Source organism: Rhodamnia argentea, chromosome 8 (genome assembly GCF_020921035.1).
Source record: "Rhodamnia argentea isolate NSW1041297 chromosome 8, ASM2092103v1, whole genome shotgun sequence".
Lineage (NCBI taxonomy): Eukaryota > Viridiplantae > Streptophyta > Magnoliopsida > Myrtales > Myrtaceae > Rhodamnia > Rhodamnia argentea.
This window is the reverse complement of record NC_063157.1, coordinates 27,628,079-27,698,118: the sequence shown is the minus strand read 5'-3', so window position 1 is coordinate 27,698,118 and position 70,040 is coordinate 27,628,079. Positions and strand designations below refer to the sequence as shown.

Genomic DNA, 70,040 nt, shown 5'->3' with positions numbered 1-70,040 from the left:
CCATATCTATTGTGAGCCATAAATTCTTAAAAAAGTAGACCCAACAATAATTTTTAATTATTTTTTGTGGCCAAAACAGATTGCTAGCATAACAATCATCCAAAGACTATTACATAATCGATTTCTTATTGCAAATTATGCTCTGCATTCACTGGTCATAGATTCGTTCCCATGTAATTACAAGTGAAGATCTTTTGTGTTTTTTTTTTTCACTTCCAATTTGTTTGAATCTTTCGATATGAAGAAAGAATAAACTCCTTTCTCTAATTTGACCTGGTGAATTTACACAATGTAAAATAAGCTCATCTTATTTTAAGCCCATCTTACTAATAAATTTCCTTCTAATTTTTAGTGTAGTGATTGCTTACGGTAAATAATATTGATCATAAAAAATAATTTCAATTAACTGAAGGATTCCAAAGAAATTAAAAATTACAAGAACCAAAATCACACACCTTATTTTGTAATACATTATATACTGCTAAAATAGAGACAAAAAAGAATTTTCGGAAACAAATTTCTTGTAATATATCTTATTCTTAGTTGTGACTTATAGAAGTTAAACATGAGATTAATTAGTTATTAAACTATACTATAGATGGAACATAAGACTAAGCTGACGAAAGCCCATAAGACTCGAGGGAGCCACTAAGGCAATTATTGCAGTGCAGTCCACTTGGACTTTTCGATAAAGCTGGGTATGTCAACATTACACCAAACGTAACAGTCGAATCGCTAAGGTGCACATCGCAATCTTCTGCTTCAGAAATTAATTTTCGATTAAAAGTTGATTTTTTTACTTCTTCTCAAAAGTAGAAATTATTTATTCTATTTCTACTCCAAAAGTTGATTTCTGATAAGAGAATTCGTTTAATAACGGTTGAAAATTTATACTTTTGAAACATTATTAACACAAAATCTTCTACAAAAAATTATTATCGACAGCCAAAAAATTTCTACTTCATTTTAAAACTTTTTAAAATTCTTTAAAAAAATATTTTTTCATTAAAAAATATTATTAATTTTTTTAAAATAAAAAAAATATTATTTATTTTTTACTCTAATGGCCGAAGACGGCGACTCGGCTGCAATAGTAGACGGCAATGGTTGGCGGCGGTAGACGAGGTGATGGTTAACCGTTGGTAGCCGTGGTTAGTGGTTGGTAGTAATAGGCGGTGGACGGTGCTCAACGGCGACGGTGGTGGGCGGTTGGTAGTGAGGGGGTGGCCGATAGAGGTTGGTGGTGGACGGTGGTCATGGGCGGCGGCGAGCGATGGTTGGCGACGGTCGACGATGGTTGCGAGCGACGATAGGTGGCGGCCGGCGGAGGTTGGCAATGGGCGGCGGCCAGCAATGGTCGGCGATTAGCGATAGGTGGTGGTGGTGGTCAACGGTGGGCGGCGTCTAAGGTTGGTGGCGGGCAAAGGCGAATGTGGTCGAAAAGAGAGGGAGGGTGTAATAAAAAGAGGGTAAGGCAAAAAGTACTTCTTGAGTTGAGAAGTAATTTTTTTTAACTTCTTCAATTGGAGGAATAACCAACTTTAGAAGTGAAAATTCAATAGAAATTCCTTTTAGAAGTAAAATTTTTTATCAAATTAATTTCTGCTCCTGAAGCACTTCCAGAGCAAAAGTCCACTTTCAGAAGTATTACCATGTGCACCCTAAAAGCTTGAATATGTTATATAACCCCAACAAAAATGAATGACTTAGCAACGCCGCACCGCTTTTCTCGTGCTTTCGGATGATACCGAAGCGGAGTTCGGACGTGTCCCGAACCATCCCTAGGGGCTTACCGCGCGCTTTTCTCGTGCTTTCGGACAATCGATCATGGCGGTTCGAGTGAATCTAATCAGACCATTCGGTGTTTAGTAAAGACCATTGCTTTGTTTTGATAGTATTCATATTAAGGGGAATTGTTTCTTGATCCAGTCTAATCTCACTCAGCAATCGAAAATCGAGTTGATTCCTAGGCGATCGTATGAAACTAGTGGATTATTAATTAAAATGCAACTGGTCAATAGTTAGATTTACTAAGAATTGGCTTTCTAATATGCCTCGTGTTCTTTGGGACCTTATATGTTCGAAAGCCCGCATAATTTGTAATGATCAACCTACTTGAGGAAATGAAAGGAATCTTTATCTGACCAAAAAAAAAATTAGATTTACTTTTAAGAAATAAATAAAAAAATAAAAAAGTAATTGGTCGAAAATCACCGGTTCCAAGTTTATGGAACTAGAAATCGCACCAAGTCGATCTGGTCTTGGTGGTTCTTGATTCGATCCAATCTTATTGACCCCCACTTCGTATAGTCAAAGCTTCTTAATTGGATAAGACATGATGGTGGGTCAGGTGTCAACTTGTCCTTTGGCAAAAAGGATCTGTCGACACCAACGTGGGCATCCCCCCTATAAGTAGGCGCCAGTCTCTTCTATCGCCCAACAAGTTCACTCAAGAGTTGAAGATGGAGAGGTCAGGCTCAAGCAAAGCCAGATGCATGATGGGCGACAACGGCGAGGCCGAGCTAAAACTCTGCAACGCCGAGAGTAAACGAGCTGGTTGGATTACATTCCCATTCATCACAGGTCTCTCTCTCTCTCTCTCTCTCTCTCTCTCTCTCTCCGAGTCGAACGGATTTTATTCGAACGTCTGAAACGTCTTTGCCATGATGAACCAGGCACCGTGGCCTTGTTGATGATGGGTGGAAATGGATGGATGACGAACTTGATCGTGTATTTGATCCAAGAGTTTGACGTGAACCGGATCGACGCTGCGCAGATTTACAACGTGGTCAACGGCTGCTTCTGTCTCCTTCCGATCCTCGCCGCGATCATAGCCGACTCTAAACTCGGATGCTTCGTGGTTGCCTCCGTCTCCTCCTTCGTAGCCTCAGTGGTACGGAATCATCTGAACCTCACAATCATGCCATTCACAGCTTCTCTTTCAATTGTTGAATTACAGAGTCTTTGGTAATAGTGGGCTAATTGCAAGTAATATACTACTTAGAGTCTGGACATGATCACATCGTTTTCATAGTGAACTGATCGAGAACATTAGAAAACAGATTCTCAGTAGCAAACCGTAACAACCTGCCTTCCAAGGGAGTCTCTGTTTTTTTCCTATGCTGGAAATATTGAGATTACTCGAGAACAGACATCTCGAGGGCTCTCTTGTATGTAAGACTTACTGAGAATCTTGTCTCTGATGAATTTTGGCCGAATTGCCAATTGCAGGGTGTGGTCTTTTTATCCTTGACGGCGACGTTTAATTCGTTGAGACCCGAGCCCTGCGGAGACAAATCAAGCTCGTGCAAAGCCCCATCAAACCTTCAACTCGCCGTGCTCTACACGGGGATAGTTCTAGCGACACTCGGAGCATCCGGAGTGAGGTTCACCACAGCAACATTAGGGGCGAACCAGTTCGAAAGCCAAAAGGATCAATCGACTTTCTTCAACTGGTTCTTCTTTGCACAGTATGCCGGTTTCGTTCTAAGCAGCACGCTGATCGTGTACATCGAGGACAGTGTGAGTTGGGCCCTGGGATTTTGGTTATGCGTCGCCGCGAACCTCGTTGGGCTTGCGGTTCTCGTCGCAGGAAATCGGTATTATCGCCACGAGACACCTGAGGGGAGTCCAATATTGAGCTTAGCTCGTGTCCTTGTTGCTAGTTTTCGGAAATGGAAGCTTCAGCTCACGCTGGATGGTGATGAGTTCTATTATGGCCGACATGGACAGAATAAGGAGGTGGAGGTACCGCCTAAAAAGAACTTCAGGTGCCCACAAACAAGAGCGCGGAATCAATTCTTTCTGTATAATGTTTGCTAAGACTTCTTTACCTAAATGACGAAACAGTATTGTGGCACTGATTGACGAACATGTTTTCTTCTCAAATAGATAGGACCAGCAATCGAAATTCCTAGACGAAATCTCATTGTGTTGATTTAGTGGTTAGGTAACAGAATATGAATTTAATTTAGGCACACAACATCAGTTCGATTCCTCATCTAAGCCGGAACTAAAAATAACATCGATTGGCGAAATCAAGCTATCAGGAGATATGAAGTTACAGGTAATTCACAACTGAAAGTGATGGGAGTTGATTCCTTTTCCCTTTTGCAGGTTCCTGAATCGTGCCGCTGTGAAAACTGATGGGGACACCAAGCCCGACAACTCGATCGCCAGACCTTGGAGGCTATGCACAGTGCAACAAGTGGAGGACCTAAAGGCTGTGATCAAAGTGTTACCACTGTGGTCAAGCGCCATCTTCCTGAGCACCCCAATCGCTGTCCAAAACAGCATGACAGTCCTCCAAGCCCTAACCATGGACCGCCATTTAGGACCCCATTTCATGATCCCTGCCGGTTCAGTCCTTGTCATGGTCATGATCTCCAGCTTGGTCTCTCTCGCTTTGATCGATCGCTGTCAATCCCCGTCACCACTGTGGAAGAAGCTGACCGGTTCGCCTCCAACAGTATTCCACAGGATTGGTGTAGGTCATCTCCTGAATGTGCTCGGCATGATTGCATCGGCACTAATCGAGTCACGCAGGCTCAGGACAGCCCATCTCCACCATCTCCAAAATATCAACAATCATTCAGTCCCAATGTCTGTACTGTGGCTATTCCCCCAGCTGATTCTGGTTGGAATTGGAGAAGCATTCCATTTTCCGGGACAAGTGTTGTTGTACTTCCGAGAATTCCCGGCGAACCTAAGCAACAGCTCAACCGCAATGGTCTCGGCGATGATCGGGATAGCTTATTATCTGAGCACCGTGTTGGTCAACCTGGTACGGAGGAGCACCGGTTGGTTGCCGGAGAACTTGAACGATGGGAGGTTGGATTGTGTGTATTGGCTGCTGGCTGGGGTTGGGCTGGCGAATTTTGGGTATTATCTCGTATGCGCAAAGTTGTACACGGGGAAAGATGGGAATTCTAGTTCGAATCTTCCGATGACGGACGTTGCTGGTGAAAAAGAGTAGAGGTCCTAAATACGTTTGTCCATGCATGCATGCTCGGATTATGTCTCCGTATATTTCTTGTCTACTTCGACAAAGATGTTGTCAATGTGAATACCCGCCTCTTCATTGAGGATTCATATTTATCCAATAAAAATATATGTTAGTGCATATTTATGATATAATTATTTATAGCTGAAGCCCGGCCACTTGGCATAACTTTGCCACGTGGCCTTCGTGCGTTCAACTAATAAACATTCGTTGATTGATTTGTCATCTCCAAAATTTTTCTCTCTTATTTACTTTGATCAAGATGTGAATAGAGAGACAAATTTTTTTTCAAATTTAGTCCTAAAGCTATAGTTTGTTTTCCTTTCCAAAACCTCTATATTTTATCTACTTAAATGTCAAAAATACATAAAGAGAAGTATCGTATTGCTCAAACATTAAAAAAAAAATCTTCCAATAACGAATTTCATTTGATTTAAAGCTTGGCATTATGCAATAAACTAGTGTTGTACTACGATACTCGGTGAGTTATAGCTAATTTACGTATAATGTTGTTTATTTAAGCAGTGCAAATTAAGGAACCGATTTCAATTGTAAGGAAGTTAGACATGACATATGTGTTATAAATATATTAATCATAGGTGGATGCTTCACCTTTCACCATTTTCTCTTCCAATGTATGTTACAAATACATTGATATACATTGATGTACATTGATATGGATTGATGTTTCACCTTTCACATTCCATGAGCAGCTTTTCCTCTCTCAATGTAATGTACCCTCTAGCCTATAAATAGAGGCTTTTGTAAACTTGTTGAGGCAATGAAAAAGAGTTAACATTTGCTCCCGACTTCTCTCTTATCTCTTCTCTCATATTTCAAGTTGGTGTTATGTTTCTGAGTTGATTCCAAAGATCACCGTTTACTTTTACAACACGTTATCGGCACGAACCGGTTAGAATCTTGGATATCACTCGAGGTAACACATCTTTACCTCTTCATTATCTAACATCTCTACATTTTCTTTTTAAGTATGTCAAACATTACCAAGAGAGAGTTTGCAATGTTAGATATTACCGGAAGTAATTATCTAACATGGGTTTTTGATGTCAAAATACACTTAACATCATTAGATCTTAGTCGATCTATTCTCCCAGAATCTAATTATACCCCGGCCCAGAAGGCTAAGGCTCTTATCTTCATTCGCCACCATTTACATGAAGATTCAAAGGCCGAGTATCCGACCGAGGAGGACCCTGCAATTCTATGGCAATCCCCGAAGGATCGCTTTGATCATCAACAATAAGTGGTCCTTTCTCATGCCAAGTTTGAATGGATCAATTTACGCTTTCAGGACTTTGAGTCCGCAGCAGAATATAATTCTGCTATTCATCGAATTGTATCACAATTAAGACTTTGTGGCCAGCAGATCACAGAGATTGAAATGTTGGAAAAAACATTATCTACCTTCCATGCCAATAACCTTGTACTCCAGCAGCGGTATAGGGCAAAGAATTATTCAAAGCATTCAGAATTAATTTCCGCACTACTTGTAGCAGAAAAGCACAACCAGTTGTTGATGCAAAATCATAATTCCCGTCTTATTGGATCTGCACTTGTGCCTGAAGCACATGTCGCACGTCATAAAAACAAGAGTCACTGGCATTGGAAGGGCAAAGGGCGTAACTTGAAAATCAACCTTATAAGAGCCGAGATAGAGGTTCATAAGGACCTAAACGTGGTCCACAAAGAAAAGAAGGTCCAGAAGTACCTAACTAGGTTGGTGCCAATATTTGTCATAGATGTGGTTCTACAGGCCATTGGTCTCCCACTTGTCGCACCCCAAAGCACCCGCTTGACCTCTATCAAAGGGAACAAGATGAGAGAAAAAGGGAAGCCAATGTTGCAACCAAGCCCTTTATGGAGGATAAAGAATCATCTCTTGACAATACATCTTTTGATATTGATCATTTTTTGGATTTAGATTAAGCAATATATATAAGTTTATGTTTATTCACACGTATTCTCTTAGTTTTTAAATAATATTCACGTTTAATATTATAATTTCATTTCTTATTCTTTTATGTTAGTCATCAATGATGCTGAACAATTATCTCGAGGAGAATAATGGTATTATTTGTCTTGTAGATAGTGGTACTACACATACTATCCTCTAGCAGAGGAAGTTCTTTGAGGCATTAAAAAATTGCGAAGGGAATATTACCACTATTTCAAGCGATAGTAATATAATTACAGGCTCCGGAAGAGCTCGTGTAATATTACCAATGGGCACAGAAATTTTTATTAATGATGCTTTATTTTGCCCATGGTCTAAAAGGAACCTACTCAGCTTTAAAGATATTCGTTCCAATGGGTTTCACATTGAAACCGAGACCGAAAGTGGTAAAGAATACTTGTATCTAACTCGGATGAGTGGATACAGAAAACAAATTATGGAAAAGTTACCATCATTCTCCTCTGGGTTATATTATACTTATATAAATGTGAGTAATAAACATATTGCGATGAACTTGAAGTTCACAAACCCACAAGGTTTTCAATTATGGCATGACCGTTTAGGTCACCCATGGTCGAATATGATGCGCCGAATATTAACACATTCAGTTGGACATGCATTAACAAATCGTGGGCTCCCTTCACCTACTGATTATGTATGTGATTCGTGCGCCGAGGGTAAAATAATTATACGGCCGTCTCATACTAAAGTAAGAGTGGAATCTCCTATATTTTTGCATAGAATTCAAGGAGATATCTGTGGGCCTATCCACCCCGCATATGGACCTTTCGGGTACTTCATAGTCCCGATTGATGCTTCAACGCGATGGACATACGTTGACCTGTTGTCAACATGTAATATGGCTTTCGCAAAATTACTCACTCAGCTAATTAAATTACGTGCACAATTCCCTGATTACCCGATCTAGAAGATCCGGTTAGATAATGCTGGTGAATTTACGTCTAAAGACTTTGATGACTATTATATGGCTATTGGGATAGACGTGGAGCATCCTGTGCCACATACTCATACACAGAACGGCTTAGCATAATTTTTAATCAAACGCCCGAGAATGATTGCTAGACCATTGCTGTTGAGGGCTAAATTACCCTTTAGTTTATGGGGACATGCGATATTGCACGCTGCATCATTGATTAGAATTCGACCCACTGCATATCATGAATACTCCCCGATTCAACTTGTACGTGGATGTGAACCCGATGTTTCCCATCTGCGAATATTTGGTTGTGCTATATATGTTCCTATACCACCTCCACAGCGTTCCAAAATGGGGCCTCAACGTCGACTTGGTATTTATGTGGGATATGAATCTTCATCTATTATAAAATACTTGGAGCCCCGGACGGGCGACTTGTTTACTCCCCGGTTCGCTGATTGCATATTTGATGAGGCACATTTTCCGGCATTAGGGGGAGAAAGCCTGAAGCTTAAAGAATGCCGTGAAATTTTCTAGAAGGAAGATCAATTGAATTACCTTGATCCACGTACAAGCATGACTAAACTTGAAGTTCAGAAGATTATTGACTTGCAACATTTAGCAAGTAAACTGCCGGATGCATTTACTGAACACAAAGGGGTGACTAAGTCCCATATTTCTGCAGAAAACGCACCACCTAGAGTGGAGATTCCTTTGGGACCAAAAATGTCCGATGAGCCTAGTTAACTCTGGAAGCGTGGACGACCCACAAGGGCTAAAGACATAAATCCGCGAAAAAGAAAAAACATTCAGTCACCCAATGCGCCTCCTGCTGAGGAAAGCAATCCCGGTGAAATTAGTGCAGCTGCCCCAAATAACAATTCCGTGAATACGGAACGGCCAAAATCCTATTGATTTGGGAAACGATGAGGATTTGGTTGATGTTAATATAGAGGTTGCAGTAAATTATATGAACACGGGAGTGAGATATGATAGAATTACAACTGTCGTCGACGACTCATTTGCCTCCTCGGTAGCGCCGATCGTATCAAAAGATAATCTGGATCCAGAACCAAAATCCATTCTTGAATGCCAGAAGCATTCAGATTAGAATACATGGAAGGAGGCAATTAAGGCAGAACTAGACTCGCTTAATAAACGTTGTGTTTTTGGACTCGTTATCCGAACACCCAAAAATATTATCCCTATTGGATATAAATGGGTGTTTGTAAGAAAATACAATGAAAAGAATGTGGTGGTAATATATAAAGCGAGACTAGTTGCCCAAGGGTTTTTGCAAAGACCCGGTATAGACTTTGATGTCACTTATTCTCCTGTAATGGATAATATTATGTTCCGTTATTTGATCAGCATGGCAGTAAGTATGAATCTAGATATGCACTTAATGGATGTTGTGACTGCATATTTATATGGGTCACTTGACACCGATATATATATATATGAAAGTTCTCGAAAGATTTTCAATTCCCCGGATGGGAAAGAATGAAAATCGCAACATGTCTGATATCAAATTGCAAAGATCATTATATGGTCTTAAACAATTAGGTCGTATGTGGTACAATCGGTTAAGTGATTACCTCCTGAAGCGGGGATATGTAAATAATGTAATATATCCTTGTGTGTTCATAAAAAGGTCATCAAATGGCTTTGCCATCATATCCATATATGTGGATGACCTGAATATAATTGGAACCCCAAAAGAGCTCGAAGAAGCTCGTTCTTGCCTAAAGAAAGAATTTGAAATGAAAGACTTGGGTCAAACCAAGTATTGTCTTAGCCTGCAGATCGAGCACCTCCCGAAAGGAGTTTTATTGCACCAGTCTAATTACACAAAAAGGATATTAGAGACATTTTACATGGATAAATCTCATCCTCTCAGCACACCAATGTTGGTACGTTCACTTAAAGTGGACAAAGACCCATTCAGGCCTAAAGAGAAAAACGAGGATAGGTTGGGACCTGAAGTTCCTTACCTTAGCGCCATAGGAGCACTGTTATATCTTGTAAATTGCACCGGACCTGATATTGCATTTGCAATAAATGTTCTAGCTAGACACAGTGCCAATCCAACCCGAAGACATTGGAATGGCGTTAAACATATCCTACGTTACCTCCAAGGAACTGTTGATATTGGTTTACTTTACCAAAAAAACAAAGATTTAACATTGGTGGGATATTCGGATGCTGGATATATGTCCGATCCTCATAATGCCAAGTCACAGATCGGTTATGTGTTTTTATGTGGAGGTACGACAGTTTCATGGAAGTCAATAAAACAAAGTGTAGTTGCTACTTCCTCAAATCATTATGAGATTATTGTATTATTTGAAACTGCCAAAGAATGCATTTGGTTAAGAACTTTGATACACCACATTCAAGATTCATGTGGCTTATCCTCAGTTCATGATGCCCTCACTATACTTTTTGAGGATAATGCGGCTTGCATTACACAAGTGCGTGATGGATTTGTCAAAAATGATAGAACTAAACATATTTGACCTAAGTTATTTTATCCACATGAGCTTCAAGAAAAAGGTGAAATAGATATTCATCAAATTCGCTCTAGTGACAATCTTGCAGATTTGTTCACTAAATCCCTACCTACTTCCACATTTGAAAAACTTGTATATGGAATAGGGATGCGTCGACTTAGGCGACTACTTCAATCAGGGGGAGCGAATTAACCATCCTCGAAGGATGGAACCCGGAAGGTTTATGGCTGTACTCTTTTTCCCTTTGTAAGTCTTTTTTTTCCCATAGAGTTTTTACTTGCCAAAGGTTTTTAATGAGGCAGCCTACGTGCAATGACTATTACAATGAGGGGGAGTATTATACACACTGTACTCTTTTTCCCTTTGCCGAGTTTTTTGTCCCACTGGGTTTTTCTTGGCAAGGTTTTTAATGTGGCGGTTTAAACAGTGTATAATAAAAGGTGAACATCCAAGGGGGAGTGTTATAAACATATTAATCATAGGTGGATGCTTCATTCACCATTTCCTCTTCCAATGTATGTTACAAATACATTGATATACATTGATGTACATTGATATGAATTGATGTTTCACCTTTCACATTCCATAAGCGGTTTTTCCTCTCTCAATGTAATGTACCCTCTAGCCTATAAATAGAAGCTTTTGTAAACTTGTTGAGGCAATGAAAAAGAGTTAACATTTGCTCCCGACTTCTCTCTTATCTCTTCTCTCATATTTCAAGTGGATGTCATGTTTCTGAGTTGATTCCAAAGATCGCCGTTTACTTTTACAACAATATGATCCTATTACTCTAACATTACCATTTTTCAAACTTGCAATAAAATCACAAAATTCAGAATCTCAACTTCATCTAAACATAACACATTTACATTTTCAGTGGAGTTTAAAGAAAATAACTGAAATGATTTAGTTTGTAAATTCCCCTATTTTTTTGGTCAAAACAACATTTCATTAAATTTCATTCACTCCCTCGGGATACAAGAGAGATACATCGCAAATCAACTGCAAACCAAAATAACTCCCAGACAAATTCCAGATAAGAGGGGAAATTGTCAGAACAAGTTTATGAGTCACACGTTTAAAGAGCAAATCTATGACTTTTTCACATCCAAATCGGCGGCCGATCACCAAATCCGTCTTTAGTAATGAGTACACACCGAGATCTCTAGCTGTTACTACGACTTTGCCTTTCGATGGTGCGCGCCTAGGTTTGGCATCCCTAACACTACCACCGAGCAGAGTAAAAGCTTGAACGAGCACATATTTGACACTTTTAAGAGCAAAACCTTCATGGAGCCCATTTGATCTTCTTCAAAATTGGATTTGTTTACCAATGAAACCCAAGAAAAGCAAAACCCCAAAAATATACACGTAGAAAACCCCAAATCTAACTAGATTGGGATAGAGATCTCCCTAGAAAAGAGAAAAAAAAAACTTCCAGATTTACATTAAATCGTAAAAGAAAAGTTTCCAAATGGGAGAAAAGCAAGAAAAAGAAAATAGAGAATCAAAACATCTTAAGAAAATGGCGAGGAAAGGGAGAGATCTAGCTCAAACCCTCCCCTCCATAGAGTTTGAAGAAGAAAGTGTGCAAAGAAAAAAGAAAGAGGAGAGAGAAAAGCTAGGGCCAAATTCCCCTAGTTTGACTTCAAAGTTTTCTAGAGGTGTTCATAATGATAGAAGTGCCACAACTTTTGTATGGCGTTCACTGAACGATTTTGGCAATTGTTTTAAATTCCATGAGTTTTAGTTTGTTGGGCTGCATTTTTTCCTCAATTTAACAATTCCAATAAATTTAAAACAATTGATAAAGTTAAGTGAACGTTTTAAAACGTTCAAAACGTTCACTTAACTAAAACTCTTTATCAATTGTTTTAAATTCCATGAGTTTTAGTTTGTTGGGCTGCATTTTTTTCCTCAATTTAACAATTCCAATAAATTTAAAACAATCGATAAAGAGTTTTCGTTTTGTGCATTACCTTAGCCAAAGATCGGGAAAAAATGATCAAAAAAGTCCTAAACTTATTGCAATTGTGCCAATTTAGTCCTAAACTTTTTTTTTTGGGCCAATTCTATCTTCAACCTTTTGCAATTGTGTCAATTCAGTCCCTCTGGCCGGCCCCGATGTGGACGCCGTCCAGCGGCGGCCTTCCAGCAATGTAATATTTTAAAAATATTTTCGAATATTTTATTTTTTATTTTTTCTACGTTACTTTTTTCTTTTCTTTTTTCCCCTCTATTGTTCTTCTTCCCCATAGACTGTTCTTCTTGCTCCCGGAGGTTGAAGATGACGATCGTCTTCCCATCTCTCCCTCGCAGTGGCTCCTTCATCCTTAGGCATATGGTATCGGCAAATCGGACAAGTCCCGAGCCTCGCCTCGCCTCGCCAGCCCGGATCCGGCGAGGCTCGACCTAGCCGTTGTCGAGCGAGGCGGGCTGAAACACCCCTCTCCTCCTTCGCCTTTGTCGTTGTCGTCCTCCCATCTCTCCCTCGCGGTGGCTCCTTCATCCTCGAGCATTTGATACCGGCACCCTCGCCAGCCCAAATCTAGCGAGGCTCGACCTCATGTCTCGCCGGGGTTGGCCTGGCGTGGTCTCGCCTGGCTTCCCCCGGTGACGGCGAGATTGATCCAGGCTGGTCCGGGCGAGACACGAGGTTGAGCCTCGCCGGATCCGAGCTGGCGAGACACGGCCTTACGCAGCCACGACGAGGCTCACCCTTGCCAGTAGTTGCTAAGGCGACATTCACCGGAGGCCCGTTGCCTCTGGATCAACTTCTCTGTCACGAGATGAAACAGTTTGAGCGAATTCGTTCATGGTCATTGTCATCTTGACCAGGAGGAAGCATAATAGTCTTTGGGGAAGAAGAACAATTGGGGGAAAAAAAGAAAGAAAAAGAAAAGAAGAAAAAATGAAAAAATAAAATATTTCAAAAATATTATTAAAACATTATATCGTCGGAAGGCCGGCACCGGACGGCATCCACGTTAGCACCGGCCGGTCAAATTTGGTCGGATGGACTGAATTGGCACAATTACAGAAGGTTTAGGACTGAATTGGCAAAAAAAAAAAAGGTTTATGAATAAATTGGCACAATTGCAATAGGTTTAAGGCTTTTTTGGTAATTTTCCCCAAAGATCCGTTGATCCAACCATAACCTAGGCTTCCATCTCTGCAAGAGTGTTTTCGGAAAGGCCGTTACATGACACGTTCGGTCATCGTTGGCCGCTACATGACATGTCACAAAATGACGTCCTATGTGGACCGCCACGTTAGCGATATCTGGCGGTAATTGACAAAATGATTTAGAATTGAAATTTGTGCAAAGATTTAGGATTACATTGACAAAATCAGAAAGTTTAGGATTGAATTAATCATGATGGATCTATGAGCATAAAGAGAGGCCTTGAAGAGCGCCTTCGAAGCGTCTTTGATGAACTTGCGAGGCGACTCGAGGCTCTTAACGATGTCGATCACGGCGCATATGGTGTTGTGTTTGGCACTAATGATGGAGGCGGTAGGAGTCAGCCATGAGGAGGAGGTTGTGGAGGATGGCGGCGGCAACCGGATGGCGGCACCGGGGGTGGAGACAACTAGACGGCGGCATCGGAGGTGGCCGTATAATATCCGGTCATATCCAGATTATGTTCCACTCCCATAAGTACCTTCTCTCTAATTTGACCGCGTGAAGTTACATAGTCAAAGACCCTCTTAGGACAAAGTAGTCATGAACGATCCTAACCTCGAATTAGCCCATGTTATTTCATGTCAAAGGTGTATTAATTAAATTTAGAGAAACTAAAGCTGTATCTTACCAATAAATTATCTTTCTACTATTAACATTGATCTGAAAATAATAATTCAGTTAATTGAAGGATTATAAAGAAATTGAAGATTCAAAAACCAATATCGTGTACTCTCTACTTAATACTTTTGAATGGCTCGTGCGTGCATCGCCTATTTCCTGCTTTGAAAATGGAGACAAATAATAACTTTTGAAAACTAATCTCTCGTATCTTACCATATTTTTAGGTGCGACTTATAGAAGTTAAATAAAAGATTAATTTGATGGTAAACTAAACAATTGACCGTACGAACTATCCGCTTTGAAAAGGTGCATTATATAGTCCACTGTGATAGAACCCAATGAGAGGGGGGTGGGGGCACTTAGGCAATTATCGGGGGGCGTCCTCCTGTTTTTATTTGCATGTTAAATGACATGAATAATTCTAAACTTTGGTGCAATATTTGATGTGATCCTTAAATTTTAAATTTGTTCAATGTGATCTTCAAACATTTAGTAAATGTTCAATTTAAGTCCTAAACAGTATGAAAATATTCAATATTGCTGCTGACTTTCAATTAATGTAAGGACAATATTGAACATGTTCATATAGTCCAGAAATTAAATTGAACATGTATCACAAGTTCAGGAATATCTTTATATATTTGGCTAGAGTCTAGGATCCGCATTGAACGTAGGAACAAATTTTGAGAATTATCTGTGTCGTTATACCTAGACCCTAAAATCCTGCAAGTCCTCCAATTAATTGGAAGTCCCCGGATCGGTTCTTCAAAGTGTCACTTTCTTTGTTTTTTGCTTGGTTTGAGGGCTCGGGCAACATAGGGACGATGACGAGACGGAGTTTAGACCTGTCTTGAACCATCCGAAGGGGCTCACCGTGCCATTTTCTCGTGCTGTCGGTTGATTGGTCATGCCAGTTTAAATGTGACGATCCAACAAGAGTACCCTTTGACCAAAAACAAAAAAAGAGAAACAGACTACCCTTTTATTTTTCTTTTCTTTTTTGTTTTTGTCTTAGTTGGAGGAGAACTGATTGGTTGGGTGTCAACTTGTCTCTTGGCATCGACAGATTTTCTCACGTTGTGAGCTGTCCTTTTGGCAACGAAAAGATCTGTTGACACCAGTACGGGCATCCCCCACTATGCTAAGTAAAACACATAGGCTCTCTCCTATCTATTACCCCGACAAGTTCAGTCGAGAGTTGAAGATGGAAAGCTCGGGCTCAAGCAGAGCCAAATGCATGACAGGCAACGACCGAGAGGCCGAACTAAAACTCTGCGATGCTGAGAGCAAACGAGCTGGTTGGATTACATTCCCATTCATCACAGGTCTCTCTCTCTCTCTCTGAGTAAGACTAGTTTTTGTTCCGACGACAAACGTCTGAAACGTGGCTGCTGATGATGAACCAGGCGCGGTGGCCTTGTTGAGCGTGGGTGGAGCTGGATGGATGACGAACTTGATCGTGTACTTGATCGAGGAGTTCAATGTGAACCGAATCGACGCGGCACAGATTAACAACGTGATCAATGGCTGCTTCTGTCTCCTCCCGGTCCTCGGCGCGATCATAGCCGACTCCATTCTTGGATGCTTCTTGGTCGCCTCCATTTCCGCCTTCATAGCCTCCACGGTAGGATAGCATCTCAACCTCACGATCTTGCCCTTCACGGTTTCTCTTTCAATTTGCTGAATCAGAGGTTTTCGATAATGGTGGGCTAATTGCAAGTAACATAGGATGTGTTTGATTCGGAGAAAATTTCGTGGTAAAGGAAAGTATTTTCTCAAAAATTATTTTCTAGGAAAACGTTCTTCCTTTTGAAATTAGGAAATTTATATCCTTCGTGTATATTTTCTTTGACCGTAAATGGATTTCTGCTCAGTAATCATTTTAGGCATATGCTCTGTATCCTCACATGGTTTCGACAGTGAACTGATCATCAAGAACGTTAAAAAAGAACAGAACAATAAAAGAATTGTCAGTAACAGACTGTAACTCCCAAGCAATCTATATTCTTTTTCAATGTTGGAACATTGAGATTGCTGAAGGGCACGCAGCTCTAGGGCTCTCGTGCAGACAAGTCTTCCTGAGAATCTTGTCTCTAATGCATTTTCAAAGCGGGTTTGCTCACGGCTGATCCGTGATCAATGGCATTATCTGTGGCCAACTTGCCTCTTGCAGGGTATAGTTCTTTTATCCTTAACGGCGACGCTTGATTCGTTGAGACCCAAGCCGTGCGGAAACAAATCGAACTCGTGCAGAGCCCCGTCCAACCTTCAACTAGGCGTGCTCTACACAGGGATAGTTCTAGCAACACTCGGGGCGTCCGGACTGAGGTTCACCACGGCAACGTTGGGGGCGAACCAGTTCGAAAGCCAAAAGGATCAATCGACTTTCTTCAATTGGTTCTTCTTTGCACTATACGCCAGTTATGTCCTAAGCAGCACGCTGATCGTGTATGTCGAGGACAGTGTGAGTTGGGCCTTTGGATTCTGGTTATGCGTCGCTGCAAGCTTCACTGGGCTCGCGGTTTTTCGCCGCGGAAATCGGTATTATCGCCACGAGACGCCTCAGGGGAGTCCATTACTGAGCTTAGCTCGTGTCCTCGTTGCTAGTTCTCGGAAATGGAAGCTTCAGCTCACGCTGAATAGAGATGAGTTCTATTACGGCCGAGATGGACAGAGTAAGGAGGTGGACGTACCCCCTAGAAAGAACTTCAGGTACGCACAAGCAAGAGTGTGGAATTGATACTATTTCTCCATTTTGCAAAGACTTCTTCCTCTAAATGACGCGAAAATTCCGGTGCCATTGATTGATGAATGTTTTATCTTCCGAAATAGATAGGATCAACATTCACAAAATGAATATTGATCGGTGAAATCCACAACCAAAAGTGATGGGTGTCGATTCCTTCTCCCTTTCGCAGGTTCTTGAATCGCGCCGCCGTGAAGACTGATGGGGACACCAAGTCCGACAACTCGATCGCCAAGCCTTGGAGGCTGTGCACGGTGCGGCAAGTGGAGGACCTAAAATCTGTGATCAAAGTGTTACCACTGTGGTCAAGCGTCGTCTTCTTGAGCACCCCTATCGCTGTCCAAAACAGCATGACGGTCCTCCAAGCCCTTACCATGGACCGCCATTTAGGACCCCATTTCATGATCCCGGCCGGTTCATTCATTGTCATGGTCATGATATCCACCTCGGTCTCTCTCGCTTTGATCGACCGCTTCCGATCCCCATTCCCGCTGTGGAAGAAGCTGACCGGTTCGCCTCAAACGGTATTCCACAGGATTGGCGTTGGTCATCTCCTGAGTGTGCTCGGCATGATTGTCTCGGCACTAATCGAGTCACGCAGGCTCAGGACAGCCCATCTCCACCACCTCCAACATGTCAACAATCATACAGTCCCGATGTCTGCACTGTGGCTATTCCCTCAGCTGATCCTGGTCGGAATTGGAGAAGCTTTCCATTTTCCAGGACAAGTGTTGCTGTACTTCCGAGAATTCCCGCCAAACTTAAGCAACAGCGCGACCGCGATGGTCTCGGCGATGATCGGGATAGCTTATTATTTGAGCACCGCATTGGTCGATCTGGTACGTAGGAGCACCGGTTGGTTGCCGGAGAACCTGAACGATGGGAGGTTGGATTATTTGTATTGGCTGCTGGCTGGGGTTGGGCTGGCGAATTTTGGGTATTATGTCGTATGCGCGAAGTTGTACGAGGGAAAAGATGGGAATTCTAGTTCGAATCTTCCAATGACGAATGACGCTGGTGAAAAAGAGTGAGGTCCCAAATGCGTTTGTCCATGCAATGCTGGGATTAGTCTATGTACATTTCTTGTCTACTTCGACAAAAATGTTGTTAATTTGAATGCTCGCTGTGCCGGCATTTGACTTTGTTACTGTAATTGCCACGTGGCAAGACGCTTGGTACAATTTTGTCACGTGGCCCCCGTTCCGACTAATATGCATTCGCTTATTGATTTGTCATGTCAAAAAAATTTCTCTCTTATAGAGAGTTTGATCAAAATATGGATCTTTCAAATTCATTCGCAAAGACATTGTTTGTTTGCCGATTCCAAACCTCTATATGTAGTCAGTCTAAATGTAAAAAAGTGCATAACGAGAAGTATTGTATGGCTCAAATATAGAAAAACTCTTCCAATAGGGAAATTTATTTAATTTAAAACTTAGAAAAATGCAATGGATGATATGTCTTATTGCCGGGCAAATTATTGCTAATTTAAAGTATAATGTAGTTTATTTGAGCAGTGCAAATTGATGAATGAATTTCTTACTTTCAATTGCGAGGAAATTTAACAGAACACATGATCATGTTACATTAACATTACTAAAACCACTCTAAGAAGTCCTTCATACCTGGCTGCTCAAATAATGAGTCACTCTTATGTTTGGTTTGGGGCCCACCCAATTTTGATGCAAAATCTCACCTTTTGGAAATCTCAAATAAAGGAAAGTGGGATTTACGATGTGATACTAAAGTATGACCTGAGGAGATAGATGCTAACTATGGGTAGGATGCAAGAATCATTATGTAAAAATTTTCGTGGGGTTAAATATCTCTTATACTATCATCGATCGACAGAGCGGAACAACCAAAAAAAGAAGTGAAGTTAGAAAGCCGTATGATAAGTGGTAACTATCTTGTACAGTTCGGGGGGTAATCGGCGTACTCCGATCAGGCTTGCAATAACATTGAAGAATATATAAATCTCAACTTCATGTGGACATAACACATTTACATTTTATTGGAAGTTTAAAGCAATAATTGAAATGATTAATTTGTAAATTCTCTTAGTTTAACTTCCAAGTTTTTCAAAGGTAATGATAATGATAAATTCCATGAGTTTTAGTTTGTTGGGCTACACCTTTTCCTTCAATGTAACAGTTCCAATAAATTTTAAAGAATTCATAAAGAGTTATGGTTTTGTGCATTACCTTAGTCAACGATTCTTTGATTTAACTTAATTTAGAACTAAACGAAATTGAATGGCCTTTTTGTGCAGTCAAGTAATCCTATTTCTTGAATGGCAAAAAAAAAAAACCGAAATTTGAAGAAATTATAACTCATTATAAATACATTAGCTCATTATAGAAACATCGCATTTGGGTTTTATTTATTAGGGTTATTATTATAAAAAATCCTAAACTGATACATCCGTGACAAATTTACTCTCAACTATTTTTTTGATCACGAAAAACTCCAAACTAGTACACCTATGACAAATTTACCCCAAACTATTTTTTTTATCACCAAAAATCATAAACCGGTATATCTGTGACAAATTTACATAAATTAATTCTTTTGACCACGAAATAACCCAAATTTGTACACTTGTAACAAATTTATCTTACATTAAATTGAGTTAATATCACGAAAAGTCTCAAATTGATAAACTTGTGACAAACAAAGGGAAAAAACCCCAAAATAGTATACCCGTCAACCGCCACGTGTCATCAAACTCAGCAATTTGACAGTTAAATTTATCAAAAACTAACGGATGGTAAATTTGTCATAGGTGTACCAGTTTGGGATAAATTTATCACAAGTATATCAGTTTAGAGTTTTTTACGGTTAAAAAAGTAGTTTGGGGTAAATTTATCACAAGTGTACCAGTTTGAAATTTTCTGTGGTATTAACCCTATTTATTATCTAGTGTAACATCTAAAATGATCAAATTTAACAAATAATACCCAAAATGATCAAATTTAACTTTTTGTCAACTATATTGATGAGGACAAAGTTTATTTAGTTTGTAAAAAGGGGTTTTGGATTTTGTTTGAGTCCGACAAGGTTATCCTATCGAAAAATGGACTATTTGTGGGAAAGGATTACACCAATGATAGCATGTATTAACTGAGTATTAACAATAATATCGTGTCTTCTATTTACATTGTTGATTCTCTTCATTTATGGCATAATTAGTGCATTTAAATTTTTACTATTTGCAAAAAATGAAAAAGTTAGACATTATAAACTTTAATTGTGAGCTTGATAAATGTGAAATCTGTGCTAAGTCCAAATTAACAAAAAAATCATTTCCAAGTGTTAAGAGAAATTGAAATTCAATGGAGTGGTACATAGTGGCATGTGCCAATTCAATGGCATGTTAACCCATGGTAGTAAAAGGTTTTTCATTACATTTGTGGATGGCTGCAATAGGTATTTATATATGTATCTCCTAAGATCAAAAGATGAAGCATTTATCACGTTTAAAAAATATAAGGCTGTTGTAAAAAATCAATTGGAAAGGAAAATTAAAGTCCTTCATTCAAATAGAGGATGAGAATGTTTCCTAAATGACTTTTCAGCCTTTTGAGAAGAATATGATAATATTCATCAAGTTTCAGCACCATATACTCCACAGTAACATGGTTTAGCTGAAAGGAAAAATCGATCTTTAAGAGAAATGGTTAACAGTATGCTCTCGAATTCGAAGCTACCAATTAATCTTGGGAAGAGTCATTGCTTACTGCATGTTTCATTCATAATAGAATACCATCCACGAAAAACATCAATCCTTATGAATTGTGGAAAGATAAAAAACCGACCTTGTCATATCTTCAAGTGTGAGGGTGCTTGGGATACTACAGAGTACCTGACCTTAAGTGGAGGAAACTTGGTCCTAGAACTATTAAAAGTGCTTTTATTGGATATGTTGAAAATAGTAAAGCTTGTAGGCTTTTTTTATTTAAATCCAAATGTCATTGTAGAATCAAGAGATGTTGAATTTTTTGAGAATAAATATTCTACGGATTCTGAAATTATTGAGAATAATGCTCAATTATAAGATACGAATAACTCAAAACTCATTGAAACACATGTAGAATTTCATGAGAAAATAACAAATGATTCTGAAAACATGATTGAACCTAAGTGCAGCACTAGAGCAAGAAAAGCGAAAGATTTAGGTCTAGACTTTATTACTCATGTTCTTCTTGTTGAAAGAGACATAGATAATAAAGTGGTAAATAAGAGAATCCTAAAAATTTTAGTGATGGGCTTCTAGATACGCTTCTTTCAAAAAAGAAGGTATAGATGATGAAATGGACTAATTTTGTCCAATAATACTTGGTATTAGCATACTTACCAAAAAGATATAAAACAAATGGGTGCAAATGTGTTTTCGGGAGAAAATACAATTTTGATGGTTTTATCCAAGTTTTTAAGGCTGGATTAGTAACCAAGTGTTATAGACAAAAAGAATGAATAGATTATTTTGATATGTACGCTTCTGAAGCACGTATCAAATCTACTCGAATTCTTTTTTCTTTAACATCTATTTATGACCTTTGCGTTCATCCAATGGATATCAAAATTTATTTTTTAAATGAAGATTTAAATGAGAAAATTTATATGGAATAACTAAAATTTTTGTTCTTCCTGAAAATGAGATGAAATTATGTAAATTAGTTAAATTTCTTTATGGGCTTAAGCAAGCATTGAAGTAGTGGCATGGAAAATTTGATTCAGTTATATTGTCTAATGGTTTCAAGCATAATAATGTTGATAAGTGTATTTATTCTAAATTCACTAAAGACGATAGAGTTTTAGTCTGCTTATATGTTGATGATGTGCTTATCTTTGGAAATCATATCACATGAGTTATTGAAATTAAGAAGTATCTAATTTCAAATTTTAAAATGAAAGATTTGGGTGAAGTAGATACTATTTTAAATATTAAAGTTAAAAAACATAGTAAGGGTTATTCTTTGAGCCAAAGTGACTACGTAGAAAAGACGTTAAATAAATTTAAATATCTTAGTTTCAAAGAAATGAGTTCTCTGTTTGATACCGGTATCAATTAAATTATAATACTGGTAGAGTAGTAGCACAACTTGCATATACGAGTGTTATATAGTCTTTAATGTATGCGGTGCATTGTATTAGACATGATATTGTTTTTTTCATATGTAAGTTGAGTAGATACACTAGTAATCGAAGTATAGAACATTGGAACGTTGTCACCATAAATTTTGGTTATCTTAAGAAAAATAAAAATTTGGGATTGTCCTATAATGATTATCTGGCTGTATTAGAAAGGTACATTGATACTAATTGAATTTATAGTGTGTGAGATAAATATTCCACTTCTGGATGGATCTTCACGTTAGGTGGATGTGTTGTATCTTGGGCGGCGAATAAGAAATAAACATGCATAACTCACTCAATAATAGAATCCGAATTTACTGCTTTAGCAGCAAGTGGAAAAGAGGTTGAATGGATAAGAAATTTATTGTTGGGCGTCATATTATGGCCTAGTCATATCCATCCTATTTCTATTCACCATGAAAGTCATGTTACTTCGGGAAAGGCTTATAGTTGCATTTATAATGGTAAGTCTATACATATCTGTCTAGGATATGAATACACGAAACAAATCATTCAGGATGATGCCATAACAATTATTTACGTGAGGTCAAGCAAGAATTTTGTCAATCCATTTACAAAGGCCAAGAGATGTGGTAAATGTGGCCTCAAAAGAAATATGGCTCAAACCCTTTGCTTAAAATCACTAGTAATGGTAACTTTACCTAATACTAACACGTCACTAGTTATAAGGTTTAATGGGTAAAAACAAGTTACTAAAAGTGATTATTTGATACTAACATTAGCCCGGACATGAGAAGTCGGTATTGTTTGTTACGCTTTAAAGGCTAAGTTATAATTTTAATGAAGTATAATACGATTAAGTAACGTGTTTATTAGTAATAGAAACACGTGGTAATAATTCACTATATGGGCTTAGAAGTGGTGCCACTTCTTACGAAAGTTGAATTTACTTACTAGAGAGCTCATGAAACAGGAACAAGCACAAGGCCATAATAGTGCTGAGTAATTATGAATTTCTCACTGAAACAAAAGGTTAGTATATGTGCGATATATCCAATTCTATTATTTAAAGTAACAAGTTTAAAGCTATGACTACTTGTAACTTTGATAGAGTTTTGAGATACTCATACTAAATAAATGTTTAACTCGAAAGAGACCTTTATGGAGGTATATTAATCTCATAAAAATATTGGCAGCATTTTTCTAGCAATTTTATTTTTGTGATTTTATTTTCAAACAGAATGAGGATTGTTGAAGCCTGTTTGTGAAACAAACATAAGTGCCCTTTTTACAATCCCCTATAGGATGAAAGGAAGAGTGTAAATCATTTTATTAGTTAGAAGGCTACTATAGTATGATAGCCTGAATTTTCATCGGTTTGTTTAGTGAATAAGACGGATTATATAATAATGTTTATGCGGTGAAAGTGAGATTATAAGGAGCTAAATGGAATGTACTCCAAAGTTGAGTATGATGGTTTGAATGTTCGACGACAATATGATGTTTTTGGATCCGATTAAGCTAGTCCCGAAATTGGAATGTGAACGGAACACCATGGTCTTGATCGCCCCTCACCCCTATATAAACCCCCTTCTCTCTCTTCTTTCATTCTCCCCTCCCTCCCATGAGAGACATCCTCCCCTATCCCTTGTTAGTTTCACCCGACGCCGCTTCCTCCACTCGTTTGAGCTCCTCGACGGCGATGGCAGTGGGCACCACTCCTCAAACTCACTCACTCAACCCAACTCTAGCTCATCTCATCTCAACGCCGCTCGTTCCCCCCTATTTTGTTCTCGGTGCCGCATGACAAGGATGAAGACCTAAGCTCGTTTTGACGCGATTCAACTTCTATTTTCCTTAAACGTTGACTCTAAAGCAAGCGAAGCCCTTAACTCTTTTACTTGATCGTGATTTGTCACCCGATCGGGTGCGACATGATGTTTCGAAAATGGGTATTTAGAATTGTTGATCACTTGTATGTGGGGGAAACTTGATTTCTTAATGGATCCATTGCTTAAACTAGATTCTATGGGTCTTGGGTAAGTCACTTGTATGGAGGGATCATGTCGATTGTCGTTGAAACTGCGTGATTTATGTGCGGTCTTATTGTGGGTTTTCAGCCTTGTGGTCCCGTGGAAGGTGTGGTGTGCTTGAGTCATGTCTGTTGAAATTGATGGAGTTTTGAAGTTGTAAAATGGTACTATTGAAGTATCGGGCTGCGTTGCATCTAAGAATCAAAGCACGAGTGGTGTCGGGTTTAAACAAAGCGTGAGGTCCGGTGCATATGGTTGAATGATTTTGGCTGATGCTTGTGGGGTTGAAAGTCGAATGATTGGTATCTCGTCTACATCCGTGATTGAGAAAATGTAATAAACCGAGGATCCCATCAGTCCGTATCCCAACGAGGATGTTGATATCCGCTTGTATCCTAATGATACCCCGAGGGAGCCGAAGGGAAATTGAAAAGTTCACGTGTGTCCGTTGGAATATAATGCCCGAGGTCTGTGTCCCTCGAAAGCCCTAGAGTAAGGGAGAATTCCCAAGACCGGTATCCCATGGATGAAAAGCTGAGGTGTTTATCCCTCAAAATCAAGACTTGTATCCCTCGGAGATAAAATTGAGGCACATGTCCCTAAAAAATCATGACTCACGTCCCATGGAAAACTAGTAATATAGTGAAAATTGAAAAGTATGCATTGAGTCTCTTGTGTGTTCATTTGCATGTGAAGTTGAACTGCTTTATGTGTGGAGTCATGGTTGGTTCTCATACTTGCATGTCTTTGATGTCAATTCCCGCTTGATTGAGTGATGAATTAGTAGTTAGCATTTGAGTTAATTGTTTTACTGATAAGCTATTAGCTCGCTATTGTGATTAAATTATTTTTCAGACTAGTTAGATATGTCGATTCTTCCCGCCATCCCCACCCTTCATAATGGTGCTTTAGTTGATTTTGTTTACTCATGGGAAGATTACCATGACCCTAAGTTTCCAGCGAAGCAGTTTCATATTGTCGTTTCAATGTTATGGGTAGACATGGGATTGCCAAAAGTGTTGATTCCCGTTCATTTCGTGTCTTTGTTTATGAGAGATACATCGGGTCGTCTGACGGGTCCGTTGCCCTTCGTGCCTTACGATGATGACATCGACGGTGACCATGGTGTGGAGTAGTAGTGGTGTTTGCGGTTGATGGATGGCTAGTGTTGTAAGGAGCCACGATGTCCCAAGGCGTCACTCTACTATCGAGCTTTGTTTTAATATGATATTATAGATAACAGACACAAAGGGTGCATGCGGAAACTTAATGAACTAAAAATAATTAGGCGGTCATACATAACAAGCAAGTACATGAGAAAGGAAGGCAGGTATGATGGCTAAAGGGTATGACCTTACTCAAAGTTTACTAACTTGTATTAGACACACGAGTCTCAAGCAACATATTCAACAAAATAGTGAGTTTAAACACGCACACGCACACGCATGCACGCACGCACGCGTGTGCGCACACACACACATATCCTTTTAATCGGTTTTTTTTTACAAAAGTTCAAAGCATTACTATGAGACTACACAGTATTATCCGCTCCCGATCCACCAACGTCAATCCCTTCCATGGCTCCCCTTTGTCCATGGCCACTTCACCTCGCCAAATCTCCATGCTTGTTTCCCGAGATAAGGTCCTGGAATCCCATGCCACCTTCATCTTTTCTGGTTTTAAGGATCTCCCATCTCTTCCAATGAAGGCCCAAGTTTGTACTATTTTGTTTTCAATAGAAAGTTGACATTCTTCTTTTAATCACTCTACACACCGAGAGGGGTATTTTAAATATAAACATTGCATGCTAAGGCAATGCTTGTATGACTTTTTTAACCAATGTTTCCTTCCCCGCTTTAAACATGATTTTTTTTTCCATCCCTCTAGCTTGCTGTTCACTCTAGCCAAGATCCAAGATAACATATCCTTCTTAGTTTGTCTCCAGTCAAAAGGAATACCTAAATACTTCCTAGTTTTTTCTATCACAAGTACCCCGAGTTCTTCGGCCATGTTTCTTTTCAAAGATTCTAGGCATCTCTTGACTAGAAAATACACTTGATTGGTTTAAATTAAAAACTTGTCCCGAAGCAAAGCAGTATTGGTTTAACACAGAACAAGATTCTAGCACTCCTTAATTTTTCCATCTAGGAAAAATATCGCATCATCCGCAAACAATAGGTGAGATAAAGTAGGACAAAACTTGTTTAACTTAATTCCCGCGATATTGCCCTCTGTTAATGCTTTATTTAGAAGGTGAGACAGCACATTAGAAAGGATGATAAATAGATATGGAGATAGAGGATCACCTTGTCTAATATCTCTTGAGCGCTTGAAGATCTCCAGTTGTTCACCATTAAATTAAATAAATTTCACACTAAAGATCATTGATTTTATGCATGCCATAATAAAGGAGACCCATTTATCACAGCTTAAGTACATTACAAGTGCCAAAACTTTTAAAATAATAACTTAAGTGCCAAATTTTTTTTTTAAAACGATCACTTTAAGTGTCAATTTTTTTAAAAAACAACCACTTCAATGCGAACTCCGATTTGAGCAGGCGTGGGTCGCCCAAAATCCGATGTGTCCTATTTTTTATTAATATTTGAGCTGATGTAGGTCGCCGAAGTTGGCACTGAAATGAGTATTTTTCAAAAAAATTAGCACTTAAGTGATCGTTTTAAAAAAAATTGATATTTAAGCGATCATTTTGAAAGTTTTGGTACCGACGTGATCGTATTTCGAAAAAGTTGGTATTTAAGTGATCATTTTGAAAGTTTTGGCGCTAAAATGAGCGACGTACCCAAATTTTGACACTTGTAGTATACTTAAGCCCATTTATCACATAATCCTATTTTCCTCATCCAAGCTTCCAAAAAGTCTCATTTCACCCGATTGTACACCTTTTGCATATTCGGTTTCAAGATGGCCTAAAATTTTTCCTTCCTTTTCCTAGCCCACAATTGATTGATCTCCTCTTGGACAATCATAATGTTATCCTGGATTTGTCTTCCACTCACAAATGCACTTTGTTCCGCTCAAATTAATTCAGGAAGCTAAGGTTTAAGGCGATTTGTCGAAACATTGAAGATGATCTTATATGAAAAGTTGCACAAACCGATGGGAAGAAATTGTGACAAGTGCTTTGGATTCAGTACCTTGGGGATGATAGTAATATGTTCTTTATTGAAATTAGGTGGAGGGTACCTATCTCAAAGAAGCACTTGACTTCCTCAAAAATGTCCCCTTTGATTTCCTCCCAATGATACTGAAAGAACTGTCCATTAAGTCCATTGGGTCCTAGTGCTTTAGTAGCCCCAAATTTTTTTAGTAGCCCCAAGTTGAAATGCCGCAACTTGCACCTATTCCAAAATAAGTGGACTCACCAAGGCATCATTCACATTCTCATCCACTAAGCTTGGGCATTGCTCTAAGATAGGGAAGAAATTCCATGACCTTTCCGTAGTATAGAGTGATTGGAAGAACTTGGTCGTATGTTGCTTTAACACATTCCGATCTCAGCACCACTCCTAATCATCAATTTTCAGCATTGAAATTTATTTCGGTGTCTTCTTTGCACAGTTGATTCATGAAAATATTTCATATTTTAGTCGCCCCATTTCAACCATTGAATTCTTGATCTCATTCCCCAAGACAACTCTTCTTGCCTCCGTAACCCTTCTATTTGCCCTCTAATAATCCACGCCTCTTCATGGTTTGACTCTTCCAACCTCCCGTTGGTAATCCTAGTGAGTTGGCCCTTGAGACTCTTTATCCGGGTGCCCACATATCGAAAATCTCTTTCTATTCCATTTCTGTAGTGCATAAGTGACTTCCTTGAGTAGAAGATGCAAACATTTGTCTTTGAATCGAGGATCGTGCCAAATTGAATAGACTGTTCGTTATACTCCTCATCCTCAAGCCAATATGTTTCTAGTTTAAAAGCTCCCCTCCTTTTCACCCCTTTCGATTCCAACATCAAGATGATTGGGCTATGGTTGGATCCAACTACTCGTAAGGTAAAGGCTTCAGCATTCGAAAACATTACCCGCCATTTTAAATCGCATTAAGCTTTATTCTGTCTTTTCTTGACTAAAGCATCCCAGTCTCTATTATTAGCCCAAGTAAAGGCGCAACCCTTGCTTTCAATATCCATCAACAAACACTCGTATAGGAAATCACGAAAAGAAACTAGCCTAGAGTTTTCAATAGTGTTCCTCCCCACTTTCTCACAATTATGTTGTATCTAATTGAGATCCCCCATGCACTAACAAGGATAGGTGTTCGATCAATAAATGCTTCCGAGAATTCCCTATAAGTTCCGCCTTTCTTGCATATAAGTCAAGGCATAAATAAACATGACTCACATAGCCTTGCTACTATCTTTAGGAGTATAAATGAGATCAATGTAGTCCCTTCTCAATGCTATAACTTTCACTTTGGTATAGTCAATCCACATAACCGCTAGTCCACCCCTATGCCAATTGGATCCTCCATATAAGCATGCTGAAACTGCATACGCTAAATAGTAGATTCATTAATGCTTCTTTATTTTTGGTCTCAATAAGAAAAAAGATATTGGGCCTTTCCTAAGCCATCGGGGCTCTCAATGCCTGGAATGTCAAGGGTGTGTCCAATCCCAAACAATTCCAATTTAATAGCTTCACTTGTCAACCGATGGCTTTCTAGGGCTAACCATCAAAGCCCAGTTCTTTTAACTATCTTTGACCATAATCGGTGTCTCCAAAAGTAGCGTTACATCAATTAAAGTAACCATACCTCCTTGAGAGTCACAGGGGCTATAATGCTTTTATTTTTTTCCGTAGCTGGTTTCTTCTTTGATTTCTTTAATGAATCACCGTCAGCCCATGATGCATCCATAAGTAGGAGCTGATTGTTCTATTGCCTTTTTCCACTAATAATTATCCCAACCTCCAAAACTTCTTTGCCCTTCCTCTTCAAAGATTATGCTTGTTGAATTTACATAGGAATATGCTACTATTCACAACCATTCAAACCTAAATCAATCATGGAATTCGTCCGATCTTATGTCTCGAGCACTAATTCCTCCTCTTCCAATTAAAAGGCTTGTTTCCTATTGAACATCTTCCAAAAGGGACTAACCTCTCGGGCTTCTACCTTCAACCAATAGCCCGATTTCAGTTGGATGTTTTTCCTCGACTTTGCTTCCTTATAAGGCACCTCTTCCCAATTAGTGGTGAAGTGACCAATCCGTCCATGCAAGTAACAAAAATGAGGGAGTCGTTCGTATTTGAAGTTAATCCACATTTGATCTTCACCAATGTATAGCACTAATCTTGGTTTCAAATGGGCTGCAACATCAACCAGCACACGTACTCTTCCCACCTTGCACTAACAACCCCCTTTCGCGTCCACCTTCACTTCCGTAACACTTCCCACTTTTAATGCTAACTCTCATAGTATATTCTTATAGACCATAGCCAAAGGTAAGCCCTGCACTTGCATTCAAAAAGCATAGTGGGTAAACTCAAGCTTATACACTGGCACCTACGGTTTTAAATGTTGAAGAATAAGTAAGTTTCCGAGAAAAGACTACGAACTAGCCTCCAGGATCCCGTACTTATCCCTCTCTGTGCTAAAAGTAAAGGTAAATAATCCTTTCTCATGCTCCATATGGTCACACACCACATTGCTAATCTTCCATGCCTTCTTCATTGTAGAGAAGAGAGCCTGAATATTCACATTTGGTCTAGCATGTAACTTGCCCAACAACGTACTTTGCACGCACTCTTCTTTTCCTCGGGAGTTTTCTTGAGCACCTTGGCTACAACATCCCTAGACCACACATTGTCCATTTTCTTGCAAAGGTTTTACGCTTATTCTCCAAACTAGTGTATCGATATTATGTTTAAGATTGAGGATTGATCCCAAGGTGTTCCAATCAAAACCACAAAAAAAAAAAAAAACTATGTTTTCCATTGACAGATAATATTTTCAAATGGAGTTCTGATTTTACTTTTTGTTATAAGTTTGAAATTTTTATGGTTATGTTCAAGTGTTTAGTTTCCTTATAATAGAAAGCAAGAAACTAATTAGCCAAATTGAATTGCTTAAGTGAACTAAATTATACTTATTTTGTCACACTAAATTATACATTAATTAGCCGTTACTTGTTGGTTAATTTCCTTATTATGTTTATTATTATGTTTCAAGGGAATAGAAGGCGACAAAAGAGCGAAAAGTACAAATCGATGAATTTGATGGAAAGGTTTTGGTTTCTTAGAAAATGTAGATTGAGCATTATTTTTACCACGGGAATATGCACTTACCTGTGCTTGGGGAGAAGGGAGGGTCAATGAAGCAAGTAGATTGGAATTTGCTAGATAGGCAAACGTTGAGTGTTATTCGACTAAGGTTGCCTCATAATGTTGCATTAAACATTGTGAAATATAAAACCACTACGGTATTGATGAATATCATGTCAAATATGTACGAGAAGCCTTATGCAATCAACAAGGTCTACTTAATGTGATGCCTATTTCATTTAAAGTTGGTCAAATCTAATCGGATGTTGAGTATACCAATGAATTCAACGCGGTCCTTTTACAATAGAGTTTGGTTGAGATTAACTTCGATGATGAGATACGTGCTTTGATTTTATTACCGTCATTGCCTAATAATTGGAATACTACTCTTACTACCGTTAGTAATACATCTGGTCAAGAAGCTTAACATTTAATGAGGTTCACGGTTTTTTTCTGAGTGAAAGACATCCATAGGAGAGAATCGAGTATGTGTCTATAGATTTAGTAGGAATGTAAGACGAAGAACTAGTATTCATGTTAATAGGACATGAAGAGACATAGTTAATGTAAGGTTGGCACCATTGATTGTTGAAATTGTGGCAAGAGGGACATCTCAAAATGATTGCCTTAAACTCAAGAGCAAGAAGAGCAAGGGAATTAGAGTTGAGTTTAGTGGTGATATTGCTACAACAGTTGATTGGGCCTCGAATGGTGACAATCATGTTTTGTTTGTCACTTAGGAGTCATCATTTGACGGATGGTTTATGGACTGTGGCTCATATTTCCATGCTACACTAAACAGTAGCTAGTTTGCTACTAATCAATGTACAAGTAGTTGTAAAGTGCAATACGGTAACAATGTTGAACATGATGTTGAGAGTATTGGTGACATTTAGTATTAGAATGCATGATGGTATCGTCAAGACATTGATTAGTAATCCACAATTGAGAACCTAATTTCTTGAAGTTCTTTGAATTCAGTTGCGTGATATGTTAGGTGCAGTAGAAAAGACTGTTCGAGGTGCCCCGATGATAATGAGAAAATCAAGCACAATAGTCTATATAGTGGTTTCGTCGGAATTTGTCCCGCAACAAATAATCTTTTATCGAAAGTAGCTATTCGATTTTTAAATGTAGCAAAAGGGTCTTATGGCTATTCCGGACATAAGTGATCTAGAAAATCAAGAAATCCACTAATGAATCTTCAGTAAAATTATACTTACACAAACCGAACCAAAGTTTAATTCGACATAAAGGTCTACGAAGCACAATTTTTTACAAACGAACCAATGTAAATAAATTTCGACGGAGTTTTGACTCGACGACAAAGCTCGAAAACGCTTCGACACTATACTGGAGTTTGACTCGGCGGCAAAGTGTCGAGGACAAAGATACACATTGGAGTTTGACTCGATGACGAGAACCTAAAAGTTACAACTAAGGAAAGTAAAGTGCAATACGATAAGTAAAGATAAATTTGTTTGATTTGTCGAGGGCTCCTTTCAGTTGACACCTGATAGTACTTATAATGGTTGAGTGATAATTGCTCCTTGGCGGTTACAACTTTCAAATAGTCTTCATTGACTATTTTCGCGTTCACTATTCTTCATCAACTGATCGACCACATTCTTGGGCTGTTGTCTCTGCTGTATAGGTGGTCGTATAACTATCGATAGTTCTCCAAGGACTCCTAGTAACATGAATCCTTCCAGTTGCCTCTATCGATCATGCCCACGTTCTTTAGTCCTCACAAGTCCCACGATGAGGCCCTCGGGCAGTTATCTTTATGAAGTGCAGGGGCTCATATAAATGTTCATGACCACTCTATTGCCGGGTGTCCAAAAAATAACCGCTCTTTGCTTCGGACGCGCATTTATTTTTTACCATTCCAAATCTCTGACAACATGACCTGTTGTCGACGCCAAACTCAGTGATCATTTCAATTTCGACGTAGTATTCAACAAATAGACACATGGCATCAATACACACCATTGTCGATTGGCACGTGAGCAACCTCCAGTAGATTAGCATACATATGATAGTATCCACGTGCCGTACGTATGGTCTATTCATGCTCTGGTATTCCGCTGTGGTTCTCCTTCACGTTTTGAGCACGTGTCAGGATGGATTATTTTTTGGGTCAACAATAGCTTGTAGGGGAGACGTGACGGATTAGGCACACGATATATCTTCGATTCACGTACCATTAAGTGCAATCAATCTCATATTCAGATTGCCCAAAAGCTTTGGTCGGAACCTAAAATGAGCGCCCGCAGTCTAAACATTACCCTATATGCAAAAGCACTTTACACCATGCGGTCAAGAACTGTCTAGCGAATGAAATGAAAGGCCATCTCGATGCTGCTGCTTTGTAAAAATGCAATAGGTTCAGTACCTATTCTCCAAAAAAAAAAAAAAAAAGAAAGACCCTACTCTCCAGAGAGAGGTATCCGTGCACTACTATAGAAAATCCTACTCTTGCATTTGCGACTTCGATTTCATCCAAACTTCATCGCTCGAGATTTATTTGCAGGCACAAGCACAACAATATTGCAGATGCATCGGAATGTTGGACAAGGTTGAAGAATCAAATGACACAAAATGAAGAGCTCAGAAGATAGAAACAGGCATTTCCTGCAACAAGACTACATAGGTAAACTTGCAAAGTCGGTATTTATAGCGCCACAACCTGTAAAACCATAATCCTAGCAAATAGAAAATTTCTAATAAATAAGAAATAGGAGACCAGCACCCTCACTCCATAAGAGATAGAATATGGGTAAAAAAGCTACTAAAACAACTCAAAAAATAAGCGAGCAATCATCCATTCTCTTCCGCATTAGAAGTTATATTCGATGTAGACTGTCGACAGTTCTCACAAAGATAGACAGTCCATCACGCTGGAAATTACTCGTATTGCAAACAATGGAAATAAAAATTGCTTATTATCTCGAATCCAAGCTAGCTTCAGACTGAAATTTACATATCTGACTTCGAGGGACTCGACGCCAAAATTTGTATGGTACAAAAGCTCCATGTACAATAGCTCCATGGCTCCCTCTTTACAAAAGATAATCCTACTCAAAGTAAAACTTGTAGCAAAAGATGAATGAAATAGACTTCCTCCAGGTGACCGTCATATATACCGACAGGTTGAAAGAAACAGAGACTATCTTCCCAAATGTACTATGTACCAAGCACCATGTCACCAAACCTAAAAACCACCTAAGGGATACCGTTATTTTTCCGTGCATTCTCTACTTCTCGTTTCGTTAGTTAATTCCTTCCTCTCTACATATCCTAAGTCTCAAAACTGGGATAACAGGTCTGTGATTACTCGTCATCATCGTTTAACAATGCAAAGGAGAAAGGTTTGAATTTGTAACCATCACCATGGTAAAACTTATTTTGGAATTCTACCCAGTGAAGACGCAGGGCATGAAGGAAGGCGCTCAAGGTCTCCATCATTAGAAGAATGAAGGCAGTTGCAAAAGCAAAAACGGCGAGACCCACCAACCGAATGATCGCATTGTCATACCTGCAATAACCAAAACTATAATTACTTCTTTGCACGACATCATACATATGGTATCCCAATACCCCAAAGAAAAAGAAAAAAGACGTAGCCTGCTTCATTGTGATGACCTTTTCTAACCAACATGCATTAAGACACGATGACCAGGCTCATTGACAAAAAAGTAAATGTGCCCGCAGTAAACCGACATTGAGACCAGAGAGAGGTAGAAAATGGCGGACCGCCTCCGGCTTGGAACGGCCTTTTTACTTTAGCGGGCTGGCCGGGCTGAGCACAGTTGGGGCCGGCCCTATTCCAAACTTTTTTGGCCCTTTGGTCCACTTTCATTATTTATATATGGGACCAAAGGACTTTTTAGGACTAGCGGCCACTAAAAAAAAGACCGTGTGCGCCGGCCCGCCCTATTTGCCACCACTAAGACCAGATATAATTTAAGGTTCTAGAGCAAAAAGTAAGCAAATAGCTCCACAATTTTAGTTATTTGCAAACATCCTTCAAAAGATGCACTAACGGTGTGTTTGATAACCATATTAAGTGCTGACAAAAATAAACATCATTAAGTGCGTTAAGTAAAGGATTTAATTGATGCACTGATAAAATTACTTAATGGAAGTTAAGATTTTACCAATTATGTTGCCAAAAACTACCAATAATCTACACAACTCCATGTTTGGTATAAAATTAACTATATTTGGTACTCAACACTCATCGACTATTATAAAACAGATTTTTATTCCCTATTCAGCACTTAAAACTGTTGACACTAAAGTGCAATGCTTATGTTATCGGTATATTCAATTTACCAAACGTATGCCCTAAGTGTAAAATCCCGCACCCCCAAAGCTAAGTTTGTCCATCAAATAATTTGGACGGGTGCATCTCCTGATGACCTGATGTAAACATGAGTATCCCGTTCTAGATCATAGAATAAAAAGGGTCGTGACTATAGTATATGACTCGGCTAATTCTAAAGTAATCAAATTGCACTTGCTTTATTGAAATTTTGCTCGATTTACGTAAGTTAATAAGAATGAAATTACAAGCTTTCTTAATATATATATATATATGGGATCATAACCCACTTTACAAAATTACGATATTGCCAAGTTCCCCATATGTTATGTAACGAACCATAATATTCTAATTCTAGAGCACAAAAAAGGTCAGCGGCTGAGCTACAGGACAACGAGACCTAGGCTGCCTGCATTCCTTTGACATGAATGTTCAAAAATCTAAATCATCATGAACAAACTCATACACTAAATAGCAAAATAAGTGAGCGCATTCTTTTTCCGGCATCACTGCAGTAATGCAAAGGCCCGAAATTAAAGCCAAACTTACCCCCAGGCAAGTAGGAGCACTTTCTCATAGAAGACCGTCGACAATTCCGAGTGGGCCAAGCTATAAAAGCAGCCAGACATCATTTCAGGACCATGACATCAATTGGGGGGGGTGGGTTGGGGGTCAAAATAAAGGAAAAGGCAAATGGATGTACCTCAAAGCCCAAAGACGAAGATAAGAAGCTGTATTGGAAACAGCACCTAAAACAAATTCTATTGAGTGTATCATTTGATGCACAAAAACCTCACTGAAATTAAAATCCTCATGATGTTGCAGGGCGCGGGCAGAATCAGGCTCTGCTTCAACATCCATCTCAGAAATACCAAGCACCCCGTAAGTACGACCTTGGAATCGCTGAAGGCATGACACGGAAAAATATCCATTAGATAAAGAAATATCTAATTCATCAATGACTCTTTCTTCAATCTGTTTCAGAGGAGAGACACTATCACACTCTCATGAAAAAAAAAATGCATCTCCTTTTCCGTGTACAATGTATTTCTTGGAAATCAACATTTGTTAGGCTTCAAGGGGATAAGATGGGATTGGGAGTAGAAGGAAATCCACCGGAACTGTCTTTTGTGTCATACATGCCAGTAAAATCTTTAAACCAACATTAGACTGGATTATGTATCCCTCTTCACCCACATGGTCAAACATTTTATATGTTGATAATTAATGCGGCTAAATAAAGAAACATACTTCACTCACAAACCTCGAGTTCTTCAGAGAAAAGCTTATAGATGGACATAAGGATAAAATAATTTGATTAATCCATGAACCGACTAGTTCTCTCTATCAAATTAACCGAAAGGAAGTTGTCTCTAACTTAATAATTGGCTAAAGAAAGGGGAACAAGAGACATTTAACAAGTGATGTACCTCAATGTGAAGCCTTTTCAATATAAAAGGTTTAGGAAAAAGCATCCATGGGACAGCAATGAGAGCCAAAAGTAATAGAAGGATCTGCAAAGTTTCACATAATTGATGAAATAAGGAACACGAGAATAAATCTTACGCATCAATAAATAAAAACAGTACCTGAAGTGGCCGCTGGCCCCAAAACAGTTGGTTCTCCCCAAGATCATCAGTAGGACTCAGAAACATGTAAATCATAACATGGTAAAGATCGGCTTGAGAACCGGTGCACCACTTGATAACAATAAGAAGTGATAGATATCCAAAAAGGCTGTTGAGAAAGATCATCTGTGGCACAAACTGATACCTAAGACAAAATTAAAAGTTTAGTTCAATACTCTCATGCTTCATATCTAGATGACCTAAGCTAAGTGATACGTCCGTAGCATACTCTCGTGTAAAAGTGTGATATCCGCATCAGCTCTGGAGAAAAGAGAGAAATGTTTCAAGGAGGGAACACACACCTGATATCCAGAGAACTTTCAAAATATCTTGCATTGAAATAACTCAAGATGATCCCTAAATTCATTTGCGTCACACCCAACAGAATCGACATCTTCATCTTGAGTGAGTTCAAGAAAGGAAGTTCAGAACGACTTCCACGCCAACTAGGATCTACACCGAATGGATAAGGGTCTCGGTATTTAATTAAACCAGCTGAACGTGCATCACTGGTCCAAGCAAGCAGAATAAGTAAGTTATGAGAATACATATACGACAAAACCAAACATAGATATTGTGTTGGTCTGGTCATACACGATGCAACAAAAGAAGCGAGAACCTTCAAATATTCGAAATGGTCCTTAGTAAAGAAAAAATGATGAAATCAAGAGCGGGTTGGCTCATAAATGGTAGCTAGACATGTAAATTTGGTCTTCCTAATACACAATGTTTCGTTTAGAGAACATAAGTTTGTTGGTCTATTTCAACGACAGAGAGATGTATGCAATAAACATACAAGTTCAGGCACCCTTCGTTCTCCATCAAAACGAAGTGCTGATGAAAATATACATATATTGAAACCATTCTACATTGACAAGAATAAAATGCTGTATCTTTTCAATATTTTTGAACTAGCACAGTTTGACACCCCTGCCATTGGTTTGCATCAGTGTAATATGACCTCAAGATCAAATCCCATTACCAGTTTGAAGATAGTACACAACTCAGAACCACATCTCTGGCATCCAAAACTAGAACACAGCAAGACTAGAACAATTTCAATAACTTCGACATCTCCCAGAAAAAGCACAACCAGTTCAACTGGAGTCCATTCATCAAGAAACTAACATGCTAACGTGCCAGTTTTGAATTTCCTGCGAAAACAGAAGTAACACTCCGATTTATGAAAAATTCAAAAGAATTTGGGGCGACTTGAAGTGCTAACATTAATACTTTGTACAGATTTTAAGGGATCAATATTATTAAAATTAGAAGAAGTTGCACATTTAATGTTACAAGTAAAGCTAAAATCAAAGAGCCAAGATCCCCAAGCCAAACAAATTAATAGCTAAATCGATAGGTTAATAACTAGGACTATGATGACTATCCCGACACATACATTGTGATGCTTGACTGATCGTCGGGTTGGTCAATAGCTAAGTGCTAACAAAGGGAAAAAAACAACCTATAAAATTGAAATTGTGGAAAAACTGACAAAAAAAAAACTTCTTCAATCTGCTTCTGCTGCATGTGAATTCTAATGATGGAGCTATACTGTTCATGAGTAGCAGAAGTAACACCTTAACAAGTACACTTTGGACCAAACAATTGAGCTGCCCAAGTGTCCCCAGAAACAAGTAAAAAAATTTCGTCATAGACAGAGAACTACAAGAAAGATAAAGCCAAACCTGCAAGTAGTATCCCGACATTTGTAAGCAGACCGACCAAATATGTGAAACGGCACAGAGAAGAATTCATTGTAAATCAACCCACAGTAAATTGAAAATAGGGACATCAAAAGGAGAACATAGCGTCCGCCAAATAACATCTCCATAAAGCTGCCCAGTTTCTGTCAGAAAAGAACCTTGATAGATTCATCAGATCAGCGTAGAACCAAGCATATAGACAAATTAAGCAGCTCCTCTCTGTGTGCGTGGGTGTGTCTGTGTGTTTGTGTGTGAGAGAGGGAGGGAGAGGGAGACATTCCACAAACTTTCTCACTTTAAAAAGCGAGGGATACAAATATTCTGTTAGTGAAATAATCAATCATTACTCTTACAGACACGACATACCTTATTACTGAGCTTGCTTTCCCGAGCAATGAGGACTAAAGCTCCCAACAACAAGCATATCCCGTGACCCCAATCACCAAACATCACTGCAAAAAGAAACGGAAAAGTAACGACAGTGTAAACTGCAGGATTTGCTTCTTGATACCTCGCAACTCTGCCACAGAAAAGAAACTAATATCAGTTGAATAAACAGTGCAGGTCCTTTCAAAAGTCGAAGAATTATATAAGCTGAATGGGACATATTACCAAATCAATCAAATTTTTTGCCAAGGATTTAATCATGAGTAAGCAGTTTAAAGCAGAAGAGAACGAGAAATAACCTACTCAGCAATTCCAAGTGCAAACACTTGGAATTTGCACTCTGAGCTAATCTACTTACCTAACCCAATAAGAAACTAAAAGGACAATGAACCTGTTAAATATATATGACTACATGTTTATTCACATACAAAAATTGTCGTGCTATAGTCTGAAAATCACAGATCTATATAAAATCATGAAAAATGCTTAAAGATGTAGGCACGATTCAGCTCACCCATATGCATCAACAATTTCCTGATATGCATTTGTAAATTTATTCATTCGGAAAAACGTAGGCGGAGATTCTACTGCATCCATCGTATGAAATATGATGCCCACTTGTGAATTACTATCATATGTTGCACGCTGCAGAACCTCCTGGATCTGCAAGGATAGAACATATCCTTAAAATTCTCAATCCCTGAAGTTTCTAATCAAAATTAGAATCGAGCCTAAGAAACCTAGATAAGATGGGGATAAAAGGAAGCATAAATCATGTTAATCACCTTAGCTTTGGCAAAGATTGGGCACCATCCCTCTCCAACAAGACACTTTTTCGTAACATCAAAATTAAGCATATTCAATGTATCATATACCGCTTTCTCCCTTCTTACCTGAGAAAAAATGCAAAATAAAGCAATTGATTACTAGAAAGGGAAAAAAGGAAAAGAAAACCTCAGCTTATGAACCTTTGATGGTTTGACTAAAGGGGAAAGAAACATATCCCACCAAATTTGTCCATTTTGGCAGATGGAGGCTCATGGAACTAAGGGCTGAATTTCGATGACGTATCCCCGCATCCAGGGTTGCTTCCAGTTCAGAAAGACGTGACAAAACCTAAAACAGAAACCTCAAGCTGTAGGCATAATAGAAAGGGCTTCGTAGGTGCAAGACAGAGTATATGTTATTACACAGCCACAAGGCTATGGATATTTAGCTAATTACATTCCTGATGACCCACATCCATGTTACATTTTTGTGATATTGTTGGCAAAAAGTTGATTTATCAGCATATGGAAAAAACTTTGAAAGGATGATCATAATAGGTGAGAATTCTAGGAAAACAATAGTTACTTCAGTTCAAGATATCTGTATCATGCAAGCGAAAGACATATTCTCGACGTCATTAGTGCACTCACTTCGCTAGTCATTTGCCTTTGTTTGGTAATATCATCAGGAACAGGATAACAGTTCGCACCAAATGCTTCGCAAATTTTTCTTATCTTTTTCCTTGCTTGCTCTCCAGAGAAATAAACCATGAAAACTACTTTCTCAACCTGCAAAAATGAAGTCAGAGAATCAGGATTCTCCTGCTAGAACAGAATTTTTTTTTTTTTTTTTTAAGAAGCAGCTCCACTGACCAGCTTAAATTTTTGTCTCTATTTTCAAGCATGAACACTACCAAGCGGCTTGCGGCTTGAAAGATAATAAATATTTTAAGGAGTGAAACAGGGAAAAAAAATCGGCAACTCTAAGATACTAAAAGTATCGGGAAAAAGATCACCAATCCCAAGAAGAGTTGGAAAGAAAAGAACCATTTCAGATGTTACAGGGTCCATGATGCCTTCATTGGCTGGCGCCTGATTGAAAAGCATATTGCCCCTTGTCGCACGAAAAAGCATCCTCTCAAATATAAGTACTTTGGTCTGGCAAATAATCCCACTGACATAGTTCAAACCAGATTGTTCGGATGCTCCTGGTCTCATCTCCTTGGAAAAGAAAATGCAATCCAAGATGAATAATCCAGCAGACAATTTTTTGCAAGAAGCCACTTGCAGAAAGTACCTTTTCAAGTAAGGAAGCAGTCTCAACATAATCATTTGAGTATGCAGTTTCATCCAATTCTCTCTCTTCTGCAACAGGATGGTTCTTTCCTGAGAAAAGAAAGCTGCCTGCCTGGCAGCATCACCAAGGAAATATATGTTAATGCAAAGGAAGAGGTCTCAAAATTTGAATCTGCAAACAAAAATTTGAGTCTTGACATCCGCTTTGTTGTGGTGTATTACTTCACAATTGGACGAACCATGTAAAGCAACTAAAGTACCGCGACTCTCAGATAAAGCAAACCATTAAATATCAGGTAGCTAATACACGCAGTGTTTACCTCATCAAGAGGTCTTAGAAATAAAAATCTGCAAATTAGAGGGCTAAAGAGGTCCTATGCCAAAGCTAGGATTGATTGACTATACTGGCATAGAAGTTTGCTTTCCCACAGGGAAGACCATCATTTCCTCTACAAACAATGTTTTAGTAAATCTGCATATAATACTGACAATAAGTAACCATCCACCCACACAGATTCATATGATCATTATTACTTCTCTAATATGATTTCCATCTTGGATCAGTTTTATGAACACAGCAGAGCAGCAAGATAAGCTAGTACCGCTAGGATTTGCACCGTATGCCAAGTAATCAATCTTTGACAACACAGTGATGGCACATGCCCATTGAAATGTAAAAGGGGAATAATGGGTGGAAACTGGAAACGGAAGTGGAGGAGAATGAGACAAATCACATTCTCCAATATATAGGTACATCAATAGAAGAAAGTCCACTCGGGAAAGGAAATGAAGTATCTCCAGTATATTATAAGACTGAAAAATGAGACTAACCTCTTGCAATACCATCTTATATTCCAGGAGCTCATTGTAAGATTGTCTGAGACGCTCACTGTTAGAGTTCATTTCAGTTAGCTCATGTTCATGTTCAACAAGCTGAATCTGGTAACAAAGGAATATTACTATTAGAGAGGACAAATCTGGCAAACTGGACGTCCCTTAAGAAGTCAGACTCAAGTAAGATGGAAATAACAGATGGACAGTGGTTGAAGAGGGGAGGAAAGTAGTAAGCCGAGAAGGACCTCAACTTCCTCCAACACAACATCTGGTTGCACAACTGGATTCTCAGGAGACTTTATACCAGCTTTACCAACTTGATCTTTAAAAAACCGCAATTTCCTCGACATCTCCGCGCAGCGTTTCACCTAATTATAAAAATCACGTGATATGACTCTGCAGACTTCTGACATCTCCAAAACTTTTTCAAACGACAAACTACAAAGATGTCAATAAGAACAAGCTAAAACAAATTTAACAAATGCATGTTTTTTGGGAACACAACTTGCCCTGTTACATGCATGAAGGAGAGTATTTTTTCGGGGGCCAAACACAGAGGAAAGCCTGGATATACGTAAATTGTGATATGGACACCATAATTATTATCTTAATATTTGAGGTCCTTATGCATATGGATGCAATTAAATATAATAGTAAGTGTGCCCAATCCTAGAAAGAAGCAATGCCTATGTTGTTAATTATGACAGCCCAAACCTATTACATGTTCCATTTTTCAAACAAGGCATGAACAATGAGAAATTTCTTCCATCTAAAAAAAGGTGCGAACTACAATTCTTCTTATCTGAGTTTCCACGAACTCATAATACCACCTGCATTGCGAAATAACATTACCAAGATGAACAATAATAGGCAAGATGATGCCTCAATGTAAGCATCACTCATGCAAAATGAACTTGATCTGTTGCAGCAAAGATACCTGATTAACAAATGTTCTCTGGAAAGGGCTTTTCTCAGCATTTAACTGCAAAGGACAAAAAGGTGTTAACAGTTGTCCAAAGACCTAATGATCATGAACAATCCATAAGGTCAAAAAAGTGTGAAAGTAACCACATTGATGGATCCCGGACGAAAATACAGAGAGCATGAGCACATATAATTACACTAAAAACCTTACCTCATGAGTCAAATAAAATCTAAATACCGTAGCCAATATGAAACCCAGAAGTTCCTCATTCACGACGCGATAAACTGAACTAACCATAAAACCAAAGACCTTGCCTCACGAGTCAAATGAAATCCAGATTCCATGTCAAATATGAAATCACCAGAACTTCCTTGTTCCCGATGTCAAATATGAAATAAACTGAATTAACCAAAAAATCAAAAAAAGAAAAGAAGAGTTAAAACTGTCCGCATGGCCGTCGTGCTTCTTTGCGGCTCTCAAATTTTCAAGTTACACAAGCAGCAAACCCACAGGACAGGATCATCGAACCTGACCTGATCATTCCATCAGCAAACTCCACGGTAGTGACAGAAACTATCTTAAAATTCACAAGGTCCGGCATTCTCTTCCACTCGATCGAGATTTCTCCAACAGCCGAAAAAGGAAAGAGAAAAATGTCTACACAATGCTAATTCCAACATAAATCAGGACGAGTCAAGTGATGATCGGAGTGGAGCACACTTACGTCGCGGAACTGGACGAGGCCGACCTCGCCGAGATAGGACACGGCACGATGAGCGGACTCGACGGGGATGATGAATTGGACGAAGGTCATCTGCTCCGAGCGCATCAGATCCATGGCCGGCAATTTCCCGATGAACTCCTCCATTTTCCGGACGCTACGGGAACAGAAACGGCAAACACTCGACACTCCGGCAGAGAGAGAGAGATCGCAGAGTATGCGCCTAGATTGATTGCGCCGTGGATCCACGGAATCAGCAGATCCGAGACAAGACAGGCTCAGTCGGTCTCAGGAGATACCGCAGGACGTGGCGGCGATCAGTGCGCAGCGACGCCCCGTGCTTCGGCTCGTGGAACGCGAGGAGGGGAAGAGAGAAACCGCCGTGGATTCAGAGCGGCGGGAACTTCGCGATCGCATGGCATCATCGGAGCGAGGATTGGGAGGAGAAGCCACAAGACTGACTGTAATGTAACTGCAATTGGGGGCCCGCTTTCTTCCTGGTACGGAAGAACAAAATGAAGTTCGTTTAGCTTTGAAGACACGACGGCGATGGTGATTGGCTAATCATGAGGGGGGAGTCGACGATTAGGAGATAGTCAACGCTCAAGTGGGCCGAGCGAACCAGTTCGGCGTTATGGCCCAACACAAAAAAAAAAAATCGAAAAAAAAAATTAAATGAAAACCTGAAATGCACCGATTTTTTTAAATAAAAATGTAAAGTAGATCTTGTTCTAAATAAGAGTCTGAAATACGATTTTTACTTCAAAAGAAGATCTGAAAGAAAGATATTCTCGTTTTTAACCATTTTAAATTTTTTCCCATTTTTTCTATTTTCATTTCCATTTTCTTTTTTCTTTTTTTTGCCTTTTTCTTTTCCCTTCCCGGTCGATGCCGGCCTCGGGCGAGGGATGTCCGCACCATCTTCGAGCGAGGGCCACCCTCGCCTGCGTCGGCATCTAGCGAGGCAACCCTCCAAGCGAGGGCTTTCCTCACCACATCCGGCGAGCCAACCCCCGCCCGACACCGGCCTTGCCCGCCCAAGCGAGGGTGAGGGTTGCCTCGGCCAATCCTCGTAGGATGCTAGGCGAGACCGACGTTGGCCCCAGGCAAGGATGACCCTTGGTGTGGGCATCCCTCGCTTGAGGCCGACGATCGGCCGAAGGAGAAAGAAAAAAAAAATAGAAATAGAAAAAGAAAAAAATTTAAAACGGCAAAAGACGAAAATATCATTTGAACGGATTTTTTTCTGGAATAAAAAGGGTATTTTAGGCCCTTCTTCGTACTATTATTTGAGAAAATCATATCTATGGTTTTATTTGAAATTTTTCCCTTAAAAAAAAAAAAGGGAGGACCGAAAGTCTCCCTATTCTTGGCCCCAAAAATCCCATTCCACCTCCCCTGCGGAACAGCTTCTCTTTTTGACGAACTCCTGCTCTGCTTGACGAACCAGAGTCTGAATAGAGACGTCGGATTCTTGCTAGCGTCGGCGCTTTCCGTTAACGCCGCGCCGTCCCGGTAAGTCTCTGTCCCAATTCGCCGTCTTCGCATTCGGAGGTTCATTTACCAGTTCTCGCCATGTAAAGATTGTCGATGGGTGTGTCTTGGGAGCGTCATTCGTTGCTTGTTGTTGTTTACCTATTTGCTTGCTTGATGGGAGAAATCTGTAGTTGGGTGGTTTCGGAGAACAAATTAAATGAGCGGGGTGAGTTTCGTTTTGCTCTTGATAGGTTTATCGCCACCCAAGAACGAGCGGTTCTGCATGCTATCAGACACCTGCGTCGGTGGTTTGTGACCCAGCTTCGTCTGTTTTTTGAAGGCATTAACAGTTAGGCTAGTACTCATAGGTGTGACTTAGGTTGGATGTCCCTTAGGAAAATGGGTAAGAAGATTTCATCATCATTTGATGTGGGAAATCCCTGACTCTCCCATGGTAAAATTTGGGCGGAGAGTTTTTTTTTGTCCAGAGTTTGAAGAAAGGCCATGCGGATGACTTGTGTGGTTCTATGGAGGTTGTGTTTAATGAATGGATAGGTGAGTGAAGAAACTATGCAAAAGTGGCTGAAGTCTTAGGTTTTTCGGTTTTCTGAATTGTCATCTGTAATTGGGTCCTAATCGATGGTATCAAAAGGAGCGGTAAGTCAGAGAAAGATGTATCGTGTGAACTAGAATAAGCCTCTGAAGTCAGACGAAAGAGTTCGAGTTTTCTGGATTGGAACTAAAACTACCGAATTTGTCGTGGGTCACTCTAGGAAACTAGTTTACACTTCAACTGGAAAGGTGCGACTTTTAGGTCTCTTCTTATGCTATGATTGGGAATAAGATTGCTTTAAAAGGACTGCTGGTCCGTGAATGATTTGAAACTGCCTGTACTGGGTGCATTTACAGTGGTGTTTCATAGAATCATGTTTCATTGTTGGAGTAGCTATGCCAAAATGAAGGACAAGTTCACCCAAATTTAATATTTTGAGAAGGAGATCCTTGTATCTTTCAATAGTCGGGCGTTACTGAAGCGCTTGAGCTACTTAAATATTAGTTAACATTGCAAGAAGCTAAAAGATTACGACTGTCTGTTCGCCAGTTTAAGCCTTTCAGTCATTGGTAGAAATTCTTTCCACGCTTGTTTGGCACTTTTGAGATTATAAGTTTTAGTTCACTGGCTGTCTAAAATTGTCTGTTTTGGACGAAGTGGCAGGTCTACATTGGTTATTGTTTTCTTCCGTTGCCTGATAGATCTACATTATCAACAGCATCAGCCTTCATAGCTTATTGATTTGGAAGTCTCAGTCAAATTCCACAACATGGGGAAATCTGCTGGTGATGAAAAGATTCTCAGCTACAAAGACGTCGTGCTCAGACGGTCGGATCTGGACATACTTAGCGGTCCATACTTTCTCAATGACCGTGTCATTGAGTTCTATTTCAGCTATCTTTCTTCATGTTATCCTTCTCCAGATATTTTACTGGTTCCACCTTCAATTGCATTTTGGATAGCAAACTGTCCTGATGTCGATGGACTAAAAGATTTCGTAGAGCCTCTAGATTTGCCTGGTAAGAAACTTGTAATTTTCCCAGTCAACGACAATGAAAATGTGGGCCTAGCAGAGGGTGGTTCTCATTGGAGCTTGCTGGTGTTTGAGAGAGAAGCCGGTGTGTTTGTGCATCATGACAGCTCAGGAGGGATGAATAGTCAATACGCCAAGCGACTCTATGAAGTCCTGGTTAGATTTGTAAATGGCTCAAATTCAGCATCTGATGCCAAATTCATTCAATGCAGTAGCTCACCGCAGCAGCTAAATGGCTATGATTGTGGCTTATTTGTGATAGCTAGTGCAAGAGTGATATGTCGCTGGTATGAAACTGCTAAATTGGGCAACAAGAACGATCTTTGGTTTTCTTCTGTTGAGCAGCAGGTTACTCCTCTTGCTGTTACTGAATTAAGAACAGAGATTCTTCAGCTGATAAAAGATCTGATGGCCGCTGGTGCTAAATAATGATGCTGATCGGGGGGACAAGAGAGAGAGAGAGAGAGAGAGAGAGAGAGAGAGAGAGAGGGGCTGCAGAAAGAACGGAATACCAGAGTGACGGGGCTTTCCTAGAAAGACATTCGGGCATCTCGTTGGCTTAGGAAGAATGGAGAAAATTTCTCCAGAGATGGGTTCTTGCAAAGGATCCGAGAGATGTTTTCTGTGTTTTTGAAATCCAAAGGATGTTCAGATCTACTTGGACATTCATGACATTCTGGCTGTGTCCCTATCACTCTTCTCAATGACTAGCAAATGTGTTTTTTCGTACTCTTTTATCGTCTTGAGGAGATGTAGCAGTGTGAGGAGTATTATATTGGTAGCATTCAGGGGTTTCTAGTGCGACTTTAATGTGTACCAAACTTCAACTTTTCATACATGTACCTTTAAGTTTCCATGTGAACTTGAACCTTTGCTCTTTTGGGCGAAAAAGATCGTCTTTCTTTTCTTGGGGCATGCTTCTGATTGGGGACAATCTATTAGCCTGTAACTTAGATCGGCTTTAGCAAGTCGAAATCGTTGCTGTGGTCGTAAAGTTCATGATTTGTTGATTCCAGGGAAGGTTTGATGGGATGTTTATAACTTCGCAATGAAGTTAGTCTCCAAAAACCAAAAGCTATAAACTTATAAAAGTAACTCCCACTAATTCCAGTGCGTATTAGTTGGTTGAATCCTACCTCAGCGTTAGAATATTTCCTGTCAACTTCCCAGCCAGAAATTCTCTGGAGATGCCGTTGGGATGGGAGCCAGCAAGTGCAAAGAATAAATAATCTTAATCTTATAGATCTTTCGAAGTCAGACAACCACAAAAGACCAATTAACATTTGTATCCTAAATATAATAACCTATTAGAACGTCGGCAAAATTAAAAACATAACCACAACCTTTGTCCTAACAAATTCATGGACAGGATGAGATTCCTCGAGATTAAACTAGGGGTTGACCACTTCTCGTGTGTCTCGCAACAGCCTCCAACCACCTGTAAAAAAGGAGATGAATTTCACCATCTGAAAAATGCTATAGGCGAAAAAGTATGGCGATGCTGTGCACACACAGAAGGAAGCAGTATCTCAACAAAAAAACCCGAATCCCAAGATAAGGCACCCGAAACATCAAACTGGCTAACAGAAATGTAGCAGCAATGGTCTTCTAAAATGACTCCTGATGTGTAATGTGACCATCACATAACTATCCTTCCCCCTCCCCCTCCTCCTCCTTTCCCCCTTCTCCTCTCTCTTTCTTCTTTCCCCTTTCTCACTACCTAGTTGCATAAATAATGCCACCTAAAAATGACTCCCATACAAACTCATCACAGTGGTGTGGGATTCATGTGGGTCTTCAAATTGTGGGTCTAACCATATATATTTCATTGGACCAGTGAATTTGCAGATAGAGAGAAGTCGAACCAAACAACCCGATAAATTTGGGGAAAAAGAATTTATTCATGGTCAATTCGGATATAATACCCATATCAAGGTAGTAGCCCTCTCAAATCATGGTAGTATCGACTAGATAGCTCCCCAGAACTCTCAAGGATGTAGCAAACTCCTGCCAATGAAGGAATTGCATTAAAGCATAACAAAGATACGAGAACGATAGTATTAAACTTGGAGAGAACAGGAATTATGCATACATTAAGGTGCCTCAAGGCATTCTGTGCATTTACATCAGCCATGGATGCTTCAAAATCAACATAAAAGTGGTAGTCGAAGTATCTGCTGTGGTGCACCATACCGCAACAGCAAGAAGAGAGTTAACAGCCATAAAATTACAAGGTCCATCTTTTCAACACTAAATGCAGCTTAAGATTTTAAGATACTTACTTCGGAGCACCATTGTTGGTATCATCAGGTGTTCGTAGAGTTCGCTTCCTCAAGGGTCGACTTTCAATCTGTCCAAGCCGCATGACAGGTTAATCCAAATAAGTAGATGGTACTTCTAGAAAGGAAAATCGAGACTACCTTCGTTAGATTGATTTTCCGAAGAGCAAAAACAGCAAGTGCCTTAAAAAGGACTCCGGGACCCTCCTCCAGTGAGAAAACTATACTTGTCTGAGAGGCCATTAAGGGTAATCATTAGTGCTGGGTAGAAGTTGGGGTAGGCAAAGTGAAACATCAAAAAATGTATAGTCCATCAGCTCGTGGGAAAAGAAGAGTACATAAATATAGTTTCCCGAAAGTGACCTTGAAGGGCATATCGGTGCCAGGAATAATGGGCTCCCTCGCCAGCATAAGGAATCGAGTAACATTATCAGAATCATCCTATCGATAAAGGCAAAAGATTACAGAATGGAATTGAGATCAGCAATCATACCAAGTAGTAACAGATAAAAAGGTAAGATGAAAACCTGAATGTCTTTAGCAAGAATATTCAAGTCATAGATTTTGGCTGCAGCAGCACTGGCAACGGCTCCTGCATCTTTTAGGTCGTGGAAAGCAACATGCTGCAAGTTCAGAGCAACCACAAGCCAGTTAGAACAAGAAACCGGCCATGCATGTCAAAGTTACTAAAATTTCTAAACTAATTGATATCTATGCCAACTATTGATGGATATTCTAAAATGCTCTAGCCATGTACCCTGTGATTCCTTAGGTAAATCTGACCAAAGTGCATCACAACAGCAGAGCTGCTATGAGACAATATCATGACTGAAAAAGGATAAAGAATTTCATATATATCCCAATTAAAATCACTTAAAAGGGATTTGCAAGTTGATTGAAAATCAAATCATTCACATTGCAATTCTATTTAGACTCTACGGACACAGAAACTTTCCAGTTTTATAATTCAACACAATACAATGACACATATGCTTTTCAAGTTTAATTATTTGAAACCTCAATAAGGGTGATCTACCAAAACAGTCAAAGCAGAACATGATCAAAAGAGTATACAGTCGCAAAGATATTATAGACATGCCCTCCGATGGTTAAACTCAGATCTAGATAGATACTTCTGCATACTCAAACTTTTATAGAGACTGTCTAGAATGAAAATGAAACCCGAGACTTCAATTATGGAATAATCACCAACTCTAGATACAGGACTGTTCAGAGGGAGGGAAGACTTTGCCACAACAAGTAGCTTTAGTAAAAGGTACTGGCGATACCTTTGCAGCACCAGCAGTATCGTCCACTTCTTCTCTGACTAGGCCAATCTTCGTCAGCGTGTGCTCACACTGTGCAAGAGCCTGAAAATGGAAAACAGATTTAAAAACTCATTTTTATGTAGAAGTAGGAAAACTCCGATCAGTAAGTCGCATAGTACCTGTGGATGGCTAAGAACCCGCTTCAGATCTCCAATTTCAACACCATGATTTGCTAATAAGCAGTGCTTTACAGCCAGCTTCACTTCCCCAACTATATGCAACCTGTGCCGGATTAAAAGGTCATAATTTCGGTGAATGCTTCCACCTAACGAATTCTCGATTGGAAGAACTGCTCTGTCCACTAGCCATTTTTCAACGGCCTGCAGGAAGAGATAGAAGAAGGAAAAAATGAGGAATCTATATGCACAACTAACTCTGTTTTTGGTCCATGACCGGGCTGTTCACAAAGGTTTACCGACTCTTTTGTAATCATATACCATGACAAGTTAGAGACACCTAAATCTGCAAAATCTGTCAAGTACTTTCATTTTTCTGATAGCTGTCGGGTAAACTCCTACTTGCGCCAGTTGCGACAGGTAGGATTGTGCAGGTAAAGTCTAAGAGTCGCCAGGAGAACGCCAACCCCTGGCACCGGGCAAATCTAGCAGGATGCTTGTGGGTAGTTTCAGACTCCACACTAGAGTGTGGGATTAAATGAGAACCACCAAACGAGCATCCCGCCATGGGGAAATCTGTCAAGTATTCTATTAGATACTCATCTAACCCAAACATTTACATTGTCTGTAAGACACCTCTTTCGAGCACCAACAAAACCAGAAGACCCCTTGTTTCAAAGAGTTATTTTTATCTACTGGGAAGGTTTTTGATGAAAAGTTCCCATAGATCTACCTGTTGTTGATGGAAAATTGGATCTTGGCCTAAAAAATGTAATCTTTCTCGATAAAGTCAAGCTAGAGAGGCAAAAGAAAAGGTATAACCATAACCCACTCATCCTTGACACCATTTCTTTCCTATTTCCTGTTTCAAGTTGAATCTGTGTGCAGTATTCTTCCTTATCAGTTCAAGAAATCAATTTTTAATTCTAATTTCTTCTCTTTCTCAACAAACCCCAACCCCTCCTCGCACGCCATCAGGCTTCGCAGCAACCTGCGAGCTAGAGAAAAGACATGCAACTAACTCGACTTGAGCAGCTTCCTTGATCCAACAAACATACCCAATTTCAAAGAACTTTACGAAAGACTCACTTGGAAAGCAGTGTCGAATTGTTCGCATGGCACTGCTTCACAGTTCGGATAAGCCTTCTCCGCCGCCGCCTCGCTGTACGCGCCGCGAACTCCCTGCATGACATTGCCAAACCATCGACCAGAAAAAGAAATTTAAAAAAACGAATAAATTAATGAAGAATGAGCTGGACTACGTGATGCCATCAACGTCGAGTGGACAATTATTCACCTGGTAAGCAACCCGCAGGCGAGATCCGTCGGTGTTGGGATTGGAGCTCTGTACCGAAGACAGAGGCTCTATTGACGAACACGGAATCAGCAAAAAAAAAAAAAAAAGATAAACTTGAATCGTTTTATAACCATAAATAATCAAAGCGAACTCCAATCACAAATGATGAAATTCAAAGGGGAACGCGTCGATTTCGTACTGGGAAACAAATGCGCGTCCATGTGGACATGCTCGCCCCTGGAACCCTCGAAAGCTTTGTTCAGCTCAAGAGCCTGCGATAGGCGATTCCTCGCTCCGACCCTGTTGCTCTCCTCCTTCGGAGACGCCATCGAGAGCGACCCCACGAGCTGTCCCGGGCGCCCATCGCGAGCGGCACGGGCTACGCTCGGTCGGTGATTGAGCGGAGAGGATTCGCGAGAGACTCGTGATCGAAGAGGCAGCGAAGATCCCGCTGTGGAAGCCGCCATTGCATGCAAGCTTTTCTTCTGCCGCGTTCGCTCGTATGTAGGGAGGGGGAGAGAGAGGGAGAGGAGCGAAGGTAGAATTTTTCTTTTTCTTTTTTTTGGTCCAATAGCGAAGGTGGATTTAAAAAGTCAATTTTTCGGGAAAAAATCTGAAAGGACAGCCACGTTTCCAGCTCGCCACGAGGGTAATTATTTTCCTAAGATTTGATACTTAAATTATTACCTAGTTATTTATGTCTATTCGTAAGCGATGGAATTATTTTTCGTCGATCACTCTTATAAACGTTAAACGATCTTTTTCAAAAAATATTTTTTAAATAATCCATCTTGAACGAAACAAATACGCCCTTAATTTTTTTTATGATAAGATGTTCAAATTTTTCGAATCTATATATAAGTCACGTTTTAGTCGTTGCATTTGCATTCCAAGAATAATTAGAGAAGTATTGCGAATACCTAAGATCATACTTCTCGATAGTTCCGAAAAGCGATTTTCAAAAGCGCTTATTTAGTATAATAAAATCTCCCTTGATAACAACGAGGAGAATTCCCAATGAAAAGAATTAGATGGGAATTTTTTTTTTTTTTGCATACTTATTTTTTATTTTTTTTATTTTAAGAAGAGTGAATTCCAATTTCAGCCGATTTAATTAGTAGTTTGGGGATACTTTGTGCGAGATTTTCCCCGAGAAGGGAAAAGGGAAAACGCAGCGAAGATGGAGGGAAGCTGAAGCGACGACTCCCGACCACAAGCGTGATTTTCGAGGTGGTGTCGTTCGTAACCAATGTTAGGGTCTTCGGTGGGTGGACCGGAGCGATGGGAACCGTGCTGGATTTTTCTAAATGGGAAATTTTAGGAATGAATTGCAATTATGAGGGTCGATCCAAAAGCCATTGTTGACCCGGTGATTCGGGCCGAGTTGGGCCGAAACCTTTTCGGCCCATCTTGGCTTCACTCGCGAGGGCCCGAGGGCATTGCCGGACTGGCCCTCTATAAAATTGCCCTCTTGTCGTGCCCGGAAGGGCCTAATACCTTAAAAAAAAAAATTCAAATTTAGCTCTTGTCCCAATTTTACCTTTCATATTATAAAAAAACCTTCCAACTTTAGGTGCAATCTCAATTCTACCCTAAATTTTTTTTCTTTTTTGTCCCTTAAAAAAAACACCCCCAATTTTAAGTTATGTCCCAATTATACCCTAAACTTTTTTGTTTCATAAAAACGATCAACTTTAGGTCCAGTGCCCCGAACTTTTTTTTTCATAAAATAATCACGGTTTTACGTTCAGTTTCGATTTTACTCTAATTTTTTTTTCTAATAAAATATCACCTTAGTAATTTTTTCGTTTAGGCTTCGCTCTCTCGCGCTTAGGAATGTTTTATCTCTAGCGGTCGGAGAACTCACACTCAAGATATCGACTAGCTCGTGCTTGCGAGTTTTCTATTTCTCGATTGTCAACAAGAATTTTTGTATGGAGGGTTAATGGGGGCAAATATGTGACTCAAGTAAGAGTTTACGATATTTTATGAGACTATAAATATTTTAGGGTAAAATTGGGACAAGATCTAAAGTTTGGAGTTTTTCATTTGACAAAAAAAAAGAAGTTCATGGTAGAATTGGAACATGACCTGAAGTCGATGGTTTTTGTGTGTCACAAAAAAAAATCAAGATAGAATTGAGACTGTACCTAAAGTTAGAGGTTTTTTACGAGACAAAAGATAAATTGGGATAAAAATTAAAGTTTGGAGGTTTTTTTGGATATTAAGTTACCCGAAAGTATATCATGCATCAGCTATATCGCATGTTTTATTGATGATATATATCGCCCTTTGCTTTTTATCCCATAATTTGTTTCACGTAAAACTTAAAATCTAAACATGATTTTTCGAAAAATAATTGGTTATATCTCTTAGAAAAATTAATCGACGAAAAATACACTCATTAACAAAAATAATTTATAACTAACTATTTTCGAGAGTGGTGAAAATATCTTTCATTCATTCATTCATTTTCTATAAGTGATACAAGTGATAACTTCTCGAAAAATGTTTATCGAATCTTGAGTTTTTCGTCAAACAAACGCACCCTTAAATGGAGCCGGGTTCGTGAATGGTACGGGATTTCGCCGTAGGGATTCGGCATCGAGGGAGACTGTCCATCCCAAATCCAATCTTCTTGTACAAAGATAGCTTCGTTGTAAAATGGATATGGGCCACTATGGGTGCTTGGTTGGTCTCTCTCTCTCTCTCTACTGTGCATTACACCGCAATTGATGGGGGGTTGAGATGTTTCATTGCGTGGAAAAAATTGGAGTTTAGCGGGGTCCCCCGATAATGGCGTCGTGGGGAATGGGAGCCAGGCGCTTCGGGATCCTGTCTATCCTTATCCTCGAAAGGAGACAAACTTATGTCCGTTGCCAAAATAGCCAAAACATGACGTGGCTTCTCAACTCGCGTGTCCCGCGTGATCGCCCCCGCCCCTCCTTCCTTTCCCGTCGCGTGCCGCCCGACCCTGCATGTCGCGCGATTGTCGTTTGCTCCGCTACTGTAAATTGCAACTTTTAAGTGCTCCTTGAAAACGACGTCGGTCCTCGGTTAAACTACGGTTAAGTTTGTTTTTTTTTGTTGTTGTCAGAACTACGGTTAAGTATTCATATACGAAGTGTTTCAACATTATAATAATAATGATTAATGTCGCAGAAAACTCCAAACTAATACTCATGGGATAACCGATAAGTTTACCCCCCCCAAATTAATTTTTTGACCACAAAGAATCCTAAATCGATACAATAATGATAAAATTACTTCAAATTAGTTTTTTGACCATAAAAAAATCTTAACCGGTACACTTGTGATAAATTTTTATCATTTGTTGTTTTTGTTAAATTGAATTTTACCAACAAGAACCTCAAATCAGTACACTTGTGATAAACGAAGGGTGAAAATATCAAATCGGTACTCCTACCAACTATCATGTGTCATCTAACTCGGTAATTTAAAGATAAAAATTAACGAAAATTAACGGGGAGTAAATTTATCGCGGGTATACCGATTTGAGGTTTTTCGTGGTATTAATCATAATAACAACAAAAAAGAAACTTATTCTCCAAAGCAATGGACAAGGGGACAATCGAAACGTACAGTTATGATCGCGAAAACAGCAAAGCCAGCAATCAAGGACACCCAGGTAGTGATGTCATAATACCAATTCTTACGTGACATGCACTATCCTTAGTCCATAGAGACAAGTACGGATGAATAATAAGATGAAAGCCATGAATCGGCGCAACCCGCTGAGAAATTGACCGGTCCTCCACGGAATCTCTGCGAACTCATTGTTTTTTACCAGATTTAGGATCACGAACCACGCGTATTCAAGATTTTAAATCGAGAGGGAACCAACGAAAGGGATTTCGCAAAATTCGAGCTGGCGAGGGCGGGATGCAAAGAGTATACGCATGATTGATTGATTTGAAAAAGATTGTACGTGGAATATATCAGTCGGGAGAGGCGGTTTTCGCCGACGGTTCCCCTTTAGTTTGCTTTTGGAACTTGCCTAATTTTAATTTATCTTCTTTTTTTTTTTTTTTGGCCCTTTCACATTACCAACACAAGGAACTGGTGGGGGACCCATCTTCGGTAATAAGCAATTGGAATGGAAGATGCCCCCAACTGAGAATTTGGACGATGCTTTGCTTCGCGACGAGGGTGAACGCATATGGGTTCCCACGAATCCCCACACCAAAAAAAAAAACAAAACGAATATATAAATAATAAAAAACGAATGGAAGAATATTTCTCGGTCTTCGCTCTTGGCTTCCTCGAAATCCACGACGAAATACCAGCCCCCCTTCCCTCATTGGCCGCATTTGTCCCAGCGCCACGTGTCCTGGTCAGGTGGCCGGGGGAATTCTCCGGGAGTGGGTCCCGCCTCCACCGACCAAACCCTGCCACGCCGGTCCCACCCTCGCCTCCTCCCTCCCTCCCTCCCTTGCGGCGCTTCTTTCCATCCCCCTACCCTACGCTACAGCTGGTCTGCTAGTGCGCAGCCCTCGCCTTGCTCTAGATTCCCCCGATGTCCTTAACGAGGAAGTATTTGATGTTGTAATAACGTTTTCCAGGACAAGTACATTTAATAATCAAATGATTCTCTCGTGTTGCGCCGGCTAACGACAATGTTTTTTTTTAAATCTGATTTGGTGGGATGTGAGAAAATCCAACTCCATCGTGTTCTCATGAAGCACAGTCCTCAAAAGGAGATATTTCATTGTTATGTAGGGAAACAAAATGCGTTTAAGAAACGGATGTACAAGTGATTGCGTTTGTCTAAACGAAAATAAAATGATCCAAGAATGCTGCGAGTGCTCATGAATTCCCAACGCGTGCTTCACGCACATTGGACGACTTTCCAATAGTTAAATTACTACGATTATGTCTGAGTATTTTGGAGACGCATTCCACATTTGAGTCTTCGCTATTGGAAAATACTAGAAAACTCCATTCATCTATGGATGCGTTTGGTTTAACATTTGCAAGAGGCTTTGGGATTCCAAAATTTCTTTGATAAATGCAAATGGCATTTGGCAAGTTTTATTTTTGGAGAATTTTGACAAAAGGCAATTACATTTTCAAATGCCTCTAAAGGCCTTTAGCTCAAGACAAGTTCCGGAGGTCATTTTGAAAGAAGCATCCTCATATGCAAGTCTCGACACTATTCACTGTCCATTTGCATTGTTCACTTCCTCGTGTTTTGCACAAAGGAGCCGGACGGAGGCCGACAATCACCGCCTAAGGGGTCGAGCGACCCCATCGATCGTCGCCCGAGGTTGTGGGAACCTAGGCAACGCCACCTAAGGTAGGGTGACCTCGGGCATCGCTTGGGTTGTGCAAACCCTACTTGAGGTCGCACGACCCGAAAATTGTATTTAGATAATTGATGATAATATTTGGTATTTTTCATGGATAGCAGTTTTCATCTACTTGAGCATTGGCACTTCACATTGGATTAATCATAAGAATTGTATTAGTAAGTCGTTACTTTGATTAGTTGAACAAAATATACCCATTTCATTGAGCAAATCTTATTTGATTTTAGAGTACCATTTCACCTTTAAAGCTTCTTCGTACGACGGTCGGACACACATCCGGTCTCCCTCGATTGATTGTGCTATTGTAGAGGATATAATTTTACGTTTTGAGAGAGATTAGTAATCTTTGGTAAGTTTTGCGGTCTTCTTACCTTTTCTATTCCAACGTTCTGTTCATCTTTTTAAGTTCCATTCTTCTCATGTAATTAATGTGATTCGCAAGTAAGTACTCACCATATTATTGAAAATTTAGTTTGATTTATGTTGTCTCACACGCACTCGATCAAGAACGAGCAATGCAAAGTCACCGATTCGAATATTGAATCACGCCTTCATCTATCAACTCAAGCTTTTGGGTTGAATGTTTGGATAAGGTATCATAATATGAGGTCGTGAGTTCAAATCTCTCTAAACCTTTATTTGCCCCCATTATATATTTCGACACTATAGTCTTATGCCAAAGTGCCGCGAATGCATAAGGAGATTGTTGGGGGTAATTTAGATATTAATTCATGTGTTCATTTATAAGCCTAATTTTTAGAATAATTGGCGGACAAATAAAATTTCACACATATAATGCAAACTACAGCTGTGCATATTCTAGGCAAACACCGATGCAAGGTAATCCAATGGTGACCAAACACTTAGACTCTGTTCATTTCACGGACAATATGATACTTCTAGAAAATATTTTTCCAGAAGTCATTTTCCAAGAAAATGACTATACTTTTCGATGTTTTGATGAAACCCGAAAATGAACTGGACAATATTTTTTGCCGCTTGGTATGGAAAATCTTATTTACTTTTCCTTTGTGCACTCCATTTAATTACATTTTAGTTTATTTTTCTTTTCTTTTTAAAATTCGAATTTGTAATTAATTTTTCTTTTTATTATTTTTTCATTTTTTGATTTTATTTTTATTATTCTCTTTTTCCTTCTTCGGTCCGGCGCCAACGATTGGTCACGGGCAAGTCAGAAAGAGGAGGAAAAATGATTTCCTCTCCTACTTTTGAAATTATATTATTCATGGATGGAAAATATTTTCCATGACTAGTTCAATTTCTGTGAATCGAGAATGCCGGAAAATCAAAAAAAAATTTCCTGGAAGTAGTTTTTTTTCGCAAAATGAACGGGAGCCTCGGACTTTGTTTGTTTCGCAAAAAAATGAATGGTATGTCAAATATTTTCCTACAAAAAGTCGCTTGTGTCACTTGAAATTATTATTAGCCAACGAAAATTATTTTAATTATTGACAATAATATACGGCTAAATATTTTCATGGACGATGAAAATATTTTTTGGTTATTCATTTTTATAAGCGATATAAGCAATCATTTTCTAAATATTATTTTTTAAATTTTTTATTTTCGCAAAACAAACAAAGCCTATGGCATGAAATTGGAACCTTATTCCAGTCCGAAGGATGAAGATGATCAGGAACGCTTGGCAAAGGATCAGGAACCTCGTTCCAATGGACCAAGAAACACACGATTTTGATTATGCACACCAAGTGTCTGAAAGGATGGCTATGCATTTGCTGGGGACTTTCCAACTTTTACTGATATTCAAAACACAATACAATTGAACCAAAAAAAAAAAACACAAACACACAATGCAAGTCTTATTGTCCACAGAAATGTCACGATACATGATGGGACGCAGACAAATACGGACCACATGAAAAGACACCAAGAGCGACAGATGCAACTCGGTCAATCAGGCCATTCTACATGTCCTAGACGGTCCCAAGTTAGACCCCAATCGAAAAATCGGTCCAAACAGTCACAACTAGCCTTTGTTATCAATCCTCGAGTGTGATGCCACTGCCCGGTCCCAAACCGACAACGTATCCCACGCTTCGCCCGCTCACTTGGGCCTTAGCTTGCATGCCGAATCACCCGGCAACACCGATAGCCCCAATGCATGTGCGTTCTAGTCACGCTCATGGCTTGCCCGGTTATCTCGCAGTCTTACTTAGCCTTGCTTGCTCATCCTCACTTTTAGTCATGTGACCGATCGGATCCTAGACTCAAACAAGCCACAAGCATGAGTCACACACATGACCAAGCATAAGCTTGAACGGGGATCATAAGCTAGTCCTAATCACGCACCGTCTTTTCAAGTCATACCTCTCATAGGTTGGGTCGCCACCCTCACCCATCCTTGTAATCAAGCCACAAACCCATAGCTTTGTGAAGTATGCCCCATCTGTGCTCAATGCTTAGCCACCGGTTCAAGGTAGCTCATACTGTTTCCAATAGAATCAAGGATCCAACAGAAATTACCAATTTCAATCGCACAACTACGAGACAAATTGCCCCATAGTGGTTGTACAACGACGATGCTATGTGCGTGCGCGTGACGTCTACGCTCAGTTGTTATATGCAGTTGTACACGGCTGTAGCCGATACTGTATACTATGCGCATTGGTTTTCATGGCTATTTAGCATGCGCTTCATGCGTATAAAGCCTGAACTCACATTCTATCGGATTCGTGCCCAAGGCATTGTGGCGGTTGACGGTACTCCCACGCACAGCAGAAAACGAGATAAGACGTGGGGCCATCATCCTGCAACACACCCTTCACTTTCCTGACATTCTTGTACCTCCCTCTGACCATTCAGCAATTCCTGGTAGGGCTAAGCAAAACCTGACGACTGATTGGATGTTTTTACTATTCTGATGAAGGGATTTTAGTCTACCAAATCGCTTTATAGGCCGTCATTATTGCATGGCTATCATGATTCTTATCTAGCCAACATATAGAAAAACACACTCTCTCTCTCTCTCTCTCTCTCTCTCTCTCTCTCTGAGAAGATGCTACATCTGTCGCTAGGGCACGGTTCCAGATGCCGCTTTTGCTTTAAACCCCAATCGAGAAATCCAGTCTCCTTGACCGGCACGAGCTTGACCAGTCAAACGGACATGGCCGATCCCGACCTGCGCCCCCACCTGCCCCCACATTCCCAATCAACTGTGCCACCACGACGTCCGCGCAACTCAATACTGCCACTGGCTCAGGAAAAAAAGTAGAGTCTTTGGCTTGGAATGAGTCGACGTTTTGAACGTCTTCTGTCCTCTCATCGTGGGTCGAACCGGTCGCGTTAAATTTATAGCAATCATTCCAAGCGATCTTTTTCTTGAACCGGGGCCGAGGGCAAAAGAGGGGGAAGAGACATCGTGGTTGCCACTAGAATCCAAAGCCGGATCAATGATTGCTTGCTTATTGTGGTTCCGTCCAAGTCCAAGGCATGATGACGGGTTCTTGGAATTGGAATTCGGGTTGGTACATTGGAGATCCCGCCGTTCCATTCCATGGGATTTGGCCCATAAGATATTGCAATGTGCGAATTTGTTGTTATTTTCATTTGGGCAAAAGTTAATGGAAACTCGGTCATTAGCTTGGGTTTGATGGTCGTCGATCGAGAGAAACTTATGCTTTGGAAGTGAAGACCGGATGTTAACGAAGCGGTGCTTCGAAATTTCAAGACTCTTTTGAGACGACCATGTGTATTTTTCCAGAGAGAGAGGGAGAGAGAGGGGGATCCCGAAACGGTATGATTCTATGGGGACTCGATGTCTTATTCTAGTGTTAGTTTATGAAATTAATACATAATCAAAAGAAAAGGAAAAAAAAAACATTCCGGTGAAGGTCGAATTGAGAGGTGTCGTAATTCTCTTAATTTCGCGAAATTACATTCTCAAAGGCGAGCTTGCTTGAAGGCTGTCGTATGAGACATGCACAATAATACTAGTTCGCATATGCTTAGCTATTTCGTGAAACTAGTTCTTGTCTCAATAATGGATGTAAGCGAAAGATTGGGGCATGTGGCGCCTTTTATTGTGAAAAACTCTCTATAGAAATTAATCAAATACATTGCATGTTAGGATTCAGCACACAACCACAACGAAATAGAGCGTAAAAGCGAGAAAAAGAAATTGAGATATAAAGTTTATCCCGATTCACCCTTATACTGTTGAGGTGTGGTTTATACCGCAAGCCGGTGAGCGAGCTAGGCTCCGGGTGAGCCGCCCCATTGGGGGCCGGGAGGTAGCGCCCTGAGCCACCGGAGGGTTTATAGTTTGAGTCTATATTTTTTCATTAGTAATTTGAGCTTAGGCTCATCAATAGTTATTTCTATATAATATATATTTCTCTTATAATTAAAAGATGTAACGAGAGATATTATGTACTAATTTTAGTAAAATCCTTGATAGGACGTAATCCAAATTAAAGGGTGAATCGGGATAAAACACCGTGTGTCGATTTTTTTTTCTTACTTTTTATGCTTTACTTTGTTATGATTGTGCATCGTATCCTTACAAAAACTATGACGATGTCAAAGCTGCATTTGATCGTCTAGAAATCTAGAGGTAAAAGATAGACTATCTGAGACACATGCCTTTCGAGCGACGAGCCAGCTAAAAATGGCAAACTTTGCAATCTTTGAGGGCCTAAGCTGGAAATCATCGATGTTTTGCCGGGGGATTTCGTGAGATCATGCTTATTCAAGGCCATGAAGCTGAATTTTCTTTCTCTGCCAAACGATCTCGTATGAATCTTCTTTTGGCAAGACGTATCTTGTGTAGATTCAAATTCGTAGCATGTGCATTGAACATACAAATCGTCAAGTCGGAGATATGTCACGAGCAAAGCAAAATTCAACGACAATTCAAACAACACTCCTCGTCCTTTACTTCGGACGTACGCAAGCTTGTCCTCATACCAAGTCATAGCTCGCAGCAATTATGGTGATGGCGATAGCGGGCGGTCCAAGTTTGGGAAGATTGAATGGGACAGACGATAAACGTCAGTTCCTTGGCTGGAGGGACCATGGAAGCGCAGCCACCAAACCCGAGAAAAACAAAATTTTGGGAGAAATTATACGGTGCGGGCTCTACCAAGATCGATCTTCGAAATTAATCTATCCCCGACTATGAGCGATTTACTGTGTAATAGAGGTGGACAGTTTCAGGATCAATCCAGGTTCATCGAAAGCCCGAAATCTCATATTTACCTGTTGAAATCGGTTCTTCAACTTTTGGAACTCGATACCTACCCTATCTACCTTGAACCTAGAACCTAACCTGTCACACGGGTTTCGGGATCTACTCAAGTTTTACCTGTATGATTAATTGAACGATTACGGTGAATCATCACATTTAATAATTACCATTTCCTGCTACAATCCACTGACCGGAATTCATATTTAAATACACGAAGAATATGAAATATCAACAAAGTGAATGTCTTAGTCACGAATATCGCGAAAAATAAAAGATCGGACTAGTAGTTCCGGACATACAACAAGATCGTGAAAACATAAAATCTCGATTCTAAACTTTACTTACTCATCTCTGAAATTTACTATGCATATCTTGCAATTTATAATCGAACCAATTCGATCCGGTTCTCCGATTTTCGATTTTATATTGAAATCGTGCGCTCTCTCCGAGTATCGCTCTAGAACCGAACCGATTCTTTCGCCTCGACTGACTTCGAGGCCGGCTGCGAACATAATTTTCTACGATGGATTTCGAAACGACACGTCTTTCGCTTTCGAAGCAGTGGCTCAGATTTGCTGCAAACGGGTCCCACCCGGATCAGGGATTCTGGACCTTCTACGTCAGAACCGAATCGATCGACAGGCATGCTTGATTGCCGTGTGGCCCAACCCCACAAAAAAAAAAAAAAAGCACAAAAGGACTGCGTAGGAGCGTAGTCACACCTCACACCTACATCTTCCCCTATGACTCTATCAGAAATCTTCTCTCTTTTTTTTTTTTCCTCCATTTTTTTATAGCAAATCTCGATAGTGCATTATTCTATAATTAAATAAAGTGGTGGATTTTTTTTTTGTGGAACACGAGGAGATTGTGGGGATGACTCTTGTGTAAAAGACAGAATTTGAACTAATCATGCGTGCTGGAATAAAGCCGGAGATTAAATACTAAATATCAATGGCTGCCTGTACTTGAATGTAAACCATTATTGATTAGGGATTGATGAAGACGCGACCCCCGGTTTTATCCATGCCGTTATGGGAAGGTTTTTGTAATTGAACTTTTACGCACCGTAACGAGTCCGAATCTCCGGATCTTCATGCGTTCTCGAAAGCAAATCGTCCACGAATCACGTCGATACCGGAGTTTATGTGCGTTGTCCGTTTCGCGGCATGCCGACGAGAAGTCGGGTGGGGTTGGAATGAGATTCGAACGCGAATTACGAAACCGCGGTAGAATCTGAGTTCGTCTTGGCAGCCTTGTTTTTTAAAATCCTAACGACAATCCTCAGAAGTCGACTTTGCCTGTCTTATTATTTTGCGCTTTCTTGCTATTTGTGCCCTGTGATGTACCATTGCGCTACTGAATGTCGGGGAAATATTCTCGCTACACAAGTCACGTTTCACGTGGAAAAGCGACGGTCAGATAATAGCCTTTCGTTATTTAAAATGTCAAGTTACTGTTTTTCGAATTTTTTTTTCCTTTTTGTCATTTCCATTTATAAATTTATCGGAGATGATCTTTAATGTCTTAAAAATCTCAATCCAATCCACTAGACTGTACCAAGTAAAACTTGTCCTATGTGGGAATTGGGGGAAGGGATGGGGTGGGGCCCTTTGATAGTTGAATCCACGCAAGGGGAGGAAGGACCGGGAGGGCCCACAAACAAAAACGTCGGGGCCTCTTCTCGTCTGAATCCGACGGGAGATGTGTAATTGTCGCAGGTGGGAGCCTGGAATTTTCTATGGTCTTTCTTTCTCTCTCTCTCTCTCCCCTCTGGATTGCATTATATATAGAGACGAGTTGTCTTGTTCCCCACACTTCGAATCACTGCGCCACACCCACCCCCTCTCTCTCTCTCCTTCTCTCCCTCCGTCCCCCAGAAGATCAAGGTGACGAGCTTGCTCTTGCAGCTGAGATCGGCGGTGCGTTTCATGGATGGAGTCTTCAAGTGTGCAACATCAGGTGAGGATGGAAGAACTTCTTCTTATGCGCTCGCCGACTGAACTTTTGCTTTCTAACTTCGATGATGATGATGATGGTGTTGTTGCTGCTCTTGTTATGTTCGTTCTTCTTCGCTGTTCATTTCCAAGAACTAGCGCGAGGTTTCCCTCCTGGAGCCCGATCCGGGTTCGAGATGCGTCTCCTGAGCTTTGGATCGAGTTTCCCGACACTTCACTCCACGGAAATGAATTACAAACTTTCGCCCATTTGCTCAAAAAATCGAACTTTCTTTCCGTTAATCTCCTCGTCGTGTTCGAACTATTCTGTCGACAGTAGGCATGGATGAATGGTGCTTATACCGTGTTTTCTTGAGCAGGAAATGTCCGGTTCGCTTGAAAGCATGCTGGTCTGCACGAAGCCCCAGCAGGAGAACAAGAAGCCGAGGCCTCAGCCGGAGCAAGCCCTAAAGTGCCCGAGGTGCGACTCCACCAACACCAAGTTCTGCTACTACAACAACTACAGCCTCTCTCAGCCCCGGTACTTCTGCAAGTCCTGCCGCAGGTACTGGACCAAAGGCGGCACCCTCAGGAATGTCCCCGTCGGCGGTGGCTGTAGGAAGAACAGGAGGTCGTCGTCGTCGTCCTCTTCTTCCTCCTCGAAGAGAGCCCAAGACCAGCAACTCCTCTCCTCCAGTGCCAATTCGGTCCTCAATGGACTGCCCGGGTTGAGTACTTTTGACTCCAGCGATCTCTCTCTCGCATTCGCCAGGCTCCAGAAGCAGGCCAGTGGGCAATTTGGGCTCGATGACCATGACCATGACCACATTCCGTTTCTGGGAAAACCCGGCATCCACCCCAGCGATGTTTTGGGCAACCACGGCGGCTTCCTCGATTCGCTCAGGCACGGGTTTCTCGAGACCCACCAGAGCAATTTCCAGAACTTCTATTACGGCGCGAGTGCGGGAGACCCAATGGAGAATGTCGGCGGTGGAGGAGAGATGAGCCTCGGGTACGATCAAGAAGTGAGCGGCCCCACGACGACGGCAGTGACGATGACGACGATGAAACAAGAGCTGTGCTCCGGGGCGGAAGGTGAGAACAGGATCCTGTGGGGATTTCCATGGCAACTCAATGCCAATTATGCAGATGGAGGGAACATGATGGGTGATCTTGATTCTGCAAGAGGAAGCAGCTGGAACAATGGGCTCAGCTCAACATGGCATGGCCTTCTCAATAGCCCCTTGATGTAGGAACTCAACAAGATTTTCCCAGTTGAAGTGTAAGCAATTAGTTAAGAAGTGACCAGAGAGGCATTAGGGGGGGTTTTCTTATGTTCCAGAGTGGATGAATTCAATATCTTAAAAGGAATTTAGTCCTCTGGGTGGTGTGTTAAGAGATGAGATTAGTCTAAATCATCTCCAATTTTTCTTGGGGGTTTTGCTTTTCTCTTTTAAATCTTTAATCTTTCCTTGTTTAATTTAATGAGAGATTGCAATTTCAATTTCCCTTTTCCAAGAGTTCGTATTAGCATGGCGTGGCTCCGGTGGTGGTCGATCGAGTGGTCCAGAACTTGATTTGCGAGTCGAAAGTCGCTAGTTTGATTCTCCAGCCTATTCTTCTTGATCTTGAAAAGTCGTAGTTAGTCTGTGAAGGACGAGTTTGTACTTAGGCGCATGTCCAATCTGGGGCAACCGACTGACATCATAATGAGATTAATGGGCAGTGCACCCGGATACAATCTGCAGTCTAAAAACCGAAAATTCTTCCATGAGTGATTTATTCTTCGTCAACGCTAGGCATCCGTTTCTCGATTCGACAATGGTATGTGAATGAACGAGCCAACTATAGGCGAGAGTTTTCGAAATACATTTGTGATTCTCGACGAATTTTCAAATTCGTCGTTACAGTGAAATGGCGAGCAAAACTTCTGGAGCTTCTTTATAATCTTTTGAGAAATCAATCCAACGATTCGTGTCGCGTCGGCATCTAAGTACCAAGCACTCAGTCGTTGCAGTTCCTGTACAAGATAATTAGCATCAAAGCTCGAAGAAAAGTTTTGCATAAAATCCATTACTTTGAGATTGGCTGTCGTTCGTTCATCGTCCCGAGCTCTTTCCAGTTTTTGGAGATAAGAGCAAAGTGGGGGGACAACGAGTGACGTTACGGGCGTTTTGTGCAGTCGGAACTTTCGCTTTTACGTCCTCTTTCAACCTCCTCTGCAGGTTGTTCCAGAAACGCATTATTACGTCTTCCTATAAGGAGAGTGGCGTTCTCGAGATATTCCGTCATGATTGTCTGGCTGTTCGTTCAGACAGATCTCGAGAACCTAAGGATTGGATTTATTATAAGGGGGAATAATTGTCCGATGATAGGGTCGATACATGTCGCTCCTTTTCCCATTTCTTTAACGTTATGTGTTCCTTTTTTTTACCCCCACTAAGGATTTGGAATTTCAGTGAAGCGTGAGCACCGGTTCCGGAGAGGATTTTCTCCCTCCTTCCCTCTGCTCTCTGCCCAGACAGGATCCAGCAACAAAGATTCGAGCGTGCCTGAGCCGGCAGCGATCTGGCGAGAACTGATTCGAGGACGAGCGGAGGAGGACGAGATTCCAAGCTGAGGCAGCGCGACATGTCAGAATCGCAGAGTAAAATAATCAAACATCTGCTCTGCTTGACTTCAGTGTCTGTCTCGCTGTCCTTTTTTGACTAACTGTCGTTTTCCGGGTCCGGTTCAGGCCAGGTGTGGACGGGGGCGATCGAGGCGCGAGTGCTTCTGATGGGAGAAAATGGTGGAAGTGGGACGAGTTGGAAAGCTAAGCTTGAAGGTGAAGCCAACGGAACAAATACAGGTGGGTGATGTGAGATTGATTATCACTTACAAAATAGTTCGTAGCCCAAAATCAAACGGCTAAAAACTAGATAGGTTAATGTCGTGTGAACAGACATGGGTCGAGCTTTGATGCGTCCAAATTGTGCAATAGGACGAACATCCGACTTTAACCCTAAAGTACGATCTTCGTTCGCACATTAAAATTATCCATCACCTCCATTACCCTTTGGATCGGATCGATAATTTCATGAAACTAGAATTTAACTTTCCGACCCATAACATTTGAGTACGAATTTAATTCTATACGAGGATTCACTCTCCGACCCAATCCCATGGATAGGACATGAATTAAATTCCCCATCTGACCCAATCCCATGGGTACGACATGAATTTAATCGGAATTTCGAAATTTAAAGGTACATTATGGGCATACCTAATTAATTTTTTTTCAAATTTCATTTTTTATGCTTAATTAAATTTCTAAAAAATCCAAAAAATTGCTTGATGTTTGTTAAGTTAAATCATGTTTTTATTCACTTTTTACATACAAAAATAACATTTAACATAAATTGGGACATTAAGAAATCATTTTCTTAAATTATATTGGGTGTTACTAGTTTTAAGATGGCTTTTTCACTTCATTTTTCTTTAAATCCAAAAATTCATAAAAATACAACAAAACATGTCATTCAAGATTAGATTGCATAGTTGCCATGTCATATTTCCATGTCATCATTTGCCATGTCATCTAGAGTAATTGCATTTGATAAGAGTACCCCTAAAAAAAATCCATGTTGTCGATTGAAAGATTTTCATGAAAAATTGATACCGAAAGGGGCGTTAATAGAAATATTGACGCAATCAAGTTTTCGGCCTCATTTAATCTCCGGTTCGCAAAAAGAAAAAGTATTTCTCCCCATACTTTAATTAGGTATCTAATCAACCTACCATAAATGATTTGTAGCGGCCTCAATAAAAAACATTTGCATGTTAATTATTTGAACATAAGTTATTAATTGGTAGAGCTCGAGAGAACTCGAACTTCGTTAGTTAATTTAATTAATATGGTAATCTATTAACCTGAAATTTTTTCTAATTTAAGGACGTGACAATTGGTTTCTCGTTTTCAACATCCACCAACTCTTCTTCCCTCACGCTCTCTCACTCTCGGTCATACTTCCTCCCACGCCCCACTCATCCATTCCCTCACGTTTTCATTTCCTTTCAGGTGTGTTTCTACACCCAAGGTAGGTGGAATTACTAGATTTAAGCTAGGGATGTTTATTTAATGCTTTCAAGAAGTGAATGCGTGGTTGTTGTTTGCGTATGGAATAGAATGTATACAGAATCTTGTGCGTTGCATGAATATTGTAAGCAAAATTGAGAAATAGACCATCCGTGTGCAAAGGTGTGCTGTTTGCAAAAAAAAAAAAAAAAAACGATGTTATGCGATAGTGTAAGGGCTTGAGGTGACATGTAAGTTCCGGCCTGCTACTCACGACAACGTGATCATATGTATGCGCCATCATACGTCATGTGCAGTGACGACGTTACCCGGTACCGGAAGCTCGATGGGAGGCTCGGGGAAAAAGCCCAAAAGTGAAAAGAGAAATGCTTGTTGCATTTATTGAATTTATGCTTGGTAATACGATTGATGTCGTACATGATTATTCTTGAATAATAGATCACAGGACAGCTTTGCGGTTCATGACATCGAGTGTTAGACTACTACTCTATCTTAAGGCTAGTAATTTTATCTAATGGGCCGTGTGCTCATTCCTTTACTTTTTCAGGAAATTAGCGAACCCCGCACCTTGGAGTGGTTATCGGCGTGGACTATAGTGAATGGGACATTACACGTGTCAACTTAGGGACCACTTACACTAGGATTAATTAAGCTGTTATGGCAACTGTGGGAGAGGCCTGAGGGCCAAGATGTTCAATAAGAAGTCTGGTATGCATGTGTTTCTTTCTGATGGTGAGAAAAGTAGCGAGTCAACCCTTTCATTTTTTTTCCCCCCAAAAATTTTGACTGTGTATATAGTTTTTGGAAAAAATCAGATAGGAAAATGTTAGAAGCACATAAAGTAAATAAAGGGTTTGTCGTGGCTCTATAAAAGCTGCTATTTCTGTTATTCGATGTTTGGTTGCTCCCTCTCCACACGTCAAAAATAATTTTCCTCCATTCATTTTTATAAGCGAAAAAAATGATAATTTTTTAGAATTATTTTTTCAAATCATTCATTTTTTTATGAAATAAACGGATTATAATAATTATGATTCGCAGTTTCCCCGGTTTCCTTTGTCGATTTTATTTTGTGGTTCCCTTAAACCATAGTCATTTTCTTTAGTAGCAATTTAAAATGATTTTCAATTGAAAAATAGAATTCTGGGTCCATACTCCCGTTGTGGGCTTCACATTGAGTGTAACCAAAGATCGACGAACGTACTTGACGGGTTGATCGAACCCGCCTTCACTGTGGAAGCAAACCCACAATTGAGTTCAATTTTTATCCACAACGTACTTCAACTTTCTCGGAAGAAAATATACCTATTCATATCTCTAAATTATAAGTCCACTTGTTCTCTCGTCATCGGCCAATTCTGCGTCTTCCGACGGCCACCCACCATCGCCACATGCGGCCGCGACCAGGGCGGAACTGAAAGTCACCCCCCCTTCCGCCATGGGGGGGGGAGGGGACTTTTCCCGAGAAGAGAACACCGATTAAAAAAACCAGAGCAAGTTCTTGTTCACGTGACAACATGCGACGACATCTCGACAACATGCGGCGACATCTCGAGAAAGATTTAATGTTAGACGCTTGGTGGGAAGAAGGTGGTTGCGACATAAAGGAGGCTGCTTTGGCGGATTCAGAATCTGTTCCTTCTCCCACCTCCCCCCAAAATCTCTTCCAACAAACTCAAGTGATGGGGCTGAAGCTGGTACGTAAGGCCCGGTTTGCAAACCCTTGATGTTCTCGTTTTGCGGGGGCTTACTTCGTGGGAGAAACCAAGGGTTGCACAGTGCACACAATCAAGAAACGTGAAGGTTGGTGTGGGTCGCTTTGGTTTTTGGTAAGAGAGTACCCGGAAAGATCACCGATTGATTACTAATGGGAAAAGTATCAAAAGAGTCTTATACCTGTCACTTTGGTACCCATTCATTGCTAAATCTTTTAAATAGATTGATTTAATTCCAAACATCTTTACTTTGGTAAAAATTAAGTCCATTTGGGCAATTGAGATCGGAAATCGCTGATGTTGACGCCGATTGTTCTACGGGACACACCTAGCATTGACGTTGACATTTTAGAATTTAATATTTTTTTTATATTTTTCCTATTTTTTTTCTTCCCCTTTTCTTTTTGTTGATGGCCGGTGACGGTCCGCCTCGCCGGGCCGCACTTGGGCAAGGGCAAGTGCTGGGGAGGCCAACCCTAGCCGTCGACCGACAAAAGAAAAAGGTTACAAAAAAAGAAAAATATTATAAAACCGTTTAAAAATGTCCAAGTCAATACTCGTCGTGCCATGTAGGATGGTTGGCGCCACATCAGCGATGTCCGGTTTAAATTGGCCGGATGGATTAAATAGGTACCAATATGACAATGTATGACATTAAATAGGTCGGATGGATTGATAC

At 40.2% G+C, this 70,040-nt stretch overlaps 6 protein-coding genes across 15 annotated transcripts; 4 read left to right on the top strand and 2 right to left on the bottom strand.

The window, feature by feature from the left end:
• The first annotated feature begins 2,380 nt into the window (after nt 1–2,380).
• LOC115738324 (protein NRT1/ PTR FAMILY 2.7-like) lies at nt 2,381–5,097 on the top strand. The gene is made up of 4 exons (XM_030670931.2): nt 2,381–2,583; nt 2,676–2,893; nt 3,232–3,770; nt 4,117–5,097. The coding sequence occupies exons 1-4, from the start codon at nt 2,463–2,465 to the stop codon at nt 4,973–4,975; spliced, it is 1,737 nt and encodes a 578-aa protein (XP_030526791.1). The 5' UTR covers nt 2,381–2,462; the 3' UTR covers nt 4,976–5,097.
• A 10,235-nt stretch (nt 5,098–15,332) lies between these two features.
• On the top strand, nt 15,333–18,100 carry LOC115738325 (protein NRT1/ PTR FAMILY 2.7-like). The gene is made up of 4 exons (XM_030670932.2): nt 15,333–15,560; nt 15,642–15,859; nt 16,409–16,947; nt 17,154–18,100. Exons 1-4 carry the CDS (start codon nt 15,374–15,376, stop codon nt 18,010–18,012), a joined length of 1,803 nt encoding a protein of 600 aa, XP_030526792.2. The 5' UTR covers nt 15,333–15,373; the 3' UTR covers nt 18,013–18,100.
• A 15,217-nt stretch (nt 18,101–33,317) lies between these two features.
• Nucleotides 33,318–46,604, bottom strand: LOC115738192 (V-type proton ATPase subunit a1-like). Of its 3 annotated transcripts, none has more exons than XM_030670732.2 (19): nt 46,519–46,604; nt 42,996–43,200; nt 42,284–42,328; nt 41,592–41,714; nt 41,344–41,451; nt 40,514–40,624; nt 40,264–40,437; nt 39,868–40,005; nt 39,458–39,565; nt 39,235–39,342; nt 38,964–39,112; nt 38,429–38,582; nt 38,045–38,205; nt 36,659–36,865; nt 36,318–36,501; nt 36,159–36,242; nt 35,432–35,631; nt 35,278–35,337; nt 33,318–33,939 (listed from the first exon to the last, which is right to left on the bottom strand). In XM_030670732.2, the coding sequence occupies exons 1-19, from the start codon at nt 46,602–46,604 to the stop codon at nt 33,735–33,737; spliced, it is 2,610 nt and encodes an 869-aa protein (XP_030526592.1). In that variant the 3' UTR covers nt 33,318–33,734. The 3 variants fall into 3 exon arrangements, with proteins under 3 accessions (XP_030526592.1, XP_030526593.1, XP_030526594.1); XM_030670733.2 differs by having other exon boundaries at nt 42,996–43,199; nt 46,504–46,525; XM_030670734.2 differs by lacking the exon at nt 46,519–46,604 and having other exon boundaries at nt 42,996–43,516.
• Nucleotides 44,354–47,371, top strand: LOC115738195 (NEDD8-specific protease 1). Of its 7 annotated transcripts, none has more exons than XM_048283269.1 (4): nt 44,389–44,507; nt 44,720–45,269; nt 45,723–46,772; nt 46,844–47,371. In XM_048283269.1, the coding sequence occupies exon 3, from the start codon at nt 45,791–45,793 to the stop codon at nt 46,481–46,483; it is 693 nt and encodes a 230-aa protein (XP_048139226.1). In that variant the 5' UTR covers nt 44,389–44,507; nt 44,720–45,269; nt 45,723–45,790; the 3' UTR covers nt 46,484–46,772; nt 46,844–47,371. The 7 variants fall into 7 exon arrangements, with proteins under 7 accessions (XP_048139230.1, XP_048139226.1, XP_048139224.1 ...); XM_048283270.1 differs by having other exon boundaries at nt 44,408–44,507; nt 44,576–45,269; XM_048283273.1 differs by lacking the exon at nt 44,720–45,269 and having other exon boundaries at nt 44,354–44,507; nt 45,740–46,772.
• LOC115738194 (arogenate dehydratase 2) lies at nt 47,268–51,599 on the bottom strand. 2 transcript variants are annotated; one of them, XM_030670735.1, is made up of 12 exons: nt 51,274–51,599; nt 51,075–51,142; nt 50,867–50,959; nt 49,781–49,981; nt 49,623–49,703; nt 48,861–48,956; nt 48,697–48,774; nt 48,475–48,564; nt 48,337–48,404; nt 48,147–48,231; nt 47,980–48,061; nt 47,268–47,492 (listed from the first exon to the last, which is right to left on the bottom strand). In XM_030670735.1, the coding sequence occupies exons 1-11, from the start codon at nt 51,539–51,541 to the stop codon at nt 48,002–48,004; spliced, it is 1,188 nt and encodes a 395-aa protein (XP_030526595.1). In that variant the 5' UTR covers nt 51,542–51,599; the 3' UTR covers nt 47,268–47,492; nt 47,980–48,001. The 2 variants fall into 2 exon arrangements, with proteins under 2 accessions (XP_030526595.1, XP_030526598.1); XM_030670738.1 differs by having other exon boundaries at nt 48,147–48,228.
• An 11,826-nt stretch (nt 51,600–63,425) lies between these two features.
• LOC115738305 (dof zinc finger protein DOF5.3) lies at nt 63,426–65,083 on the top strand. Its single transcript, XM_030670910.2, has 2 exons — nt 63,426–63,593; nt 63,949–65,083. The coding sequence occupies exons 1-2, from the start codon at nt 63,567–63,569 to the stop codon at nt 64,819–64,821; spliced, it is 900 nt and encodes a 299-aa protein (XP_030526770.1). The 5' UTR covers nt 63,426–63,566; the 3' UTR covers nt 64,822–65,083.
• Nucleotides 65,084–70,040: the final 4,957 nt, after the last annotated feature.

What these genes read in the sequence shown, in the direction of transcription:
- LOC115738194 (XM_030670735.1), bottom strand. Translation starts at nt 51,541, where the DNA reads ATGGCGGCTTCCACAGCGGGATCTTCGCTGCCTCTTCGATCACGAGTC. An exon ending in GCACCGATATGCCCTTCAAG is followed by an intron (nt 48,565 to 48,696) that starts GTCACTTTCGGG and finishes ATGGCCTCTCAG; the next exon opens with ACAAGTATAGTTTTCTCACT. An exon ending in GGAAAATCAATCTAACGAAG is followed by an intron (nt 48,405 to 48,474) that starts GTAGTCTCGATT and finishes CGGCTTGGACAG; the next exon opens with ATTGAAAGTCGACCCTTGAG.
- LOC115738192 (XM_030670732.2), bottom strand. Translation starts at nt 46,604, where the DNA reads ATGCCCGAATGTCTTTCTAGGAAAGCCCCGTCACTCTGGTATTCCGTT. An exon ending in GAAATTGTTGATGCATATGG is followed by an intron (nt 38,583 to 38,963) that starts GTGAGCTGAATC and finishes TTTCTGTGGCAG; the next exon opens with AGTTGCGAGGTATCAAGAAG. An exon ending in CTTCGTCTTTGGGCTTTGAG is followed by an intron (nt 35,338 to 35,431) that starts GTACATCCATTT and finishes CTGCTTTTATAG; the next exon opens with CTTGGCCCACTCGGAATTGT.
- LOC115738305 (XM_030670910.2), top strand. Translation starts at nt 63,567, where the DNA reads ATGGAGTCTTCAAGTGTGCAACATCAG. An exon ending in CTTCAAGTGTGCAACATCAG is followed by an intron (nt 63,594 to 63,948) that starts GTGAGGATGGAA and finishes TTTCTTGAGCAG; the next exon opens with GAAATGTCCGGTTCGCTTGA.
- LOC115738195 (XM_048283273.1), top strand. Translation starts at nt 45,791, where the DNA reads ATGGGGAAATCTGCTGGTGATGAAAAGATTCTCAGCTACAAAGACGTC.
- LOC115738324 (XM_030670931.2), top strand. Translation starts at nt 2,463, where the DNA reads ATGGAGAGGTCAGGCTCAAGCAAAGCCAGATGCATGATGGGCGACAAC. An exon ending in TACATTCCCATTCATCACAG is followed by an intron (nt 2,584 to 2,675) that starts GTCTCTCTCTCT and finishes ATGATGAACCAG; the next exon opens with GCACCGTGGCCTTGTTGATG. An exon ending in CCGCCTAAAAAGAACTTCAG is followed by an intron (nt 3,771 to 4,116) that starts GTGCCCACAAAC and finishes TCCCTTTTGCAG; the next exon opens with GTTCCTGAATCGTGCCGCTG.
- LOC115738325 (XM_030670932.2), top strand. Translation starts at nt 15,374, where the DNA reads ATGCTAAGTAAAACACATAGGCTCTCTCCTATCTATTACCCCGACAAG. An exon ending in CCGCCTTCATAGCCTCCACG is followed by an intron (nt 15,860 to 16,408) that starts GTAGGATAGCAT and finishes TGCCTCTTGCAG; the next exon opens with GGTATAGTTCTTTTATCCTT. An exon ending in CCCCCTAGAAAGAACTTCAG is followed by an intron (nt 16,948 to 17,153) that starts GTACGCACAAGC and finishes TCCCTTTCGCAG; the next exon opens with GTTCTTGAATCGCGCCGCCG.